Source organism: Oreochromis aureus, linkage group 3 (assembly GCF_013358895.1).
Source record: "Oreochromis aureus strain Israel breed Guangdong linkage group 3, ZZ_aureus, whole genome shotgun sequence".
NCBI lineage: Eukaryota > Metazoa > Chordata > Actinopteri > Cichliformes > Cichlidae > Oreochromis > Oreochromis aureus.
In genome coordinates, this window is record NC_052944.1 from 96048373 (window position 1) to 96120461 (window position 72089).

Consider the following 72089-nt stretch of genomic DNA (forward strand, 5'->3'; position numbering starts at 1 on the left):
ATGTCAGGTCGGGTCTTAGACTCCACCTCCTGGGTACTCCCAGGCCCTCCAAGTGTGGAGGCCTATCTCCCCTCACCACACTCCCTGCTGGTAACTGATGCCCTCAGGGGTTGGTGCATTGGTGGTTCTTGGTGTCCGGGCTGGGCGCTCAGGTATGCACCGGCTCACTCCCGGTGGCTACTTGGCGGGGCCCGATGCCTGTCGCTTGGTCAGGCCTCTTCCGGGCAAAGGGGCCCTCGGGCCTCCAGCCTCGGGCCTGCAACTCGGTTCACTCTGGCACAGCTGGCTGCCGGCAGAGCGGGCGGGCACGCCGGTGCAGCCCCTCTGGCTTCTGCTCCGTGGCTACTGGGTGACCCCTCGTCTGGGGATCTCCTCAGCCCTTCCCAGGAAGGTGGCACGGATGCCCTCCGGTGGTGCTCCTGGGTTCTCGCACTCTGGGTCCTCTGGATGTCTGGAGCCTGGATCTCCTCCATGCCTGCTTCATGCCCTGGGGACAGGGCTATGGGCCTCCACACCCTCTAGCAGACCGTTACATGGGAAAACCTTTTTGTATACAAGCGTTGATCCACACAGGTGTGCACACGGGTGTTCACTGTTCGTGAGACATAAACTACACCTTTCTTAGCTGCTACTTCAAAGCACATTGTGCGCTGTCTGTCCCTGCGTGCTGCACAACAACTTTCAATATTTAGTATTTACTGCTGTTCACACTCAGCTAGATTAACGTGATGGTGTTGTGTTTAGTATGTTGCTTTGTTTTTGTTTGGTTTTTTTTGCTTGTCTTCTTTTTTTTCTCTCAACAGGTGATCCAGGAGATATTTTTTTTCTCTTTGTCTCTGTAAGTGCCCTTTCTCACTGTCCCTTTTCCTTCTGTTTTTCTTTTCCTTCCTCTCTTTCTTTCTCCCTTTCCTATCCCCCAGTCATGTCTGTCCCATCTGTAACAACTGAAAATAAAATAAATAATAACAACAAAGTTTGATCAAATGGACCAATACGGCAATGCCATGATGATCCATTTGGCAAAATAAATCCATTTGGTATCCTTGTTGGTCTTCAGACAACAATTCTGACGGCTTAAGAACCAAATGGGACAGACAAAAAAAAAAAAAAAAAAAAAGTCACTTGACCCCTGTTTCAATCCAAGGGGTCAGTGTGGACATTGTGGAGGACTATAAATACCTTGGAGTACACATTGACAAGGAGAATGTCGGAGAGGCAGATGCTGTCCAAGATAAAGGCAATGTTGGATAACACCTCCCAGCCACTCCATGACATGCTGGTCAGTCACAGCAGTACGTTCAGTTATCGAGATTATCGAAAAGCACCAGTGAACGACACCAGTGGCCATCTCCCTGTACAACTCATCCACTTAACACACTGTTTACTACACCCTTTTTGGACATGTTCTTCCTTTTCAGCTATATATATATATGTATATATATATATATATATATATATATATATATATATATATATATATATATATATATATATATATATATATATATATATATATATATATGTATGTATGCATACATATATGCATGTATATATGGTGCTATTCTTAGTTGTGTAGTTGTTTATTGTCTGTCTCTGTTAATGTTTGTTTATTATGGAGCACTGTAACAAAAATTATTTCCCCTAGGGATCAATAAAGTATTCTGATTCTGATTCATTTCAGCTTTAAAGAATAATCCGCACACATGAACAAACTTAGTAACTCACACTGCTAGCAGGTTAATTTGCTAACCCTGATTAGCATCTTCATTTTAACTCACTCAGTCTAATTGAAACACCTGAAATAGATAGATGTTTCATCTATCGCTGACCCTGCATCAGACTCAGTAACAGAAATAGATGGAAATCATCTCAAATGAGTGTGTTAACCTTGTGTTTACTGATACAATGTATGTTTTTTGTAATACGTAATTTTTAATCCTACTTTGATCTGATGTTAGTAATTAATTATTTAAAGTTATGCATCAAATTAACAAGAAGGGGATGTCTTGTTTATTTCAACAAAGAAACATTAAGCCTGTTCTACAACCTTGGTGGCTTTGAACTAACAACTTTGCAAGGTGCAGCTAAATTCATCATCAACCCCATACCTGCATCCACACATTGAACCATACGCACTGATGTAGATGTGCAAATCATTTTTAAGAGAAGAAGTCATGACTGCAGTTTCTTTTCTCGTCTTCTGAAGCTTCATAGTGTGACTGTTCACACACAAAGAGTGAGAGCACTTTTTTTAGCAACGTCACTCTTTCATTCTGGTTCAATCAAGCTATCTCAGTTTGTTCCTGACTCGTTCTTTGGTAACTGCTTAAAGAGTCCAGAGTTAAAGTGCTGCAGGGTGAAGAAAAGAAGAACAGAAACTATTTACTGATTACTAAATTAGACTATTTATTCTCAGCGCATGTTTCCATGACAGCCTGCTGTTTATCACCACAGAAGAAGAACGTCTTTTACTCATGCACCCTCTGTGTCAGATCAAGGAGCCACCAGAGGGCACCTGCTAACCATCTGCATTATGGGTAGTGTAGTAGGAGACACTCAACTGACACAAAGTAATGACGGAAACAAAATAAAAGAATCTCAGAAACAACTAGAAGAAGAAGCAGGAAAACCAGGAGAGCTGTGGCCCAGGATGGAAATGGTTCTGTGGAGAAACATGACTGTTGAACATTGTCCTCAATCTCCTGCACTGACCCCTGGTGTTTTTCTACATCTCTGACCTTTGACCTGCAGCACTACTTTCTGTCTCAGGATGTCTTTGTCCCTGTAGATGGTGCAGATGTATCCTCCACTGTCTCTCTCTGTGGGGTATTTCAGGGTCAGACTGAGGTCTCCAGTTCTCAGCAGGTCTTTGTTCATCTTTGCATGGCTGCAGTAAAGGTTGTCTAAAGATTTAGGATGGTCCCTTCTGTTTACATACAAATGGACCACTGCACTGTACTGAATCATACTTGTTTAATAATCTCTGGCTCTCTTCCACAGCATGTCTTTTATCCTGTTTTCTTTCTCTCACCCCAGCCTTTTGCAACAGATGGCCGCCCCTCCCTGAGCCTGGTTCTGCTGGAGGTTTCTTCCTGTTAAAAAGCAGTTTTCCCATCTCACTGTTGCCACATGTGGCCAAACTTTGGCAGATGGATATTCCCTCATACCAAAATGAAAGGGATGCTAAATGTTTAAAACAGGATGGCTGTCATGATACTAGAGGAAAAGACTAACAGACTGCATCAATCAACATGCCACCCCTCTGCTTAGGAAGGAGGAACCAGTCCCATTTCATTTCACTAAGGACTCCGTGCTGGGTCACCTGCAGTCCACAGAGCAATGTCTCTTGAAGGACCCTGTGAGAGCAGACATGTATAACCTCAAGATTCAGAAGCCGGTGGATGCAGGCAATGTAAGCAAATGACCTCAGTAGACATGGAGACAGATGGCAGCACCTGGTATATACCATACCACACTACAGTTGGAAAATAGTTGGCCAGACAGCAGATTCATCTCAATTTCAACCCTCCATACACACCACACAGTGGTTCATGGGAACAAGAGATTTGTTCCATCAAGTCAGCTCTGCATACAGCTGTTGCTCTTGTTGATGAGGCAGCCTGATCCAGGTATGTTGCAGGTCATCTACCCAGGAACAGAGCTTCTTGTAAAACCTTCTGAATCAAATCATCCAGATTTAGTAAATACACCAAAAATTGTAACAGTAAGATTCTATTTTCTTCTGCTTCGTTTTGATGTTTGCAGACTGGTTACATCTAGAAAATATTAATGCCTTTTTATCATGTTTTCAGCACAAAAATTCCTTTTCTATTAACCTTTAGTTTGAGCTCTGATCATTGTCTGCAGTACTGATCTTTGACTTGCAATTACAGAAAGGGTTGTTTTTTTTGTTGTTGTTTGGGTTTTTTACCTTTGATATGAAGCTGTATGTCTGTCAATTTTAGTACCTTCCTTTCATTTTGGATGGAGATGGTGTAGGTGCCGCTGTCTGTTGGTTGGGGGTTTCTCAGAGTGAGGCTGAAGTCTAAAGTCTCCAGATCATCAGACGTCATTGATGTGCGCTCGCTGTAACGCTGGTTTTGTCCTGTTACAGGGCTCTAGACTAACTTTTTGCCAAGGTTGCACAAAATTTAGGCGCACCCAAATTTTTCAACCGCAACGCTTACCACCGCAGTTTTACATGTGCACTTTTTTTGGGGGGGGAATTGCTGTCTATACAGACAATATTCATTTGTAAATGATTAACTAATAATCTTGTCAACACAAAGTTCTTTGTTTGGAGCACATTTCTACAAGAAAGATAATTTACTGAAAAAATGCTTGAGCGTTGGCACTCTTTGGCAATATTGTAGGTAATGTTAAACTTAATCATCACATCGGCCTCCTCTGACGACTTGTTTGCTGCAAACAGACGGTTAACACAGTCATGCGAGCTCTGAGCTCTCAAGGCGTGGCAGCTCCTACTTATCCTTTCATAACATCAGCTACTTCCTCTTCAGGCTCTGCAGTCTCCACCCCAGCATGTTTAAAACAGTTATCACAGTTTCAGTTGTTTTTTCAACTGTTGAGGTCAAAATAAGTTCAGCTAGCTCAAGACTGTCCAGTGGAATTTTCCATTATGGTGTCACAACTGAGCCTGTGCATGAACACATGAGCACTTTAAATGAGAATAACAGAAATCTTCCATTACAAAACCAACTTATAACTTTTATGTAATGTTCTGTCTCTCTTATTAAAGTGATCATAAATATTAGAGACTAATAATCGGGCTATTTCACTTAAATTTTTTCTAAGTAAGCAAGTTTAAATTCAGCAGTAAACTGTGAAGCTTTATAAAATTTTTGTATGTAAAAAAAGAAATGAACTCTTTGCATCATCAGTTTTGAAGCTTGTGTTTTTTGAGCTGTTGTTAAATTATTAAATTAAATTATGAAACTTTGCTGAAGCAGCAGGAACCCTGGTGTCATCAAACACATCAGGAGCAGCTGCTCCATCACAAACACCACAGAAGAAGAAAAACACTGGATCAGATTAAAGGTCAGCCAGATGATTTTATTTTGTGTGTAAACAGATAATAATCAGTCTAAAAATAGCAGATCGAAACCTGACAGATTTAAGCTACGCTGCTCTTTTCCATGTGTAGTCCCTGTGCAGCTCACATGACTCTGTCTAACAGTCCAGTGAAGAAAGACGAGTAAAGCAGAAGCTTTGTTTAAAGCTGATAATTAACAGGGATAAAGATGGTGAGACAGAGGCGAGGAATATGGGAACAGAAAGCACAACAGCTGATCAGACAAAGTCCAGGATAGATTTGCTGACATGATGCAGACAGATCAGGAAACAGGATGGGTGGAGGGGGCTGCACCACATCTGAACACCAACACCAGGAAACTGGACTTAAAGTAGAATCTGTGTTTCTGTAGTACAACGCTGACACAGCAAAACCCCAAAATGCAGATAAAGTTCAGAGGTCAGAGTGACGGAGGTTAAACTCATAAAACAATAATTATTATAATATTTTGGATTAAAACCAAATTTACATTTTAAAATCAGAATCAGAATACTTTATTGATCCCTAGGGGAAATTATTTTTCGTTACAGTGCTCCATAATAAACAGACATTAACAAGACAGACAATACACTAACTAAGAATAGCGCAATATATACAGGCATATATATACATAAAATTAACAAATAGCTGAAAAAGGAAGAACATGTCCAAAAAGGGTGCAGCTGTTGCAGTAAACAGTGTGTTAAGTGGATGTGTTGTACAGGGAGATGGCCACAGGCAGGAATGATTTCCTGTCATTCAGTGGTGCTTTTCGGTAATCTCAGTCTTTCACTGAACGTGCTCCTGTGAGTGACCAGCATGTCATGGAATGGGTGGGAGGTGTTATCCATCATTGTCTTTATCTTGGACAACATCCGCCTCTCAGACACCACCCTAACCACCCTACATTCAAAGAAATAAAAAAAAAAAAATCCGAAAACAATCATTAAATCCCCAGGCCTCTCCGACACCACCTTGAGGGAGTTCAGCTCCATACCCACAACATTACTGGCCTTACAGATCAGTTTATCGAGTCTGTTGGTCTCTGCGACCCTCAGCCTGCTCCCCCAGCATGCAACAGCATAGAGGATCGCACTGACAACAGACTCATAGAAAATAAAAAACGCGAGTGAGAAAAAAAGCATTACTATTTTCATGTGATCATGCTGTTTGACTGTAATCACTGATCAATAATCAAAGAACACACAGATAGAACTGACTGATCAGCATTTAGAGGAGTCAGATCAATGGAGCTGCTTCTGTTCCTGATGTCCCCTGTTTGATCCTGGACCTGAACTCTCCCTGCAGAGGAGACACAAGACAGTCACACACAAACACACAAATACAAACATGGAAACTAACCTTTGACTTTAAGACGAACTGTTTTGTATCTAATTCCTCACAGCATTACACACATATCTCCCACTGTCTCTCTCTTTGGGCTGTTTCAGGGTCAGACTGAGGTCTCCAGTTTCCAGCGAGTTTTCATTCATGCTTATTCGGTCTCTGTAATCCTGCTGCTGTCTGTGAGAGCCTTTCTCATACATGTGGATCTTCCTTTGACTGTGCCTCCATTCCAGTTTAGCATCTTCAGGCAGGTTTTGTGTGGTTTTGAATGGCGGATGGACAGACTCCACCCCCTCCTCCTCCTCCTCCACCTGATAGACTGAGAGCATAACAAACACAATATGAGCTGTACAAAGTGTGAATTCATAATTTTATAGATTTATTTTAGCACTAAAATCAGAGCTGCTCCTATTTCTAATATGACAGCTGTAAAAAATAAGCAAGCAAACCAAGTTTGAGCAGCACGGTTTTCTTTCTGATGAAGTTTCCCTTCCTCCAGACCAAACACTGGTACTCTCCACTGTCATCATCTGTGGGCTGTTTCAGGGTCAGACTGAGGTCTCCAGTTTCCAGCAGGTCTTTGTTCATCACAGTTCGGTCTCTGTAAACCTCGTGCTGTTCTTCATATTGGTTTGGGCCGTTTGTAAACACATGGGCCTTCTGGAACGGCTCATAACGTTCCCATATCACTTGAATTTCCCCAACAGGTTTTTTGTTGTTTTAAAGGGCAGCTGGACAGACCCCACCCCCTCCTCCACCTCCACCTTCACCTTAATAACTGAAAGAACAACAAATACAGACAGCAGCAGGTTTTCAGAGATGTAGAGAAAAACTGAAGAACAGAAGCAGATCAGAACGATCAGTAACATCACTGTTTTACAGGATGGGGTTTTGAAGATACCATGGAAATGCACATTGATTTGTGATTCTCCTTCATGACGAAGAACCACCTCTCCACCTCGACGAGCTGTTCAGAGTTTTCATTGAGTTTGAGGAGGACACCATTTGCTACTTCCTTCATTTCAACTGAGTTTACATGTGTAGAAGCACTAATTCATTAACTCAGCAGCACTTTGGAACTGAAGCAGGCTGGATGTTGACATGTCTGACTAACAGAGCACAAACCAGAGGACAGCTGAACATCAGGACTGAACTAAAACATCCCAAACTCTGAAACCTCCCAGAGACATTGTCCTGCATTATCAGTTTAACATGATGGATACACGGTATCTGTTTGTGGTGTTTGTGAAGTTACGTCAAATGGATTTGTGAAAATTGTGTTTGTCTTAAATGAGGAAGCGTCAGTATATTTAACTTAAGATATCCTGTGACTCTCAGCTGCTCAGCTGATCTTCTTAGTTTAATCCACTCGCACAAGCTGAGTATTCAGTGAACCTCAGGTGGGTGATGTTTGCGCCTGGCAGTTAATATTTGTATGTTCTGTATCTCTTTGTGCTTTGTCTGCATCATTTTTCTGTTTTAAAGACTTGTTGAAGTTTTCAACCACTTTCATTTCATTAATCAATTCATTAATCAAAAAATTGCCTAACTTTAGATAGAAAAAAAGACTTATTAGCTATTAACTGCCTGAATTAACCATGATATGAACTATCAAATAAGTATTAACAAAAAATTTATTAAAACAAACAAATGTGCTTCTAAATACTTTGTTCATCAGACGTATAAAACGGACTTATTAATCAAGATGATATATTTATATCTATATTTATATCAATTTATATTTTTATAAACAGAGGTATTAATCAAGTTTATACATTTATATTTATTTATAAATTACACACTAAGGATGAGAATTGCTTTATAAATGATCAATTAAGCACTCACTAATACCTCACTAATGCTGCAGACATGTTGGATGAAGAGCATCCAACATGAAGTTAAATTGGAATTCAAAAATGTTTTTTGAAATGAAGTTTTTAAAAGCATTTAAAAATTAGTTTATTAAATTGGAATTTTAAAAAGAATTTACAAATGCAGAATTTATTCTACAATTCATTATTTAAGCACAGAATTCTTTATTTCGATGCGCGTGGCTCTTGTGGTCCTCCATAGTCCAGAAGGTGGCGGTAATGCACCTGAAGCTGTTTTCCAACAGCCACAAATAGATAGAAGAAGCAGCAGCAGCAGGCTGTGGTGGCTGTGTTGTCGAGCACTAACGGAATTTTCTCCCGGAGGATGAAGAAGTTGCTGACGTCACTGCTCCTCGTGCTCGGTAGGAAAATCGCTTTGATCCTGTTTGAAGGCGCACGCGCTCACTCAGGTGTGTCTGCCTTCAAACAATAAGAAGTGTAACGTGAGTTTACTGTGAAACCGCGCGCTGCCCTCAACTTTACCATGTGATAAACCGTGTGTGTCTGCGGCCTGGTGGGGGCGCTGTTCCTCTGTATCCGCTCTTCATGACACACTGGAACACATATTTAACCCTCAGATCAACCCGGCTGGACTCAGTGTGCTCCCCACAGAGCAGGGGTTTGTCAGGTTACTCACTGTAACGATGATTGGGGGTCCTGTACAAAGTAATCCTAAAGTACCACGTTACTTAAGAGCCGAGGGCACCGACCTGTTTGTCAGCGGACAGTAATGATGCGGTAACTACAACCACGTGTACTCTCAGCTGGGCTGTTGCTGCTGCAGAGTTTGTGTTATGTTGTGTTTTTAACTGACAGCGAGTGAAGCTGTAGATCATTTAAACATAAGATATAATTAAACTTCTCTATAAATCCTCTTTTTCCAGCAACACTGAAAACAACCAGCTGTTAAAACAAACAAGTCACACAAAACAACATGACACAATAAAGCATTATAATGGAAGCCATTATTGACAGTCACCTGGTACACTGTTTGTATATCCATGTCCACACATGCTTCAATAGATGGCTGCACATATTTTGCACAGTTAGCTGCTGTTGTGTAAAAGCAGCGTGCAGCAGATGTCCACAGAGATCTGACTTAAGATGAGGATAAAAAAGTAAAAAGCAGGTTTTTCATGTGTTTTCTGCTTCATGTGTGCTGAGTCAGCAATGTTGTGTTGATTAGACGTCTAAGCAGCGTCTAAATGTCAGGGCTTAAATCTGAGGCTGTCAAGACGTCGAGCAGGAATTTGCAAAGTGCTGAAAGCTCAAAGAAATCTCTTCCTTCTCTTTTCAACAACCTCAGAGGAATTTTACCTCAGTGTTGTTCAGACCTGTAGGGAAGTCGTCACTAACCTCTGATGCCTTTGAAACATGAGTTTGTTTTGGTTTTGTCCACGTGTAATTACTCATCGTGTGGCTGCGATGGATGCTGTATGTTTGTAACTTTCTGAAGCCAACTGAAACACTCAGTTTTTGTTCTTGTTTGTGTCTCCTGCCAGTTTCCCAGCATGCCCTGGCTGCGGTGGTGGAGGTGTATGAGGGGGTAAAGTCTGTCCTGTTGCCCTGCAAGTACTCAGGTTTTATCCCTGAGGATGACCCCACAGTGCTGTGGACTCGTAGTGATCTCAATCCTAAATCTGTCCATGTGAGACGAGAAGAAGCAGATGATCTCAGAGGACAAAACCAGTGTTACAGCGGGCGCACATCGATGAGGTCTGATGCTTTGGACTCTCTAGACTTCAGCCTCACTCTGAGAAACCCAACAAAGACTGACAGCAGCAACTACACCTGCTCCATCAGTGATGGGACAGAAGATCAGAGACTCAGAGACATCCAGCTGCAGGTCAAGGGTCAGTAATTAACCTGACCTGACCAGAATGAACTTTTGGGCTCTCTTAAAGTAAGACGTCTGTTAGTGGACTGGTGGTGCTTAGAGAAAGATCCAAAGAAGCTTTAATGAAGCCAGTCAGGAAAAGAACCTGAAGATCCCAGTTTGTGATCCAAACAGACACCATCTCTACTTTTAAGATTAGACATCAGACTTTCATTTTTGACAAAGCTTCCTGTGATCTGGATCTTAGTCCTGCTGCTCCAGGCTGAGGCTGCTTGGTTTGTGGTCTCTCTGTGCTCCTTTCTCCTCGTTCTTCCCCATCACCAAGTCATGCTCATAGATCTTTGAATTCTTTTCTGTGTAAAACACTCCAAACTCGAGTGTTCTCACAGATGGATGAAGGTGAAATCAATGTGGTAAGAAAATAGATGGAGGAACCTAATTAGAAAGGGAGAGATTCAAGGATTCAGGTCAACAAGCTGCTTTGACTATCAGTCATTGCTAACAGCTAAAGTGTAGCTTTTACATGTTTCAGTGCAAGAAAGAAATAATCCAACAACAGCTCTTCCAACCTCATTAAGACCCATGTTAATAGACGCTGTATGTGTTTGCATCATATATGGTCAGGACTACTACACTATCTAACTGGTAGTGTGAGCGATCGTGGTGGACCACCTAGAACAGAAATGCCAGGGATGATTTTTTTGTCCCAGTCCAGCCCATTAAAAAAATAGTCAGTCGTCACTGTCGGCATCTCTCGGGTTTCATTACAACTGTTCATTTTAAGGCTCAGTTCTGAAGAGCTTAGTTTCTTTTGCAGGATGTTTCACAATGTGAATATATGTAATTTATCAAACACATCATATACAAAACGAATATGTGATTAAAACTATGACATTACATGTAAGCTTTAAGTCTAACGTCTCTTCTTCCTCTCCTGTCCTCTTTCTTATCTTTGTCCGTCTCTGAGTGTCTTTCTTTTCTCTCCCTGTGAAATACAGCAGCTGGACCTTTAGCTGCAACACACTGTGAGACAAACTGCACACAAACAGTTTGTGTGTTTGCTGATGTTTGTTAAGCTCATAGAAACACTGCATTTGAAATTAGTTGACACTTAAAAAAACATCACGCGCTGTCTGTTCGCTTCTCCAGTACGAGCTAGATTCTGTAGTACTGCAGACACAACTTACGGACACGTGCACTCCCACTTCAACCCCCGGGTATAAAACCTTAACCTAAAGTAATGAGCCTGTTTTGAAAATGTAAGGAGTAGAAAGTTCAGATACCTGAATATTTTACTTAAGTAACAAAGTATTTGTACTTTGTTACTTGTGACTTAGCTCACAGCTATGCTGTTACTTACAGTGTCTCCTGTTTCTTCTTCTACAGTTGATATTGTGGTTTATTGTCCTCTCAGACCAACAGGTGGAGGTGAAGGTTGTTGCAGGATCAGAGTCTGTCATCCTGCCCTGCCAAATAAAACCTGACCTGCCTGAGGACACCACGGTGGAGTGGACTCGAGCTGACCAAGAACTGGTCCATGTGTATTCAAACAGAAGTGACGACCTGACGAAACAGGACAGACTTTACAGAGACCGAACAAAGATGAATGAAGACCTGCTGAGAACTGGAGACCTCAGTCTGACCCTGAAATACCCCACAGAGAGAGACAGTGGAGGATACATCTGCACCATCTACAGGGACAAAGACATCCTGAGACAGAAAGTAGTGCTGCAGGTCAAAGGTCAGACATGCAGATTAATACCAAAGGTCAGTTTAGGAGGTTAAGGTCAGAGTTCAGAGGTCATGCTGTGTTTGTTTAATGTTTCTCCACAGAACCGTTTCCATCCTGGGCCACAGCTCTCCTGGTTTTTCTGCTTCTTGTTCTGGTTGTTTCTGCGGTTCTTTTATTTAATTTCTGGCATCATATCATGTCAGGTGAGTGTTTCCCACTACACTACCCATAATGCCACAACATGACTTTACTAAACAGTGTGTGTGCTTCACTGCATTGATCTGACACAGAGGCTGCATGTGGACAAGCTGTTCTTCTTCTGTGGTGGTAAACAGCAGGCTGACATGGAAACATGTGCTGACAGTAAATGTTGCAGCAGCTTCAGTAAATGTTCCTCCTTGAGTTGTGCTCAGTCATGTGGTGGAGAGCTTCAGATGTTCAGAGCAGACACATGAGATCTTCATGGTTTCTGTGCTGATGTGTGTGAGACATGGCCGACTGTGTTGTCACCGATTATTTCATGAACTCTTATCTCGGCTTTCCTAGAACCTCTCCTGCTCAAGCCTGTGAACATCAATTCAATTCAATTCAATTCAATTTTATTTATATAGCGCCAAATCACAACAAAAGTCGCCTCAAGGCGCTTCATATTGTACAGTAGATAGCACAATAATAAATACAGAGAAAAACCCAACAATCATATGACCCCCTATGATCAAGCACTTTGGCGACAGTGGGAAGGAAAAACTCCCTTTTAACAGGAAGAAACCTCCAGCAGAACCAGGCTCAGGGAGGGGCGGGGCCATCTGCTGCGACCGGTTGGGGTGAAAGAAGGAAAACAGGATAAAGACATGCTGTGGAAGAGAGACAGAGATTAATAACAGATATGATTCGATGCAGAGAGGTCTATTAACACATAGTGAGTGAGAAAGGTGACTGGAAAGGAAAAACTCAATGCATCATGGGAATCCCGGCAGCCTCACGTCTATTGCAGCATAACTAAGGGAGGATTCAGGGTCACCTGGTCCAGCCCTAACTATATGCTTTAGCAAAAGGAAAGTTTTAAGCCTAATCTTGAAAGTAGAGATAGTGTCTGTCTCCCGAATCCAAACTGGAAGCTGGTTCCACAGAAGAGGGGCCTGAAAACTGAAGGCTCTGCCTCCCATTCTACTTTTAAATACTCTAGGAACAACAAGTAGGCCTGCAGAGCGAGAGCGAAGTGCTCTAATAGGGTGACATGGTACTACAAGGTAATTAAGATAAGATGGGGCCTGATTATTTAAGACCTTGTATGTGAGGAGCAGGATTTTGAATTCAATTCTGGATTTAACAGGAAGCCAATGAAGGGAAGCCAATACAGGAGAAATATGCTCTCTCTTTCTAGTCCCTGTCAGTACCCTTGCTGCAGCATTTTGGATCAGCTGAAGGCTTTTCAGCGAGTTTTTAGGACATCCTGATAATAGTGAATTACAGTAGTCCAGCCTGGAAGTAATAAATGCATGAACTAGTTTTTCAGCGTCACTCTGGGACAGGATATTTCTAATTTTAGAGATGTTGCACAAATGGAAGAAAGCAGTCTTACATATTTGTTTAATATGTGCATCGAAGGACATGTCCTGGTCAAAAATGACTCCAAGGTTCCTCACAGCTTTACTGGAGGCCAAGGTAATGCCATCCAGAGCAAGAATCTGCTTAGATACCATAGTTCTAAGATTTTCAGGGCCGAGTACAATAACCTCAGTTTTATCTGAATTAAGAAGCAGAAAGTTAGCGGCCATCCAGGTCTTTATGTCTTTAAGACATTCCTGCAGTTTAACTAATTGGTGTGTGTTACCTGGCTTCATGGATAGATAGAGCTGCGTGTCATCTGCATAGCACTGAAAATTTATGCTATGTCTTCTAATGATGCTGCCTAAGGGAAGCATGTATAATGTAAACAGAATTGGTCCTAGCACCGAACCCTGTGGAACTCCATAATTGACCTTAGTGTGTGAAGATGACTCTCCATTTACTTGAACAAATTGGAGTCAATTAGATATGATACAAACCACTGCAGCTCAGTACCTGTAATACCTACAGCATGTTCTAATCGCTCTAATAGGATATTATGGTCAACAGTATCGAACGCAGCACTGAGGTCTAGCAGGACAAGCACAGAGATGAGCCCACTGTCAGAGGCCATAAGAAGATCATTTGTAACCTTCACTAAAGCTGTTTCTGTGCTGTGATGAGCTCTGAAACCTGACTGAAACTCTTCAAATAAACCATTTCCCTGCAGATGATCTGTTAGCTGTTTGACAACTACTCTTTCAAGGATTTTTGATATAAAAGGAAGGTTGGAGATTGGCCTATAATTAGCTAAGACTGCTGGGTCTAGAGATGGCTTTTTAAGTAAAGGTTTAACTTGAGCCACCTTGAAGGCCTGTGGTACATAGCCGATTATTAGAGATAGGTTGATCATATTTAAGATTGAAGAATTAATTAATGGCAGGACTTCTTTGAGCAGTTTAGTAGGAATGGGGTCTAAAAGACACGTTGATGGTTTGGAGGAATTAATTATTGAAGTTAACTCAGAAAGATCAATTGGAGAAAAAGAGTCTAACTTAACATCGATGGTACTAAGAGTAGCTGTAGATAATATTACATCTGTGGGATGATTATTGGTAATTTTTTCTCTAATTTAAAAATTTTATTTGTGAAGAAGTTCATGAAGTCATTACTAGTTAACGTTAAAGGGATTGTTGGCTCAGTAGAGCTCTGACTTTTTGTCAGCCTGGCCACAGTGCTGAAGAGAAACCTGGAGTTGTTCTTATTTTCTTCAATCAGTGACGAATAGTAAGATGTTCTGGCTTTGCGGAGGGCTTTCTTATAAAGCAGCAAACTATTTCTCCAGGCTAAATGATGATCCTCTAAATTTGTGACACGCCATTTCCTCTCCAGCTTACGAGTTATCTGCTTTAGGCTACGTGTTTGAGAATTATACCACGGAGTCAGGTACTTGGATTTGAGGCCTTAGTTTTCACAGGAGCTACAGTATCCAGAGTCGCATGCGTAGTGAGGAGGTAAAATTATTAACAAGATAATCGACCTCTGTTGGAGTAGCGTTCAGATAGCTGCTCTGCTCTATGTTGGTACAGGGCATTGAAGATGATAACAGTGGGTGGATTATATTCTTAAACTTAGTTACAGCGCTTTCAGAAAGACATCTACTGTGATAAAGTCTACTCTCCACTGCTGTGTAATCAATTATTGTAAATGTAAATGTTATCAGGAAATGATCAGACAGCAGAGGGTTTTCAGGAAACACTGTTAAATGTTCAGTTTCTATGCCATATGTTAAAACAAGATCTAGAGTGTGATTAAAGTGGTGGGTGGGTTCTTTTACATTTTGAGAGAAGCCAATTGAGTCTAATAACAAATTAAATGCGATGTTGAGGCTGTCATTTTTAGCATCTACATGGATGTTAAAATCACCCACCATAATTATTTTATCTGAGCTGAGCACTAAATCAGATAAAAAGTCTGAGAAATCAGAGAGAAACTCTGTGTAAGGCCCAGGTGGACGATAGATGATAACAAGTAAGACTGGTTTCTGAGTTTTACAGCTGGGATCACCCTGTTGTCTCGTCACAAAGCAAATTAAAGACCCAGGAAACACAAGAAATTGAAAATAATCGAATCTATTATTCGATTATTAGTCAGTAAGGCTGTCAGAATAAAAATGAAACACAGTTTTAAAAAGAGCTAATGCAAATATTAGTATTTTTTAAACAACAAATACTGTGCAAATAGGAAACTAAATATATTTTCTGTCCACAAGTTCAAATAAAGATTCAAATGAAATCAAAGCGATTTTGTTTTCCAGTCCAAAATAAAGTTTCCAACATTTACAGATGAGTCATTTTATAAATTCACGATAGCAGTGGACGTGCTCTGGAGTGAGGCTCACGCTTATCTTTGTTCCCAGCTGCTGATAACCTGCTGAAGAAGCTCGCTGTCATGACTTCAGCCATGTGAGAGGTGCATGAGCCTCTTTACAGGACAAACTCATCTATATACCTGTGCTTTTATTTATTTTATGTTTAGAATTAACCTCTGAAAACCTGCTGTTACCGTCTGTACAGCTCATGTTGTGTTCATTGTCTTCTCAGTTATTCCGGTGGAGGTGGAGGTGTTGGAGGGGGCGGAGTCTGTCCAGCTGCCCTTCAAAACCACAAGAAACCTGCTTGAAGATGTTAAAGTGTTGTGGGAACGTTATGATCCCAGAATGAAGGCCCACGTGTATCACAACGGCTCCGACCTGCCTGAAGAACAGAGTGAGGTTTACAGAGGCCGGACGAGGATGAAGGGAGACCCACTGAGAACTGGAGACCTGAGCCTGACTGTGGAACAGCCCACAGAGAGAGACGGTGGGGAGTACAAGTGTTTGGTCTGGAGGAGGGGAGACTTCATCAGAAAGAAAACCGTGAGGCTCAGAGTCAAAGGTGTGTAGGGGTGTGCATCTGTGTGTGTGTGTGTGTGTGTGTGTGTGTGTGTGTGTGTGTGTGTGTCTGACTGTCTCATGTCTCCTCTGCAGGAAGAGTTCAGGTCCAGGATCAAACTGCTGGTGAGCAGCTCTGACATGAACCATCACTCCTCCACGTCCAGCACTGTGGTGAAAGCTGTGGATTGTAAACAGCCTTTCAGTCACGTATCAGCTTCCTGTCACGCACGAGGACTTCCTGTTAAGGTCAAAAGTTCATCTATCAGCAGCTTGTGCATCGTAAAACTCCACCCGAGTGTTTCAGAGGATGATGATTCTTGATGGTGGTCTTTTCAGATCTCGGTGTTCGGGCCTAAAATCACAGGTATGACACATAATGATGGACAGCAGCACCACTGCAGTATCAGCGGTGCTGGTTATTCATGTGTGTACTTTAAAGGAAGGAATGAGCAGCAACATGAGAATAAGCTCCATGTGTGCACTTTCAGAGAGGATGTGGCTTCATCAGATGCACAAATCAGCAGTTGCATATAAGCTTTATTAGCAGAACCTGTCGCTGGGCTTTCCTCTCTATTTACACTGCAATCAGTCTTTTGCAATAACTTGAACATGTTGGTGCTCACAGTCAGAGCCCTGCGTATATCAGTGAGTTACTACAACCATAAAGCCTGGCTCTCTGAGGTCAGCTGATCAGTGCTTGTTGGCTGTCAAAGCTGTGGATCCAATGAAGAATATACTGATGATGGGATTTCTATTTATTATAAAGTGATAAAGCTTTATTACATTTAATAAAAGCATGTGAAGAGTGAAAGGATGGAGGAACAGAGAGAAGTGTTGCAGTCTGTTTACATATTTAGGGATAACAATCGTGCCAATGACAGAATATGTTTCTAATTATGGAAGAAATCTCTATTTATAATAGATGGTGCACGCCTGTTTCACTGACTGTTACAATCACTGTTTTCATGTATCAATATGGATATATTAATAAAGTCATTTTATCCTTTTTTTAAATATATGTTGCAAAAACATGAAATTAAGTCAACTGACCTTTTTTCTTTACATCTGTTACACAGTGTGAGTTTTGCCAATTTAAAGCTTGCAGAAATCCTCTTGTCTTTGTGTTCTTACAGGACATAATGACACAATAAATAATTTCTGTCATGGTCTCTGTGTCTCCTTGGTGGACCTAGGTTTCAGGCTACATGTTGTTTTTAGTTTGTGTGTAGTTTGTGAGCCAGACACTCGATGGTTTGATCTCCTACAAAAATAGAATTAAGTAGAACCTGAAATCTGTTCTATTAGAAACTGTGTGAATCCTCTGGGCTTTGTTTTGTTAGGAAAACATCACAAATATGAATACTGCATAAATCCTGGAACAAAGCATTTATATTAGCTGTTGGAGTCCGGTCACTCTGACATGTGTGACTGCAGATGTTGGCTGTGTGCTGGACAGCTGTCTCACAGCAGGACTCCAGCTCAGAGGATCCAAACGATGCTGCTCCGCCTGCACTCTGCTGGGTTGTCTCCTCCTTCAGTCTCTCCTCCTCCTTCCATATGTTGCAGTGAAGCCTGTAGCTCCACCTTCCTGACAGCAGCTACCAGCAGACAACATCCACCTCCTGCCACATCTCCAGCGTGTTTGAACAGGAGCCCACGAACACGTCCACGTGAAGAGACGTTATTAAAGCACAGCAGAGCTGCGATAAAATGTTCCGCTCAGTGCGCATGTCAGTCACAGCTGCGATCAGCTGAGTTATGATCGGAGATGAAAAAAAAGCCTCACATATTTAAAACTGTTTCCTGAACAAATCGAATTTATCTTTGTATTTATTGATTCATGTACTGATTGAGTTACCCTCCAGAGTCAGCAGCTCATTTAACGGCTGCTTATCGTATTTATTATCGTCACCATGACTACCAGTCGCTACAAACATTGGTGGACAGCTGATAATAACATGGCTGTAGCGCTCGTTATTTAAATTAATTATTAATAATCATAGTGAAACTAGGCTGTACTGTGAGCTCTACACAGAAGGCGAAGTCACACATAACCCGTGGCAGCTTGTCACGTGACACCTCATTACTCAACAGCTGTCTATAGGAAGGTGTGGGGGGCGTGGCTTGTTCTATAGTAAACCTGCCTGACAGCATGCCAGCAGCCTCCCACGGGCCCGACCCTTCTGCTCCTTACAACAGGCTCGTTACTGTGGGCTTGACTCGTTTGAGTGGAGTTATTAATAAACGTCACGGCCTTGGAAACACTGCTTTAAAACACCCGGATCAAGTGACCGCGTGGATGGCTGTTTTTGATGTTACCGCTTCTTTTCATTACACGCGCGTGTGTAAAAGAAAACAACATCCTCTTGTGCCGAAAAATAAAAACAAGAAAACACATTTATTAATTACAGGCGATTATTTCTTAATAATGTTTATTACAGAGGAGCCTTCTCTTTTTTATTCACTGAAGCTTCTGTTATGAATAACTCACAAACAGACGATGATTTAAAGATTCAGTCTTTTTATTTAATATATGTATCTGGATATATAGACATTTTAATGACTTAAAAATCATATCTAATGCTATGCTTCAGCTTCTACCCGTGTGTAGAACAAACGTGATGATACGGACTCTTCAAAATCAGGCAAACACGTCCAAACTCTGAGGCTGTGAAGCAGACTGAGGCCAGAAACATTATTATTACAGGAGACATAGCCGTCTGTCCTCTCTCTGGACAACACGGATGTCAACAGGGTTTTATTTATTTATCTGATTATTACTAATTAATATTAATAATAATTATTATATTATCATTAAAATAATGAGCACTACAGCCATGTTATTATCAGCTATTCAAAAAAAAAATTATCAGCTATTCAATAATGTTTGTTACGACTCGTAGTCATAATGATGACAATTAATATGAAACAGTTAAGTGAGCCGCAGACTCACTCTGGGAAATGATTTATGGGAGAAAAACACAATTCATTCATAATTCAGTTACCGGTAATTCATTAGTCAGTAAATACAAAGATGTGTCGATTCGTTCAGGAAACCGTTTTAAACATCAGAGGTGTTTTTTTTTTCCCATCTCTGATCATAACTCAGCTGATCGCAGCTGTGGCTGACATGCGCACTGAGCGGAACATTTTATCGCAGCTCTGCTGTGTTTTAATAACGTCTCTTCACGTGGACGTGCTCGTGCGCTCGTGTTGTCTGCTGGTCGCTGCTGTCACGTAGGTGGAGCTACAGGCTTCACTGCAACGTGTGGAAGGAGGGGGAGGGGCAGAGACAGCCCAGCAGAGTGCAGACGGAGCAGCATCACTTGGATCCTCCGAGCTGGAGTCCTGCTGTGAGACAGCTGTCCAACACACAGCCAACATCTACAGTCCACATGTCAGAGTGACCGGACTCCAACAGGAAGAGCAATAAGTAACACGTCAGAGACAGTCGACGGTTTGATCTCCTACAAAAATAGAATTAAGTAGAACCTGAAATCTGTTCTAATAGAAACTGTGTGAATCCTCTGTGGGGCTTTGTTTTGTTAGGAAAGCATCACAAATATGAATACTGCATAAATCCTGGAACACAGCATTTATATTAGAGTAGGAACATCACCTGTATATAAACGATGGCGTCAAACATACGGCCTGGGGGCCAGAAGCGGTCGCCTGTAAGTCTAACTTGTAACAGCTGTGAAGAATATAACAAATGTAAAAAAGAAAAAAATGAGTTTTATTTCAAATTTATCTGTGTAGAATTTTTATTTTATCTTTTGCAGCAAACAGCAGAAAGTGCCATCATTTTTTATTTCTTTTCTTTTTTTTTAAGTATAAAATAACTTTTTTTAAATATCCATATTCGTAAATGTAAACAGGGATTGGGTTTTTTTCTCATATTTTCTGAACATTTTATCACAAAATGTTTGAAACACCATCACCTGGACTGAGACAGAAGTGAGAATTATTCTATTTTGTGGGTTTTACACAACATATTTGCCTTACCTTAACTATTCAATTCAGTTTATACATAATTTAGGAAAAAACGATTTTGATTGTTTTTAATATTCAGTGAAACCTTGTGTCTGTGAGCAACACTATGCCTTTTTACTGCTATGCTGTAAATATTCATATTTTATTTTAAAAAAAAAAGAATCAACTTTAGTAATTATTTATTTGAACTGCCTCAATAATTATTTTGTTTGTTTACAGACCATTAGTTATATCTGATCAGGTGTTTGGAACCCAAGGATAGTGCTTAATACCTGAAAGCAGCAAGAAGTTTTTATTACATTTCAAAAATGATCAAAATGAATGAATGGCTCCAACAACAGCCTAACTTAGTTTAGATAGCTAAGAGAGTGGATGGCTTCATTTTGACAGACATTTCAGCTTGGTTTGTTAAATGATCCTATATCAGATAGACATAAAACAAACAAAAAATGTTGCTCTGTGTGGACACACCTGGAAAAAAATGACACAAGTAACTTGGCTCCCAGTAAAAGAAAATACTTGCTTGTATTGGTAACATCCCCTCTCCTTCCAAATAACTGAGCCCTGCTAGCAGCATATCTTACATCTACACTGAAAAAAGATAAGGCACATGTTTTTGGCTCTAAATTCAGCCTAATATGCATTAAATTCCCTCCCACAGACCTTAGTAAATCATGTTTCTATACAGTCTTTGTGCCCCTGAAAAGGAAACGTCTACAGATGGATACACAATAAGGTCAGACACAAAGTCACCTTTGTGACAGATTTTTAAAGCCTTATACACAGCCTCTCTTATATGCACACGTCAGGCTTTTGAAAATGTGTAATTGTATCTATATTTTAATTGGAGAATTTGAGACAGTTTTTTTTTCAACAAATATGCAAATTACTTAAAAATGTTGTTGAGGAAGCATTGAGGATCTCTGCTTGGGCACAGGTAGCAAACACACTGTAAATTCCATGCCCAAATCCCACTTAATTGTGCCTAGGCCCACATCTTTAAGAATGGCATGGTTTAATTGTTATTTAGTTATTGCTCATGTCCAGCTGAACCCCTTAGGTCACAGCTTGCAGCTGTACTCAAGCAAATCTCTGGTGGGTTAAGTAATCATAGGCATGCATGGTATGGATAGATGAGTGCGAGTACCTTTTCTGCAAAGCACGATCACATGTGGTTACTTTATTGACTAACAGACTTCACGGCCATGGCATTTGTTTATGTTTCTTTCAGGAAAATAAATTCATGCTGCCAAGTCATAAGAATAAAAAAAACGAGGGAGCACAAGAGAGAGACACGACGGGCTGGGGACACATGCGAATGAAACACAGGGGAAGCTTAAATGTACGCTGTGAATACACTTACTTCTTCTTTTTTTTGTCCCATTTGGTTCTTTAGCCGTCAGAATTGTTGTAAACAGTAAAACAGGGATTGTAACAGTCAGTGAAACAGGCACGGACCATCTCCAGTCATCTATTATTAATAAAGACATTTCTTCCATTAAACGTGCTTAATTAGAAACACACTCTGTCATTGGCATGATAGTTGTCCCTAAATATGTAAACAGACTGCAACACTTCGCTCTGTTCCTCCATCCTTTCACTTGTCACATGCTTTTATTAAATGCAATAAAGCTTTATCACTTGATAAGAAATGAAATTTCAAGACAAACAGTCACAAAGTGATTAAAATACGATAAATGAATAAAACTAAGTCAAAGGACGCCTGCACAGGTGGGGTGTCAGCGTCTTTATTCAATCCTATGTGTTATGTTATGCACCCAGAATCATCACCATCTGAAACACTTGGGTGGAGTGTCACGATGCACAAACTGCTGATAGAGGAACTTTTGTCCTTAACAGGAAGTCCTCGTGTGTGACAGGAAGCTGATAAATGACTGAAAGTCCACAGCTTTCACCACAGTGCTGGACATGGAGGAGTCATGGTTCATGTCAGAGCTGCTCATCAGACTCACACACACTAAATGTTGTTTAACCACTGAAGCTCCAGGCTTTAATTTCTCTGAGGTTTTTGGTAATGAGTATAAAAGCTCAGCATCATCAATGAAGAGAGAGTGATTCTAAAATGATGTGCTTGTTTTTGGACTTTGGGGTTATTTTACACCATAACACAGTAAAGCTGTGATTAATTAGCAAAGAATAAAACTTGTTGTTACTTTTTGTCACGAGGGTAAAAAATATGGTTGATACTGCGTTTGAGTTGATTATTAACTGATCACAGAGAAGCAGAAGCGCACGTTTATCGTTTAATAGAGCTCGTAATCTTTACAGACATAGAAATGCAGGCTGAGGACAGCAGTGGGAATAACCTCACCTCCACCTGAGAGGAGACGCGCACCATCATATCATCATTCCCCACATATCTGATCTGAAACACTCCGTCTTAGTGACTCAGTGTTTTGTGTCTGTTTGATGTCAGGGGGGATAAAAACCAGAGGCTCTGATGTTCATCTTTATTTCAGGTTCTGAGTGAACAGGAAGTTTCTGGACCAACAACGTTAACAAAGGACGGCGTTGTAGCCGCTGTAGTCAGTTCACTCACAGAAAAACCTTTAAATTCACGTGACATCTGTAGTATCTGATTTTTGCTTTCAATGTAAACAAACACCGTCTACAGAGAGGCAGAAAGCTTCAGCTGCTGTGAGGTGTGTACCTGTGTCCTCATCTGTGGTTCCTACCAGAGGTCAGTCAGTCGTATCCTGTGCTCTCATTGGTTGCTTGAAGACTTTGTGCATAATCACATCCTGTGTGTGTGATGATGTACTAAGAGCAGTTTATCAGGCAGGTGTGTGTCTGTGGATCATTGTGTGTTTGTAGTTTGAGCGTCTCCTCTGTGATGTCCTGATGAAGGTCAGCTGTGCTTTAAAGGGCGTCAGAATCCCCGTCTTCACTTTCACAGCCTGAAGAAGTGAGAGGAAAACAAAGCAGAGGATGAAGGTCACACACACAGATGTCAGTGAGTGTGAGTCCACTCTGATGTGTAAGCAACTCCTCACTCCTGTTTCCACCTCTGGATCACTGTGTGACACCTGTAGCTGCTTCACTCTGCTCTGGATCAGCTGACAGCTTTGTAAACACGGAGCTGTTTTCATGGGTTGGTTTGTTCCAAGTGAACTACAAACCATGTGACCAACTTCAGCGCCACAAAGAGGATTTAAATGAATTTTACGTTTGGTTTCCAGCTGGTACTGACTGTGCACATCTATGCTGTTGGCTACCTCAGACTTACAGCATAGATGTGGTAGCTGATCACACTTACACACCATAAAGGAGGTTTTTTTATATCTGGAGTTAGAGCTGGGTGATATATCGAGTTTTTTAAAAATATCGATATATTTTTATACGAGATATAAGATGTGACAATATCCTTTATATCAATATAGTCTATGTTACGTTATAATTATAGTTGCGGAGCCGCAAGTTTGCCTCTCTTTCGTCCACTTTTGTCTTTACGCAACGTTACTCGACCTCGCCTCTCCTTCACTGAACACAACTGCCCCTCCTCCCCCATCGCTTCACCTGCAGGCAGCGACAAGATGGACACGGCAAATCTCCGTTAACGAGTTACTGCGCATCGCCCCGTGTGTGGGGCTGGACGGCGTCAACGTGTTAACGAGCTAACCACGCTAACGCCATGCACGACCTGAAATCCTTTCATTTTCTCAAAAGTTGACTGCGAGCTTTTTGTATGAATTCTGGTTGTGCTTGATGACCGCGAACCGATTTTATGTGATACACAGCGCTCAGCAATCTGTCAAAAAATGTTTTAGTTCGACTTTGGTAAGCTACGGAGCTGCACCGCTTGATGGATTGTCGGAGCATTACGGCTACCGAGGAGCCTCACGGAGTGATACGTACTGTGCTTCAACGTAATATTACCGTATTGTGTGTGTATAAGGACCATAAATGGCACCTGTGCAGAGACACGGTTACGAAGCGGATTTCAAACTCCAGGCTGTCAGTCACGCAGTAGAAGTTGGGAACAGAGCAGCTGTGAAATCTGTCTTTGTTATTATGCTCAGCGTCTGTTAGTTTACATTTTGACTGCACAATTGTGAGCTTTTTGTTATGCACAAAACAACATAGTTTTCTTTTATTTATTGAGCATCATTATTTAATAAATGCTCATAATTTATTTTTGAGTAGTTTTTTTCATGTACATCTATGCTGTATGTTAATAAAAGTGCCTGTGTGACATCTGGGACACAGCTTTGACTAAGAACTCTCTTTTTGTTCTTACTTTATGGCCTTAAAAATATATCGAGATATATATCTTATATCGCCATCCAGCTAAAAAATATCGAGATATGAATTTTGGGTCATATCACCCAGCTCTATCTGGAGTTTGTTTAGAAGCAGATCCAAACAGTCGAAGCTCTTTCAGCAGCTGTGACAACACGCTAACACTGTGGTCAGGATCAGACAAGGTACAGTCACAAATTTCACGAGTTCCTGAGGGGAGATGTCATGAGCGGCGCTCTTATCGTAGGTCAAACCCTGATTGTTAGAATCTGACGCTTCGTAGTCGGAATGAGGAAATCGGATTCTGACATTCAGGAGAAAGCTCAGTGATATTTGCCTGTTCGCTTCATAACTCTCAACTCTTTCAGCTTCTGGAACAAGTTTGTGTGAGCCACAGTCAAGGAGCCACCAGAGGACACCTGCTAACCATCGGCATTATGGGTAGTGTAGGAGGAGACACTCACCTGATATCAAATAGTGACGAAAATGTATTAAAAGAACCCCGGAAACTGTAAGGACCAGAACCAGGAGAAACATGAGAGGCTCCCAGTATGACCACTGCTCTGTAAAGAAAGACAACAAGCAGTGTGACCTTTGACCTCTGAGTCCATGTAATCTAAGGTGTTTTGAGCCAACAAAGTCCTTTGATTGTAAAGTCTGCTGTCAGTGATGTAATCTTTACCTACAGCAGTCGCTGAAGCTTCTTACTGACCTTTGACCTGTAGCTGTACATCACTCCGACTCAGTTCCTGTCCATGTTTTCTGATGGAGCAGGTGTAGGTGGCGCTGTCAGACAGTTGGAGGTTGGTCAGGTTCAGGCTGAGGTCTCCAGTTTCCAGAGCGTCAGTCTTCATGGATGTTCGGCCGCTGTAACGCTGGTTTTGATCTTTCAGTTCGTCTCCTTGAAGCTGGTGGACGGTTGGAGGACTGAGGTCGGAGCGACTCCACACCACTGTGGAGTTGTCCAGTTCAGATGTTTGGCTATTACAGGGCAGCAGGACGAACGGATCCCCAACATACACCTCCACACCACAGGCATGCTGGGAAACTGTGAGGACATACAGAGAGACACTGTGTCATGTTTGAGGTAATAATCACGATCAGACCTGCTTACACGTCAGCAATCACAAAAGTTTAATTCACTTTCATTCATGCAATGTCATCCATGTCATTAGACATGGAGCCCATCATCCAAAGAGGAATAAACCTTTAATAGAAACAAATAACAGAAAGCTTCAGATTAAAACAAAAGGTAAAGTCTAAAGTTTCAGAGGATAAACTGTCACAGATAAATCAGTGAGGTAAAAAAAGGTAAAACATTTAGAAACACAAGCAAAAATGATTAATATTGAAAACCCTAACAAAGGAACCAGGAGGTTTACTTAAAGACCTGGGGTCCGTTCTTCGTACCTCGCTAAGTAAGTTAGCCGGATTTGATTGTTGACGATTTCGCGTGATCTTGGATCGTTCGGTTCTCCGAAGCTCATCCGGGACTTGCTGTCATAGCAACAGATCCGTAAGCGTAAACCTGCTTGGGAGCAGGTTTACTTTATGTAAACAGGATTAGATCGCGGCCACTCAGGTATGTCCGCTGCATTTATACGAAAGCAACAGCGATATTTCACCACTGTTTTTCCATAAATAAATATTATCAATGTAACTAAAGATAATGCAGTATTTGATTCCTTTATTGATGTCATACAGATACATACAGGTCATTTCCTAAAAAAAGGGAAATGTACTATTAATCATTCTGTGTCATGTATTTGATTATTTCGGATGTAATTCATATTTTAGAGCAGTAATAGTAAAACACTTCGTGTAATCAAGATGAGAGACCACGGCTAAAAAAGCGAAGGTGGATTCGCAGCCATGTCCTGTCCGTTTGTACGCGAGCAACCCATTGCGGAAGGTGCAAGATTGATAAGGAGAGTTTTCAGAATTCAGCGGATATTGCAGGATAGACAGGATCCTTTAGCTCAGCGCGACAGTGTGCTCATAGAGAGATATCGATTCTCCCGTGAGGGTATTATTGACTTAACCAACTTGTTGGATCCCTATGTTAAGAGTTCCACTCACCGTAGTCGGGCATTAACAACTGCACAAACTGTGTGTATTGCCTTGCGTTTCTTTGCGAGTGGCACGTTTCTGTACGCTGTTGTTCCCATGTTCTAGTGGGTCCTGTTGTGGCTCTAATATGAAAGAGGATATAATGTAATATAATATAATATAATAAATTACTTACGAGTTTAATTTGTCAGCAACTTTCTGCCAGCCCTCTCTCCTTGCTTTTGCAGCCTTTGCAGTGTTCCCTTGCGTTTTAATTAAACTCTGAAACTCCTGATATCCCTCAATCAAGAGTTCTTGCTCTGCTGCCGTAAAATACTGAGCGCGCTCCTTCGACATCTTCGTCGACCAATCAAAGGGTTGCCGATCAATGTTTCTACTATCGATGCGTAGCCCCTTTTAAGCCACCCAGTGATCTCAGATTACTTCATCCAGCTATACTAATCGTCAACAACAGGTGTGTTCGGAGAACCGGATTAGCGAGCTCAAAGTTAGCGCGATGATTTGATCTTGGATGTGTCATTTGATCTTGGATGTAGTAAGCGAGGTACGAAGAACGGACCCCTGTTGCTTATGTGAGGTTTCTTACAGCTGCGTTTGCTGTTTCCTACAGGATCGTGGAAACGGGAGGACGAGCGAGTGCAAGGAAACAGAGAGAGAGCAGAGACACGGACCATCATCACAGGGAGGAGAAACTGAATGGGAGTCAGGAAGCACGCACAGAAAACAGCCTGCACTTTCTTGTCTTTTTGCACTGTAAATAAACACACTGCCTTCATTAAAAGAGCCCAGTGTTTGGGTCCTGTATCCACAACCCTGACAAATATATATGATTGACATTTAAACCTGTGAAACTTTACCATTGGCTATTTTACTGACCATGTGCTAAGAGTGTGGACTGTGCTGTGATGGAGGAGTTGTACAGAGACATCCACAGGCAGGAATGATGTCCTGTGTCATTTCTACCTGTTCATGTTTCTAAAGTAGAATCATCATAGTAGAGCAGGTCACTCAGAGTATGCATGTGTGAATGTCAGACAGACAGCACTTAAATAAAAAGAGTTTAGAAAAAAGTGTGACTGAGGCACGCTGTGTAAACTGTTTTCAAAGCTCAGAGAAGAAAAGAACTACATAAGAACCTGTTTTTATTTACCATTTATTTTTTGTCTCACTGCTCAATCATCCAGGTAAGTAAATCTCCAAAAGTTGAATCTGTTCATCTGGACGTAGCGTTTTGTGGGAGAAACGTTTCGTCACTCATCCAAGTGACTTCTTCAGTCTCAGCTGACTGCAGGTTTCCCCAAACCTTATAAACAGTACATTTGCATAATGACTGAAACCAGCCCACTGATCAAAGAACACTGATCAGTGACCATGAGTACCATTCACAGAGAGTTGGGGAATGGCTGCAATCACAGCATTGTAAGATGGCGAAAGATGTACCCTTAGGCCCCCTCCTCGATTCAGAGATGGTCTTTCCCTTTTCACGTAAATGGCCTCCTTGACTCCGCGCTCAAACCAGCGTTCCTCCCTGTCCAGGATGTGTACATCCTCATCGTTGAAAGAGTGTCCACTGGCCTGTAGGTGTAAATAGACTGCAGAGTCCTGGCCTGATGAGGTTGCTCTTCTGTGTTGTGCCATCCGCTTCGCCAGAGGTTGTTTGGTTTCCCCGATGTATAAATCCTGGCAATCCTCCTGGCACTTAACAGCGTACACTATGTTACTCTGTTTGTGTCGGGGGACCCGATCCTTGAGGTGGACCAATTTTTGGCGCAGCATATTTTGGGGTTTAAAAGCCACAGAGACCCGGTGTTTAGAAAAAATGCGTCTCAACTGCTCCGATACTCGTGACACATACGGGATCACTACAGGTTTTCGCTTAGTCAGCGGTTGTCCTTCTCTCCTGGATCGGCTGGAGCTTTCTTTAGGAGCCTTCCCAGCTTTGACAAAAGTCCAGCTGGGATAACCACATTTACTCAGGGCCTTCTTGATGTGCTGTTCTTCTGCCTCCCTGGCCGATGTGTCAGTGGGGATGACCACAGACATTCGCACAGAGATTTATTCTTTCTGTTTATATTTAAACACCAACAGAATACTGTCCAGTTAATAAGTACTGTAAGTAATTATTTTCAGTATAGTAATTGTGAATTTCTTTCAGTAATTAGCATAATGCATCACTTTTATGAACAGTAAGGAATAATGTAAGTAATAGATTACTTTTTGGAGTAACAACCCCACCACTGACTGTGACCTGATACAATCTGAAGCTGTTCATGCAGCCACTGTGGCAGCTAACAGAGCATATCCACCAGTACCTACGAAGACTCGTGCTAACCACTTTCAGATTCATTTGCATCCATCTAAATGCTGCTGTTTTTTCTTTCACTGCTGCAAAATGCAAACATGACAATTTTCATAAAGTTAAAGTAATCTATTACAGCTTTAAAAGAGGAGGGAGAGTAGATTCAAACTAACACATAAAGACTTAAAGCACTGAAAGCAACAATCAGCTCATACAGGACAAAGAATCTGTTTGTTTAAACAGCTGAAGCACAAACAGTCAACAGCTGAACAAGGTTTACTTAACGCTGTTTCAGTAAATGTAGGTCAGCAGGATGTGTGAGCAGAACACACACACAGAGGATTACACACCAATATCAACCAAAAACTTCTCCACTCATGGATCTGTGAGCCACGTTTCCATCTTTTCTCCAAAACCTTCAAGACTTCCATGTTTCTAACGAGCGTCCAAACCTTGTAATAAACATGATCATGTCTGAACGTGTGACGATGATCAACCTGCAGTGAGTGCAAACGACCTGCATTCAGACTTCAGAGAGTTTCTTACCGTCGATGAGGAGAAGCAGGAACAGCAGCAGCATCTTCATCCTCCTGTGAAGTCGACACCAGCACAGATGCCGTTAAACACTCGGACGCTCGTCTGCAGCTGCTGACGCACAACTCAAACGTTCCTCTCGGCCTCTGCTGTCTGTCTGTGGCAGGAAACCACTGAGAGCTGATATGAGATAAAGAAGCACCAGTTTCAGTGTTCGCTGCTCTTCATCAGTATGAGGCTCAGGCTGCTTTGGTGATTCTCCTGAACTCTCATCTATGTTTTAATCATTTCATCTTTATGCATATTTATGCGGTTTCACTTTTAATTTTCACTTCATGTTAGTTTAGGTTATATATTTCACATTAATTACATGTGTTATATGGATAATGTATGTATGGTTGTTTATCATAGGAAGAAATCAGCTTATCTCAGCTCCCAGCAGCAAAGCTTTGGTCTGATACAGACTCTCTTCATGCAGACGTAAAATTTTACTGTGTTTTTTAAACTTCAGTCTGAGTCTTTCCACCACAGGAGCTACATTTATTTGTATTTTAGAAAAATAGAGTCCATGAGTGACTCAGACATCAGCGCTGTGAAGCATCTTCAGCACACAGTCGAAACCAGCGACTCACACTGGAGGTGAATGTAATCTTGCAGCTGTGATCTAAGTGGGTCAGCGATCCTCGAGAGGCGTGAAGACAAAATGCACAAACTGACCTCAGTTCATGGATCAACGAGGTCTGTGTTCATTATTCAGTAAGTAGCAGCTCAGCCTGATGCTGGTGTTGCCCTTTGAATTTATCCTGTGGACAGTTTTGGGATCAGCCTGGTTGTGAGTCCACATCAGTGCAGTGTGACTTTGAACCCTCACTCACCTCCACCACCACAACCAGGGCATGCTGGGAAACTGTGAAGACACACAAACATCAGCATGCTGTGGATTTCTTCCACAGAGCACACAGTGGACTGAAGGTCACAGTACCTGCAGAGCCCAGAGAGCTTTTAGAGAATGAAGTTCACAAATTGTGTGTTTAACCTGAAAGACAGGACTGGACATGCTGTCTTCTTTTTCTTCTCTGTTATATCAAATATTGATGTGTGTGTAAAACCACAGCAGTTAATGAGACCCATCGATTTCCGCTACATTCATGCTGAACCTTGATGTGTGTACCTCCCCCAGACTGCTCCATAGTTCAGGCTCTGGATCAGAGCACAGTTTTATTATTTGTTTTTATTTATTTATTATCATCTGAGTGATGAGGTGTCATGTGACCACCGTGTGCTGTCTAGAGCTGACAGCACAGCCTACAGGAGAACCAGTTAAACCTTTATTTATGAAATCATTATTATGATAATGGGGCAGATTATAATTACAGATGTCAATAATAATAATAATACTACTAATAATATCTACAGCCATCCTATCGTTACCTGTAATAATGTGTATGTCTCTGATGGTTTTCTTCAGGAGACAGTTTTAAATATGAGTTGTTGTTTTTTTCATCTCTGATCATAACTCAGCTGATCACAGCTGTCGCTGACATGCGCACTGAGCGCAACATTTTAATGCAGCTCTGCTGGAGATGTGAGAGGATGTTGTCTGCTGGTAGCTGCTGTCACGCAGGCGGAATCACCGCGAGCTGCAGGGAGAGGACACAGGCTACAACATATAGGAGAAGGGGGGGGGCACAGGGGGAGGAGAAACAGCCCAGCAGAGTGCAGACGGAGCAGCATCACTTGGATCCTCCGAGCTGGAGTCAGAGCTCAGACACAGACCCGGACATGTGCAGAGACCAGAGCAGCCAGCTCCAGCAGGTATCTGGTATAAATTCATGTAATACAGAACACAGCAGCGCTCAGACTTTATTTGTAGATTCTTCGATTCATAATGTGGAAAACCTGAGATTAATCTTGGATTTATTTTCTTCACACACATCCTGGAACAATCTGGAGCTTTGACAGTATCCTGCCTGTAATGATAATAAGCCGCTGTGGGGCTGTGATACACACGTTTCCATGGCAACAAACACAAAGCAAAACGTCGAAGCTGCCCTGTTATCGCCTCACACCGTGTTCATGTTCACACGTTGTGTTTTTAATGTAATCACAGTATTCCCACGGACACGTCGCGGTCCACCTTCCACGGACTCGCTGGATCACAGGTTTATCTGTAAATTTATATTACACATAAATACACATATTTTTGTGGCCTAAAGGTGTTTTTCTTTTCATCAATTTTAATTATTTTAGCAGTAAAATCATAATTTTCCAACCTAAAAAATAATAATAGAGTTATAATGTGGTTTATGAGCGCGTAGGAGGTGACATTTTTATTTTCTTTAGAATATGTTGCATAAAGAAAAATAGCTCTGTGACTTCATAAGAAATCTCTCTGGTCAACAACTTCCAGACTGAGTATTTGGTGGATATGCTCTGAGTACTCAGGATACAGGCGGACAAAATGGTGATGGCTAACCAACCTGACATAGTGTCGGACAAACAGAGGCTGTAGTGATAGATGTACCGAATGACAACAACATCAGGAAGAAGGAACATGAGAAGCTGCAGAAATACTCAGGGCTCAGAGAAGAGCTTGAGAGGATGTGGAGGGTGAAGGTAACGGTGGTCACAGTGGTAATCTGAGCACTAGGTGCAGTGACTCCCATGCTAGGTGAGTGGCTCCAGCAGATCCCGGGAACAACATCGGAGATCTCTGTGCAGACAAGTGCAGTCCTGGGAACAGCTAAGATACTGCAGGACCCTCAAGCTCCCAGGCCTCTGGTAGAGGACCCGAGCTCGAAGGATAAAACCGCCCGCAGGGACGAGAGGGGAATTATATTGTTTTATTTCATAAAGGTAAGTTGAGCATTTGTACTGTATCACTTTAAATGACCGTCTCCTTCTCTGTATGAGATCTGTGAGTCTGTTTTTCTCTGGCTTCCTTAGATTTGAGTCAGAAACAACAACCTCACACCGACTCCACTCTGACATCCAGTGGCTGTTCTACCCTGTTTGGCGCCCTGGGCGAGCACTCCCTCTGGCCTCTGTTGTGGTCAGTGCTATCCTCCATGCTGTTGCATGCTGGGGCAGCAGGTTGGGGGTCACAGATGCCAACAGACTAAATAAACTGATCCACAATTCCAGCGTTGCACACTTGGATTAAGATGAATTGAAACCAGTGTAGCTTTGTGACTGAGTTTTTAAACTCAAACGCTAATACTCCTTACAGGAACACAAATGAAATAAACATAAACAGGAGACAGTGTGATTCACCAGTCTTCATTCGCTGTGATTACAGCCTGGTACTGGTATAGATCCATAACAGCGCCACGGGGTTTCCACACAAACTAATGTATTAGCTCTAGCTGCTAATCATTAGCTTCATGGCTAATTCACGTCGCTACCATTAACCTAACCTAACCATTAACTTACTAATGACACATAGTGGGGATCAACGGCCAAGTTTCCCACATTCTCATCAACCCTGTGGACTTATCTTTACATACGTCTCAAGTTATTTTCCTATATTGTATCTGCTTACCTGCAAATGTATAGACACAGTGCATCGTTACACATGTGTACAATCTCTCACAGCTCTTATAGGCGCACTGCCTTATGGTTAGTGGCCGGGCTTATTTACTCCCACTACAGCTGCTCATTTTAGGGGATACTCCCTCTTGTGGTGTAACGGAGCAATAACTACCCTCCCCGCACTGTCTGGGGCACACATTATTTTACAACAACCAAAGAAAATGACATATTTGAACAATCAGAACATTTAAAAAATATGATATTGTAACTAAAAGATTATGGGTGTTTGTTTTTGTCCGCAATGTCTTTCTTTTCCTTGCACCAGTAATGTTGTGCAGCCCAAGAACACAGCGCTAACACCAAATCATCAAGCTGTAAATTTTAAATTTTAAATTTTTATTAATCCGTTTACCCCTGGTCCTAAAGTGTATATTTATTTTCTTACTCTTCTTATATTTATTGTTTGATCACTTGCACTGCTGTAACTGGAGCCTCGTCGTCTCGTCTCTCTATATACTGGACTGTATGTAGCGGAGATGACCACGAGATTTACTTTGACGTCAGCAAAGCAGCGAGCAGGCGCATCGAGGGCTCTCTCGCGAATTTCGAAAAAAATCGGTGGAAATTAGAAGTCTGTATCATGGTGTCTGATGTTTTGGTGTTTGTCGCCCATATCAAAAACCGTCCACTCACTATGTGTGTTAGAAGCCAGGGAAAATCCTGCATATGACGAACCTGCTGCATAGTTCAGGCTCTGCTTCAGTGTACAGTTTTATTTACAGCTGGAGCTGTGACAGGATGTGCGTGTTGTCTGCTGGTAGCTGCTGTCACGCAGGTGGAATCTCAGCGAGCTGCCGTGAGAGGACACAGGGTACAACGAGGTGGGGGAGGGTGACTAGAGGAGGAGAAACAGCCCAGCAGAGTGCAGATGGAGCAGCATCACTTGGATCCTCCGAGCTGGAGTCAGAGCTCAGACACAGACCCGGACATGTGCAGAGACCGGAGCAGCCAGATCCAGCGGGTATCTGGTATAAATTCATGTAATACAGAACACTGCAGCGCTCTGACTTTACTTCAATGTGAAGGTTCATTAAACAGCCGAGATGTGCATAGAAAATGTCTCCTTTGTTCGGAGTAATACTACCACTAATGATGGTGATGATATCAGCCCGTAGGTCTGACTCAGACTTCTTTTATCCTTCGCACCGAAGTAAGCGAAGGACAAAACATTAAATATTAAAAATGAGCCGCTTTATATCCAACAAATAACAAAAATAATAATTATTCATGTTTATTCGCTGATATTTAAAAGATTTTCCTGACCCGCGTGGGCTCTTACCTTCATTTCTCCAGAGTTTAGAGTCTTTGAAAACCCGAGATTTTTTTTTCTTCACACACATCCTGGAACCATCTCGAGCTGTGTTCGTGGGCTGCCTGTAATGATGCGTGGATATCATAATAAGCCGCTGTGACACACTCGTTTCCACGGCAACAAACACAAAGCACAACGTCAAACCTCCCCTGTTATCGCCTCACATCGTGTTCGTGTTCACACGTTGTGTTTTTAATGTTATCACAGTATTCCCACGGCCACGTCTCGGTCCACCTTCCACTGACTCGCTAGGTCGCGGGTTTATCTGTAAATTTATATCGCGGCTTCCTGCGGCCTAAAGGTGTTTTTATTTTCCTCGATTTTAATTATTTTAGCAGTAAAATAATCATTTTCTGGCCTAAAAAATAATAAAAGGGTTATAATGTGGTTTGTGGGCGCGTGGGACGTTTTTTTTATTGCTGTAAATATATTAAAATGATAAATAAACGCGTGTTTTTTTCCACCTGTCACAGAACAGCGTGCAGAGTGTCGGAGCTCTGATATGAAGAAGTTCATGTTTCCTTTGTGGAGCTTCACATGTGACCCTGTGATTTATTTCTATATTCATATTTTTATTGAGCTAATTTTTCATAATGTAAACAGTTGACATTTTTTCTTTGTAATCCTTCATAAAGTCATAAAAATGAAAAATTAAATACATCAATTTCTTCCGTTATTTGAGTGATTATTAACAAAGATTTAGCAGAGTGATGGTGGAGAGTATGTATATATTTGTATGAATTAAAGAAAAATCCAAATAAATTCAGCCTTGAAACCTTCAGTCAATTGAATAAGGCAATAAAGAAATAACCTGTACAATTAATCGAACCTGAAAAAAGAATATCTGAAATAAATATTTAAAAACTCCAAAATCATCAAGACATGCAAACTATTGACCGCAGCTGGTTCACAGCATCTCCTTCCAGGTTTGGTATCTCCTTAAAACATCTTGTACGTCTGTGTTTGTTAACTGTCAGGTTTGTGACCAATTTCATTTTCTTTAGAATAACTTTCATAAAGAAAAACAGATTTGCAACTTTATATTAAATCGCTTTGACCAACAACTTCTAATCACAACCAACCTGACATAGTGTCAGACAAACAGAGGGTGACGGCCGTGGTGATAGATGTACTGAATGACAGCAACATCAGGAAGAAGGAACATGAGAAGCTGGAGAAATACCCAGGGCTCAGAGAAGAGCTCGAGTAGATGTGGAGGGTGAAGGTAACAGTGGTCTCAGTGGCAGTGGGAGCACATGGTATGGTGACTCCCAAGCTAGGCGAGTGGCTCTAGCAGATTCCAGGAACAACATCGGAGAGCTCCAGAAGAGCGCAGTTCTGAAACAGCTTTTTTTTTATTGTTGTATTTCATAGAGGTAGGTTGAGCATTTGTGCTGTATCACTTTAAAGGACCGTCTCTTTCTCTGCATGAGACCTGTGAGTCTGTTTTTATTCGGCTTCTGGAGATTTGAGTCACAAACAACAACATCACACTGACTCCACTCTGACATCACTGATCAATAATCAAAGAACACACAGATCAAACTGATTGATCAGCCATCAGAGAAGTCGAATCAATGGAGCTGCTTCTGTTCCTGATGTCCCCTGTTTGATCCTGGACCTGGACTCTCACTGCAGAGGAGACACAAGACAGTCAGAGACACACAAAAACCACCATCCATCCAACCAACCAACCAACCAACCAACCAACCAACCAACCTTTGAGAAGCAGTCGTTTCCTTCCGAGGAGTACAACACCCCTTTTGACTTCACATCTGTATCTCCCACTGTCTCTCTTTTTGGGGTGTTTCAGCGTCAGACTGAGGTCTCCAGTTTTTAGAGGGTCTTCATTCATCTTCGTTCGGTCTCTGTAATCCTGGTCCTGTTCTTCAAGATGGTCAGATCCACTATGATACAAATGGATCTTCCTGCATTCAGGTTCACAGTATTCCCACTCTACTCTGGCGTCTTCAGGCAGGTTTTGTGTGGTTTTGAAGGGCAGCTGGACAGACTCCACCCCCTCCTCCACCTCCACCTGGCAGTCTGAGAGGACAACAACCACAACATGAGCTGTACAGATAGCAGCAGGTGTTCAGAGTTGTAGATAACGCTGAAGGACAGAAGCAGATCAGATCAGAAGGAAACAGCACAGAGATCTATAAAGTTAAAGTTTTGATCTGTAGGAGACGATCAGAGTGTGACGGTGCTGTGATCTCTTTGTAATGTCTCCCGTCAGTGTGGAGCCGCTGATGGCTGCATGTTTGTGGCTCTAAAAGCATTTTCACACCTATGGTTCTGTCTGAACTTAATGGGACATGCAAAGCAGGCAAACAGAACACACAGCTTAAAGTGAGGGATATAGCGACACAGACTAAGGAAAGCATGGGGCTTAAATACACAGAGGGAGCTATCAGGAAATTAGAGACAGGAAGGAAAAGTAAAGTAGTAGTAAGTAAAAGGAAGGAAACACAGCTGGAACAAAATCAGGCTTAACGTGGATGGGACAGAAAACACTGACATCCGACACGGACCTTCAAAGTAAAACAGGAAACACACCGACTAAACTTACAGACTCACGAGCAGACATCACAGACATGAGCTGCAACAGTCCAAAACTGGACTTCCTCTCTCTGTAACACGCTGTCAAGAACAAAATCCACCAGTACCAGTTCTTATTTCTAACAATCAGCACACAAGTCCTGATCATGTCTCATTTTCATGCAAATTAGATCCTTTTCTGAGAAGCTGCAGAGAACCCACACAGTCACAGGGAGACTATGCAACCTGCACTTGACAACAGTGCTAACCACTGGTGATCTGTCACTAATTATGGGATGGCAATCTCACCTCTCCTTTCAACCAAAGAAGATAAAAACAATGAATGACTGAAGTTTCTGTCTTCAGTATTTGAGAACTGACTCTTAGTGACCAGCATGCAGACACTGAGAAACAGACAAATGCAATGCAGCCTAAGAGCAAGTCAACATCTGATTGGCTCTTGTGTCTCCAAAATATTTTCATTTTGTTTGTATAAATTGATGAAAGAGTCATTTCAATATAGATTTTGTCCTGAAGTATTGTAGTTTTTATTTTGCCTTTAAGACCTACCATAGAACCAAGTCCGCTAGAGTTTATCTTTATATTTTTACATGCTGTAGTGCCATTTTTGGGAGCATTTCAAGTTGCTATACATCAATACAACTCTTATAGCTCAAATTTTAATAATATGTATGCAGTAAGTCCATAGTAACTACATAAATTGCAAAAAAGTGCAATGAAAAAAATGAAATCGTCTTAGGGTTTTGGTTTTGTTTTTTTTACATATATTTCTAGTTAGAGAAATTTAAGAGGTTTATCCCTTAAAACTGTAAATACAAAAAAGTTGCATAAAATAGTTTCCAACCTCAGGAAATTTATTTTCAGTGTCTTCTTAGTTTAATTTTTGAGATACGCCAATTTTTAAGCATGTTTCTGGAACATTATGTTTTTGTTGCTGCCATTGCTTTTCATGCAATTTTTGCAAAGCCACACGTGGAAGGAAACCATGACCTAGGACAAGCTGATGGAATAAGATGTAAGTACACCTCCTCTGGTTTCATATGCAAAAAAATTTATTGTGCTATCTTATGTGGTTGCAGTTCTACAGGGGTTTAAAAATAGTTGCGCAAAATGGAGCTCTCTGAATCGTGACTTTGATTGTTAGCATTGACCTCTGACCTGTGTCAGCATCACTTACCTTTGACCTGCAGCACTACTTTCTGTCTCAGGATGTCTTTGTCCCTGTAGATGGTGCAGATGTATCCTCCACTGTCTCTCTCTGTGGGGTATTTCAGGGTCAGACTGAGGTCTCCAGTTCTCAGCAGGTCTTCATTCATCTTCATTCGGTCTCTGTAAAGTCCATCCTGTTTCCTGTATGGATACACATAGACCACTATGACAACACAAGTCCACTCCAGTGCGATGTCCTTTGGCAGCCCAGATGTTGTTCAGCAGGGCAGGAGGACAGACTCTGACCCTTCCCCCACTGTCACCTTCATTGGGTCATTTATGAGGACAAGAGCAACATTATCAAGCACAAGAGCAGGAGCAGAAAAACATTAGTGGTAACTGAAGCATGATGAACACCTGCTTTCCTGAGCTCTGACTCTGTCCTTTTACTGGTGAAGATGTCTGATGGTATTATTTGGTTTACCGGGCATTACTCACCAACAGGGAAACCACTGAAAAGTGGGGTGAAAGGAGGGGAGTGGACAAGAAGTGCTCAGGTCATCATGGGAAGTCCTCCCAGCACTTTGAGTGTACAGCAGCTAACTAAGGGAAGGTGAAAGGTTGATGTCTGATCTTAAAAGCAGAGAGGTTCTCTGTCTCCTGAACTCGGACTGTGTCCTTTCTGTCTGGATGCCTTCATTAAACATTCACAGGTTCTGTCTCCAGCTTAGCCAGTCCACCAAAGAAAAAACTCCTATGTATAAGTATTATAAGCAAATACTTTATAATGCGATGGCTAAAAGCTCAAATTCACAACATCATTTGCAGTGGCAAAAGCAGACACATTCATCTTAGAGTTACAGAGGAGTCGTTCCATCTCACTTCAGCACATTTTTAGAGCGTTTCCTGCTCAAACATCTGATTTGCATAAAAAGTTTATGGTACAAAAATGTTCACAGGTGTTTCTTACTGTCAAATCAGGATCTGTGATTTGTGACAGATACATCAGAAAAACATCTGATAGTTGGCTGTAGATAGTTCTGTTCCTGCCGTTTTCATCTCCCTCAACCTCTTTTGTCCTTCCTTCCATTTTTTAAGGATATACTACCTCTTCATTTGACCTCTGACCTTGTCTACAGGGCAGATTTTTTCACCTGTATTTTCATCAGGGGTTTGTTGCTGACCTTTGACCTGCAGCTGTACATCTGTCAGTCTCCGTTCTCCTGTCCCATCACTCATGGTGCAGGTGTAGTTGCCGACATCGGTCTGTTGTGGTTTTCTCAGAGTGAGGCTGAAATCTCCGGTGTTCAGAGCTTCGACCATTATTGATGTGCGCCCGCTGTAATGCTGGTTTTGTCCTGTAAGATCATCTCCTCCTTCTTGTCCATGTGGACAGTTTTGGGATCCAGATCACTGCGAGTCCACATCACTGTGGGCTGATCAGGAATGAAGCCTGAGAACCGGCAGGGCAGCAGAGCAACCTTTGCTTCCTCATACACCTGCACCAGCACAGCCAGGGCATGCTGGGAAACTGAGGACACATAAACACAGATATTAGCTGCATGCTGTGAGTTTGTCTCAGAGCCCACATTTATCTACAGGGAGCAGAGTAGTCAGCCAATCACATTAACTGTAGTTTATTTATTGAGTGTTTTCAGCCATAGTTGACAAAGTTAAAGTCTTGCACCTCTTTAGTCGAGCCCATCTACATGAAACTGCAGTTTCAGTTTCTGTTTCTGTTCTGTTCTGTTCAGTCTGCTGCTTTCGACACTGTTGACCATGAAATTCTAATACAAAGGTCTAACAGGTCCAGCACCTGACTGCCAATCATCATTTCTAATGAGTAAAAATTAAATTTCAATCAGCAGTTTTCAATTTTTACAACTAAAATATAGTATAAATGTTGCTGATACTAAATGGTCTGCTTAAATAAGTTAATATATCAAAAAAGATTTGTTTCTGTCTGCTGTGTAGACACATTGAAATGTGCATTATGAAAAAATTGCATTGCTTTAGTTGAGTGCATTGCAGGGGAAGATCGTGTAACACTGAATCAAATTTCGCTAAATAATAATCTCGGGTTTTTTTCTATAAAACTAGATCCTTGAAACATTAACTGTCTAAGTGGTGCCAAGAAAAATGTTATTGATCTCAGAGGGAAAATCATCTATCTCACATAACTCATCAGCCATTTGTATGAGAATTAAAAGCCTGATGAGTCTTCCAGTACTGATGGTTTCTTCTTCCATAAAGATGTAATAAAGTGGTTGATCAGAGTTGTTCAGGAGGCTTCTGAAGTCTTCAGTCTGCATCTTTCCACCACCTCCCCCTCTGTGCCCAGTCTGGCTCACAGAGACAGCTCTCCTCACTAGTTTGTCCAGTCTCTGTATCATTGTTCCTGATGCTTTCCAGCAGCATAGAGCAGCACACACAGAGAAATCTTAGTTTTATTTTAAAAAATGAGGCTCTTGCCCCTTTTTTTATAGTTCATATGTGTTCAGGTTACAGTCTAGTTGTGATGCACGGACTTTCAAAGGCTAGAGAGGAGGCCTGAATCTTCATAGATCTGCTATCATTTCCTTTGTCTCTGAAGTGTTCAGTGTGAGGAAGTTTTTATGAGTCCAGTCGCTGACTGTTTTACAAGCCCTTGTATTCAGATTCCTGGTACACGACATGATGGTACACTGACAGCTGCCCTGCTGTGGCTACAATGTAGCTTGCCATCACCAGTGTGTGAATGTAGTGTGACGCGCTTTGGGGTCCTTAAGGACTGAGTAAAGCGCTATACAAATGCAGGCCATTTACTATTTATGGCACCATCACCCAAGTATTTCTGGTTATGGACTCACAGTGGCATTTTCAGTCTGCTGTGAGCTTGTCTTTGGGTACTTTGGGTTGGATGTATTGAAAACATTAGAAAAATTCTTAGCCTTCAGACAACAATTATGATGACTAAAGATCCAAACAGCAAAAAAGAAAAAAAAAAAAGTGACTCCTTCTGTGCTGCTTTCTACAGTGCTGTGTGCAAACACAGTGCACAAAGGTTTTTTGTTAACAGTCCTGCAGACTCATTAAGTGCTGTGGCTTCTCTGTAGAAGCAACCAACAAATCAGAGAAATATAAATGATCACAGCCTTCATACAGATCTCTGTATCAGTCTCTGTAAGCTAGCTTCAATAATTCAAACCATCAACAAGCATCCAGCCTCACACACACACACAGCACCAAGTTTCCTTTGGTCACATATGAAATGTGAGTCAGAGCTTCAGCTACACAACAACACACACACAGCAGCTGATTGTAACATGAGCTCATCTGAAAGCCACCAAGAAGAATCCAGTGATTTGAAAGTTGCTGCTTTGGATTGTTAGTTTGATCTGAATCAGAATCCAGTGTTTGATGGAAATCTCCTCCTGCTGCACTTCAACACATTAAAGAGAGAGAGATGATGATGAGAGCAGAGAGAGGAAGGTGTACTTACCGTGCAGGAGGATCACAAACACCACAAACATCTTCATGTTCCTGTCAAACTCAGAGACTCTTTAAAAGCCCTTCAGGACATCAGCTCACAGCAGCTCTCACTTTCCTCTGCTGATCATCTACTGACACTCTCACACCGCTTCACAGACGGGACATGAGGCTGACTGCTACAGTACCCACTGTGACCATGTCACTGCTGATCCACAGAGTTAAACCAAAGCCTGTGAGGAAGAGTGTGAGCAGACGGGTCAATAAGGTGTGTCACAGATCGTTTACAGCCCGACTCGACCAAACTTCAGCAAAGCAGCAATAAAATGTGAACTTTGTTAAAAAAAACAAACAAAATAAACTCCTTAATGTGTAAATTTGGTTCTTAAGTGACACATTTACAGTTTCAGGTCGGTGTTACAGTCTGTATGTAGAGGATAGTACAGCCACACAGCCTGATTCTATGTTATAGATCAGTGTTTGTATGAGTATCCTGGTGACTTTTATGACATGTTAGATACTCATATGATGACCGAACTTTGACCTTCACACAGAAACTCAAACTGATAAACTGAACGTGCAGCCGAGCAGGTCGGGACTTCCTGTAAGATCTTAGTTTTACTATCTGATGGTTTCACTTCAGCTTTTCAGCACATTTATTTAAATTTAGAGTCAAAGCCTATAAAACACTTTAAACCAGCTGCAGGTTTGATGTGTTTCATTCATTTAATGTCATTAAATAAGTGAACAGCCTCACCCTGGACACCCCCCGTGTAAACATTTCTTTAGTTAATGAAACACTTTGAATCAAAGCTGAAAGTCACATGTTGGTTGTGCAGCTCCACACAGGATCTAAATAAAGGCTTTACTGAAGCATCGACGCAGATGCTGCTGTTTTACATGTAAAGCTTCACAAAGACAAACAAAGAAAAAGAGGCAGTCAGTGAATGTGACACAGACACACGAAGTAGTCAGACAGGTGCAGTAAAGCTGAGCTCTGATCCTGGCAGAGGGTTGATGACTAACTTCTACAGTTCAGGACAGAAGGACTCTGGGCTTTGTTTCAAAATCTGTGTTAACGATAGAGATGTTTTACAGGCTTCAGAATGGACTTTAGTCTTTTCTGGGTGTGACAGAAAGATGCTGCTCTAACAGCACACATGCTAACACTGATATGAATGAATGATGACCATGAAGTTCAGATTTATCGTAAAATAATTCTGATTGTGAATAAACTGTAAAACAGGAGTAATAACATCTCTCCTTCATCTGTGCAAATAAAGCATCTTCTTTTTCTGCAATATTCAGATTTAGGATATTTCTAATGCTGTGATTTTACGGTGTTTGCTCAGACCCAGCAGACTGAAGGATCAATGTATTTTTGAATAGATCAAAAAGTGCCCAGCAGCACCACCTGGTGGCCACTCATGACCCTGTATTTATTTGAGACTCCCACCCTCACAGAGCAGCAGCTTCCCCATCCACACTCATTATGTTAACAGGTCTCTGGTTTACTTTAAAACTGCATGAAGAAAATATAAAATTTAAATAAACTTTATTTTGTGTTGCGTTTAGGTTTATGAAACAGTACAAGGGTGTGGGAAAGCTTTAAGATCACACAAGGTGATTAATGAAACGTTCCGACACAGACTGCAAAACAGAGCGAAGCATCTAAGCTTGAGAGGAGAGTGGATGAGCTTTCAAAGCAGGTAGAGAAACTGAGTCAAAGGTCCAAGAATCCTCCTTTTGATAGTGATCTTAGTGCAGCGTTAAAACAGAGACAAGAATAAACTGTTAAACTTGAAAGCAAAATAGATGAGTTGTCTAAACAAGTCAGAGAGCTCACCCAGAGCCAGAAGTGTCCTAAAGAGAATAACAGCGATGGCAAAGACTTCCTAACTGCAAGCAATAGCAGTGCCAGAAGACCTGTTAAGGTTCCCTCTATGCCAAAAGCATGGTTCTGCTTTAGATGTGGTGAAGATAACCACATCACCGCTCGATGCCCAAATAAACCCAACCAGACACTAGTCCGTCAGAAGAATGCTGAGTTAAAAGAAAGGCAAGGAAGGTTCCAAGCCCAACAGGTTACTGAGCCTTTTGCTTTAAACTTGTAGCGGCTCCTGCTGTGGGACGCCCAGGAGCTGAGACCAGCATTAGTCCCGGCCCAATTGACCAAAGCATTAGTGTTCAGAGCAAAATAAAGACCCAGACAATGGTTCAAGATTTTGGTTCCCAATCCCGCTTGCCACCTGGTCTGATAGGTCCTCGTTGTTCAGCTTCTGTTTTGGTTGAGGGTGTGCAATGCGACTCTATCATGGATAGTGGTTCACAGGTCACTACAATCTCCGAATCATTTCACAAGGATAAACTGGCACATCTCCCCATTCAGCCCATTCAAGCATTGCTTGAGATTGAGGGTGCAGGTGGACAGCACGTTCCCTACCTTGGTTATGTTGAGACCCACATCACTTTTCCTCAAAACATTACAGGCAAAGATGAAGAGTTGGTTGTTTTGGCTCTCATTATGCCTGAGTGCCATTTTAACAGCAGAATACCAGTTTGGTACCAATGCACTGTTAAGACTCCATGATAAGTTATCTGAACATGGCGGTCCAGATTTCCTTGATAGACTGTGTTCCAGAGATGTAGCACTGGTTCTCCAGCACTTGGCTAAACAAATGGATGATTGCCACGCCCAGTGAGGTTGCAAGGGAAAGTACCAGTCACCATCCCTGCCAACCACAAGTGCTGTTTAATGGGTGATGTTAGGCTGAGAAAGAACACTCCCAACGCAAGTTTTGTCCTTGAACTAAATGAACACCACAAGTTACCCGGTGGTTTATTTCTTGAAACTGCTTTGATAGACATCCCTTACAACGCTAAGAGTAAGGTTCCAGTTGTCTTGCAGAACTTGAGTGGTCACAGTATTGTATTGCAAGCAGGAAGTACAGTTGCCCAGGTATGTGTAGCCCAGCACATTTCACCCCTGGCGCCTGTTTCAAATGCTTCTTCTCATGACAAGATTGATAGAGAGAAGCTAATGTAACCCAGTTCCTAAAATCATCTCAAACAAAAGAGAAGAAAAAGTAAAACATTTAATGTTCATTGTTCTGTTCTTACTGTCCTTGTTTAATAAAAGTGAAACGAGATCAATATATTTATGTAAACATAAAAGGGACACAGATTTATATATGATATGCTCTGGTCAAACAAGGGTTAAGTTTTCTCAGAGGGTTGATGAGCTCTGATGAGAGCCTATTGTTTTACTCCACTCCTCGCATGTCAGCCAATCGGTGAAGCTCTAGGCAGCTCTTGTCCCTCCTTAGTGCCAGCTCCCAAGTTTGCAGTCTCTTGCTTCTACAGCCGAACAGAGCAGGCGGACTAAAACTTTGTTATCGGTAAGCTGGAGAAATTAACATCTAACGAGTTAAAAAATTACCATCTAAACTGATATTTTTCACAAAATATGGTTTTGCATTTGTTGTCGTAGAGGGCAGAGCGAAACCGGAAGGTTTACTGAACTGTGGCTTCACTTAAACGCTGAGCATACACTCGACGGCGGTAAGCTAAATGTGGCTAATCAGACACGTGATGTGTGGAGTGTGGGTACAGTTGTTGGATGTCTCTGAAACGCACTGCTGTTATGCTAGTTATATCGTTAACTAAGTCATTTAACATGTGAAACACTGTAAATGGTTAAAGCAGCTAAAAATAGCTTTGTGAGAGATAATTGTAAGCAGACTTTATCCTGCTTCCTGTTTAATTTTGATGTCAATCTGCTGTTTTACAATACTCAGTATTGAATACTTGGAGGTAATTTTTAGTGTATTTCCACTTGTACTAGTAGGCCTATGGTACAAGCAGGATTAAGCACGTCTATTTTAATACTCCTATTTGTGGACTGAGTCCTTGTGTTTACATGTTATTGAACCTGATTGTTTGCACTTTGTTCAATTTCTGATAAGCATTTGCATATTATTCCATTTCTTAAAAGGGGTAATATACTTAATTTTTTGTGATTAGATATATATGTACAGTGAGTTTATTCTGATGAATGTAATTAATGTTTACAATGAAAGTGAATTATATGGTGACTATAATTCCTGAATGTTTGAAACCCTGTAGATAATCTTTAATATTACTGCAGATTACAGCTGTGAAATTTTGGATATTGATACATTGATACTTTGAAACTTGATATTTTAATGTTGTACAACATGACTGAACTGATGATGATTGAATTGATGATAGCTGATCTGAATAGTGATTACTGCACTGTGACACTACTTTAGTTTAATTTGTGAGAGTTATTCTTAAAAGTGGATGTGACATATATTTGACCATTGTTTATAGGTCAGGTTTTTTATATGGGACGAATCCAAGACCAGGTCAGCGATTCCAGAACCCAGAGCGTTCCAGTGTTCACTGGATGGCGAGCCAACCCAAGATCCTAGGAAACGATATACATACACACGCACACTCATTTGCACATTGATGGACTACAATCCTCTACTGTACAAGTAGTACGGTAGGATAGACAATCACACACACACTTCTCATCGGACGAACTATTGCAATACACCCATTTGTCATGGGCCCCACCGGTACCATTTGGACTTAAAAAAGACTAATACTTGTGCACAATTTTATTTTATTTTATTCTATTTTTTTTGCTACTTTGGGGGGAATTTTATACTTGAAATTCTGTTAAATCTGTTGTAATACTGTGTTGGTTACAAAATTCTTTTAAAAGGCTTAAATCACTAAAGCACGTTTAAGCCACACAACTGTGTTTGTCTGGTTCCTCTGCCATTCATGTACCAGAGCTCTAAGAGTCGTTCTTTATCTTCTGATACTAGCCCAAATTACTCATTACCTTGGTAACTACCCATTGGTACTTTATATAAATCCAGGTAAGTGTTACACTAAAGTTTAATCTTGATGAGTCACCCATCTCTGAAGAATGGAGAGAGCACATTATCACCAAGCTCAAGTCCATTTCAGAAGTGTTTGCAGTTGATGTCCTGTCTTACGGTCATACCACTGTGGTAAAGCACCACATTCGGCTGAACAATGACACGCCGTTTAAGGAACAGTCGAGGCCCATCCACCAAAGTGTCAGAGAAGCTGTCAAGCAACACCTCAAAGAACTGCTTGATGCAGGGGTCATTAGGGAGTCAGAGAGCCCCTGTGCATCTCCAATAGTAGTTGTGCGTAAAAAGGACGGTTCAATCAGGTTGTGCGTTGATTACCGGAAGTTGAACGCACGGACCATTAGGGATGCTTATGCCCTCCGAACCATTGAGGAGACCTTCACGGCCCTTAGTGGCACCAAGTGGTTCGCGGTCATGGACCTCAAATCAGGCTATTATCAGGTTGAGATGGCCAAGGAAGATAAAGCTAAAACTCTTTTGTCTGTCCTCTGGGGTTTTACGAGTTTAATCGCATGCCTCAGGGCGTTACAAATGCCCCAAGTACGTTTCAACGACTGATGGAGAAGTGTGTTGGTGATTTGAACCTGAGTGAAGTACTTGTGTTTTTGGATGATCTGATTGTGTTTTCAGACACCCTGGAGGAGCATGAGGTGAGACTCATGAGGGTGCTGAACCGGTTGAGGGACTTTGGGTTGAAGTTGTCCCCAGAAAAGTGTCATTTCTTTAGGCCCTCAGTGAAGTACTTTGGCCATGTGGTTCATAGCCAAGGAGTTCACACAGATTCTGATAAGATCTCAGCTTTGAAAACATGGCCTCGTCCTACAAACAAGAGAGAGCTAAAATGTTTCCTAGGCTTTGCCGGTTATTACCGGAGATTCATTGATGGATACTCAGAGATCGCAAAACCTTTAAATAGTCTCACGGCCGGTTACTACTCACCCTAAAAGAGGGCTAAAGTGTATCTTGGAGAACGTTTCAGACAACGATCGAACATTAACTTACCTTTTGGAGAGGAGTGGACACCTGAATGCGAAAATGCTTTTGAGACTTTTTTGACCAACTTTGATCACTTAGAACAAACGGAGTTAAGATGGCTCTAACTTCTCATTAACAACAACAAGGCTTCATGTTAACAAGTGAACTTTAGTCTAAAAATATTCTGATGTCAAACACACTGATGAAGGTCAGAAGCTGCAGTCAAACTAACATTAAATTATAAAACCAAAGATCTGTTTCTACACAGTAGAGTCTGTAGATGACCAGGATCCAGTAATAATGTCAGACTGATTTTATTTGTGCCTTTAAATGTTTTTACTTTCCATAAGCCTTGTGATACAATGACGTTTTCTTTTAGTTGGAGAAACTGATTGAGTCACAACCTGGTACAGTGTTTGTTTTTAATCATAGTGTGGAGTACAGACAATCTTTGTTATTTTTCATGTGTGTGAGCGAGAAAATAATCTGTGAAATGTGCAAAAGTCAGATTAAAGGAGGAGTTCATCCAGAATTAAACCCAAAACACATCATGTTTGTCTGCTGAGTAGAAAAGAGAGAAAATGTTAACAGGTTGTGTTTAAACAGACAAATAGAACAGAAACGTGTCCTGTTACTGTCTGAGTCTCACTCTCTGCCTGCTACACAAAACCATGCAGAAGAAGGACCAAACAGGCAGAGTAGCTGTTCATGGTTATGTTAGTGAACATGTTTGTGATAAAGACTGTTGGCTGCAGGGACCTGAGAAAAACTGCAATATAAAGTCAGGGAGAATGAATGAGTAGATCACACAGCACTAGGTGTAGGAGCAAGTAGAAGCTTATAAGAGTGACTCACTGTATTCTTTCGTTAACACTTCAGTTCTTATAGTTTTTGTACAGTTATAGATAATTCTTTGTATCTGGCAGTGAAAAAGTAAGAGAATCAATCTTCAGGGTTCATGATGCTCAAACTGGAACATCTGGTTTCAGTGTTTGCAGTCAGATCTCATAGCTGTAGCAGAAACAAGTTCAAAGGTCAGTTCAGTTACACAGCACAGCTGAAGGACATCAGGGTTAAGAGGACACTCTCATGCTTTGACTCTTCAGTTATTCATAGCTATTCAATATAGGTTTCTATAGTGATGTATCCCAGTGACAAACCTGAAATAAACGAGAGTTAATCCTGAAGTCAGCTGCTGTCACTCACACTGATACTGACAGTGATGTGTTCACTCCAAAAAAATGTTTTCTGTTTGTGTGTCACAAACACTCTGATCTGATTCTTTATGGGATCAAGTCTGAGGTCAGAGGAGGCTTTGTGAAGCTGTGTCTGGTGTTTGTTTGAGATCAAATGGCAAATGTAATGAAAATGAAGCAGAAAAGAAAAAAAGATATTCATTTTGTGTCTCTGGGAACTGAGATGAAATGGATAGAAGGTAAGAAATGGTGAAAGCAGACCACAGTGAAGCTTCACTTTTCACATTAAAGTTTGTTGTTCAGCAACTTGAATGATCTTGTTAAAAGAACTTGACTGATTATTTCATTTCATCATGTTTTTCTAGTTACCATAAATCTTGTGATACAATGATTTATGTTAATTTGAGAAACTGTTGATGAGTCATAATTGAATGCAGTGTTTGTGGTTTTGAATCATGAGTACAGATGACCTCTGTTTACTCTTGTGTTTGTGAGCAAGAAAAGAGTCAGTGAAATGTCTAAATGTCAGATTGATTAAGGGGTTCATCCCAAATGAAACTTAAAAACATCATGTTTTCCTGCTGGGAGAAAAACAGAAAATTAAAAACAACCTCCTTGCCTCTCGTGCTCTACGCAAGCCAGAAGGACCAAGAAGGAGGAGCAGGCGATTCATCACAACTGGACTCTGGTTGCACCCTAGAAAGTTGAATCTGTTGATCTGGACGCAGCGTTTCCAGTGGAAGAAGTTTCTTCACTCATTCAGGTGACTTCTTCAAACTCTGGTTGGCTATGTTAGAAAACATGTCTGTAATACAGGCTGAGGAGAAAAACTGTCTGCAACATGGAAATAAACTTAGAGGGCATCTAAATGTACAGCAGCTTCAAGCTGAGAGCAGGAACAGAAAAACCATTTGTAATTACAGAAGAGTGTTAGCTTGTCAATAAGTCTTTGTATCTGGGAGAAAAATGGTTTAAAAAAATGAAAGAATGACCCTCAAACTGGAACATCTTGTTTCAGTGTTTACAGTCGGATGTTGGAGCAGAAACAAACTGAGAGCTCGTTTCAGTTTGTTTGTTTACACAGCACAGATGAAGGACGTGAGCAGTCACATGATGAACTCTGACTCAAGTTGAGATGAGATTATTCCCACTCTGCAACATAGTTTACCCTGCTTTCAATGAAAAGTGACCCGGTACAAAAACCTGAAATAAATCACAGTTCAACCTGAAGTCAGTTTTATAAAATAGGATTCTGCTTCTTATCACTCCTGTATGACCATGTTTAAATAAAGATCGCTGTCAGTCTGACAGTCTGATCTGTTTATGAGATCATGTCTGAGGTCAGAGGAGGCTTTGTGAAGTAAAGCTGTTGGTTTGTGAAAAATCAAATGGCAGATTTATTGAATTTAAAGAGAAATTACCCTGTGTTCCTGTGAGTTTACACAAAATGGAAAGAAGGGAAGGAATGGTGAAAGGAGATCAGAGTTTAACTTCACTTTTCACATTAAAGTCTGTTGTTAAGGAATTTGAAGGGTGTTGTGAAATGAAGGTGAGTGCTGCTCCTGCTAAGCCCCTCCCACCTGTGCTGTTTCAGGTGGAGTCCCGCCTCCTTCCAGGAAGCAGCTCACCTGTGTGTCTGTGTTTAGTGTCCAGGTGTGGAGTGGAGCTTGTTGTTGCTGTGTGAAGAAACTGTAAGTTTGCTTTGTTTCCTCCTTTAGCAGTTTGTCTTTAGTAAAATCGTTTCTGCTTTGAAGCAAATATTTACTTTGACAGTTTGATGGATTTAATTGTTTTTCTTAACACTAAACTGCATATTTTTAAACTTAAAACGCTGTGTTCAGTAATGCAGGTCTGGTTGGCTTTCCACATTTATCCTGATCTTAGTGATAATTAATGTGAAGCCTTTAACTCTGCTGATCCTCTTTGAATCATGGATTAGCTGAAATATTTAAAATGTTGTTCACACGTGTTGAACTGACTGAATATTAATGGACTGACGTTTCCAGTCACAGTGAATCAGTGTGTGTGTCAGTGAATGCATCGAGTGTCCTTCACGGCTCCATCTAGTGGACTGATAGTAGAGCAGCTGATGGCAGCTTCCTCTGCCTCACGCTGCTGTCTGACTGCATTCAGCTGACACTGAGATGAAGCAGGAAAGAAGCTGATATTTGGACAGCACACATGATGGAAAGGAGGATTTGAGTTGATGTGCACATGAATGGTCAAAGGAGTTTGCAAAGAAAAGCGTCTGGACTTCTTTAAGTTGCTTGAAGACGTTTCACCTCTCATCCGAGAAGCACATGAATGATTTGTGTTTCCTCTGCAGGTGAAGGTAGAAAGTGTGTGTGAGCTGATGTGAATTGAGCAGCATGGATCAGTGTGAGGACAGAGAGGAGGGAGTCCTCCCTCTAAAAAGCACTCTGTGTGGGGAACATGAGAGCCAGACCAAAGCTCAGAGGTGAGATGACCATCTCTAACTGTCCATGACTCTTCTCCATGTCACAGCTCAGCACTCACATCACTGCTCCATCATTATTCACAGGAACCCACCTGGACCTCCACCCAGCTCTGTGTCCTTACAGAGTGATGATTCTAAAGAGCCCCCTCTTAATTTTAATGTCGAGCCTGTCTCTGCTGCAGAGAGGTGAGCTGTTAGTAACATGAACTCTTTGATTTAACTGCTTGATGTTGTTGGATATAAACTGCAGTGCAAACACGTCATTCCCAAAATCATAAAACCTAAACATCCACATTCTCTCTCAGTGAGTCTAAGTTATGACCTTGGCTTCCTGTGCAGTATGTCCTGTTCTTTTCTAAACAAACAAATAAGGCCATGATTCTCTGAAAACTAAGCATTCGCATTCTTTCTCTCTTACGGCGCCTAAGCTATGACCTTGGCTTCCTTTTTTATCTCTTCCCCATGAAATGGGGCAGGAAACCTCTCCGGTATGCTCTGTTCTCTTCTAATCAGACAAATAAGGTGATGACTCTCTGAAAACAGTACTTCTTATAATGCAGCAGTATAATGCATCATAAAACAATATCATTCATTCACAATAAATCAGCAGTCTAATGTAATGCCAGTCACTTTAATAAACATAATAGTTATCACCTCTTCTAAGTCAAGAGAATAATGCAAACTAAAACTACATAATAATTTCACAATCTTTAATTAGGGGTATAACGTGGCATATGATAATATAATAATCTCACAGTAGTGAAGAGTGCCTGTAAGACTCCAGCTGCTCCAGCAGGTGTCTCCTTTGTGTTTTGCTTCAAACACAGTGTAGGTGGGAACTTCCAGACTGTTGTAGGGTGGACATCTAAGTGTGTGTGGATGTAAGGTCAGCTAATATGCATTTACAGTATCACACAAAACGGAGAACACCCCTCACATTTTTGTAAATATCTTATTATATCTTAGCCGAAAGAGCCGGTTCTCTAAAAAGAGCCAGAAATCCCATCACTAGTGCATAGCTTGTATAACAGTGTAAATTTCCTGACCCGTCTAAAGAACTCAACACACAGTCAATCATATCTAAATCATTGGCAACAAAAGTAAGTGGTAAAAATGTCCACATATTGGCCCAATTGGCTATTTAGAAAATCAGCATGGCACCTCATGGCAACGAACTCTCTGAGGATCTCAAAAAGAGAATCATTGCTCTGCATAAAGACGGCCTAGTCTATAAGAAGATGCTAACATCCTGAAACTTAGCTGCAGTACGGTGGCCAAGATCTTACAGCAGTTTAACAGGATAGGTTCCACTCAGAACAAACCTTCTCGACCAAAGACGTTGACTGCACATGCTCAGCATCATATCCAGAGGTTTTCTTTTGAAAATAGATGTATGAGTGCTGCCGGCATTGCTGAACAGGTCTGAGGTGTAAAGGGTCAGCCTGTCAGTGCTCAGACCATACGCCACACACTGCATCAAATGGCCGTCGTCCCAGAAGGAAGCCTCTTCTAAAGATGATGCACAAAAAAGCCCACAAACAGTTTGCTGAACACAAGCAGACTAAGGACAGTTCATCAAGGGAACCATGAACGCTAACTTGTACTGTGACATACTGAAGCACAATTCCTTCACAAACTGGGCCACAGGACAGTATTCCAACATAACAACCCCAAACACAACTTCTAAAAAGACCAGTGCCTTGCCAGAAAACTGAGGGTAAAGGTACTTGACTGGCCAAAGAAAATCCTATTAAGCATCTGTGGAGCATCCTCAAATGGAAGGTGGAGGAGCACAAGGTCTTTAACATCCACCAGCTCTGTGATGTCATCATGTAGTAGTGGAGGAGGCAACCTGTGAAGCTCTAGTGAACTCCATACCTGACAGAGTTAAGGTAGTGTTGGAAAATAATAGTGGCCACACAAAATATTGACACTTTGGACATTTTCATTTAGGGGTGTACTCACTGTTGTTGCCAACAGTTTAAACATTAATGGCTGTGTGTTGAGTTATTTTGAGGAGACAGCAAATTCACACTGTTAAACAAGCTGTATGCTGGCTACCTTACATTGTATCAAAGTTTTGTATCCTCAGTGTACCCCCATGGAAAGAGTTATCCCATCATTAATTTAATCATAATGATTTTGTGAGGAATAATTTTCCATCAACTGTATTTTGCCCAGTTGTCTGTCATCTCGTTTCAAGTCTCCATCAGTTTATTTTGGTTATTTCCTGTTTTATTTTGGTAACCTGTTGTCATGTGTGTTTGGTATTTAGTTTAATTTTCTGCCTGTTTTACAAGTAGTTTCAATAGCGTTGCACTCCTGTTCCCTTTTTCCTTATTAGCACTTGTATTTATTGTTTTAGTCCCACCTGTGTAGCTGCCCCGCTAAGCTGTGTAGTCTGTACAAGCTGTGAGACCAGTTTTCCCGTGCTTCACTCGCGTAGGTCAGTTTGAAGAGGAAAAGAACTCCACGGGACTCCGATGTGAAAGATGTAACAAAAAAATTAATTCCACAGTTTGCATCTTACAGGAGTGGTCAGTTTTAACTTAGCCTCAACAAATATAACCTACTACGGTAGGAATACCGTGTGGCTCTGTTCTATCCTGCTGCCGCGTATAGCTTACGCCGTATTAACTCTTTTTCTCTCTCTCCCCCCTCCCGCACCGCATGCGCTATTTGCATACATCTATGATGCCTGGATTTTACTATAACCCCGAGTCTTTAAGGCACATGTATTCATGGTACTACGTAACCAAATTAACACAGCAATAAAATAATTTTAGTTCCACCATGAACATGCATTTACTTCCTAAATTATTAATTACACAAACAAGCTTAACAACAGCGAAATATAAATACTAAAACCTATGAACTATCTTAACTTGGCTCCCACATACCGGCCCCTAATTGTGACTCTATTACACAATTACCAAATTAAACTTGTGGAGCCAAAGTACACAAACTTCAGTCTCTGCAGCTGATTACTTCAGTCCGATTCCTGTAGAAGGCAAATCTTCGTAATGGGCCTGTCCAGCACACTCGTCTTGGTTTTGATCCTAACCTGCCGCACTATTCCTGCCTTGTCCGAGATGGTATGGATTACCTTCCCTGTAATCCAAGAGTTGCGTGGGGCTGTATCGTCAACAATAAGCACAATGTCTCCAACCAAAAAGTTGCGAGATGGACGGGTCCATCTTTGCCTCTCTTGAAGTTGCAGCAAATATTCCCTTGCCCATCGTTTCCAGAATATTTCCGACAAGTATTGCACTTGCTTCCATCTTCTTCTTGCGTAGAGATCTTGCCTGTTGAACAGTCCGGGAGGAAGAGATGATTTGTTCCTGAAAAGCAACAGGTGATTGGGAGTGAATACTTCCAGATCATTTGGATCCCTGGACGCCTTGGTTATTGGCCGACTATTAATAATGGCCTCTGCCTCACACAGAAGTGTATGCAGGCTCTCTTCATCCAGTGTCTGCAGCCTCAAGGTAACGTTTAGGATTTTCTTCACTGACTTGATTAATCTCTCCCAGACCCCTCCATGATGGGGTCCTGAGGGAGGGTTGAATGTCCACTGAATGCCTTGTTGTTTCAGGTGGTCTTCAATTTTGGACACATTCCATTCAGCAATGGCTCTTTTAAGTTCACGCTCTGCACCAATAAAGTTAGTTCCATTGTCAGAACGAAGGATCTTTATCTGGCCTCGTCTGGCTATGAAGCGACGGAGAGCATGGATGAAGGAATCTGTGTCCAGCGAGGCTGCCATCTCCAAGTGTATCGCACGAGTAGTTAGGCAGGTGAAAATGACTCCATACCTCTTCACCGTACTTCGACCACGTTTGATCTCGAACAGACCAAAGTAGTCCACTCCGCAGTTAGTAAATGGAGGGTCATCTGGCAGAACTCTTTCTCAGGGCAAGTCGGCCATTTGCTGCTGTCCTGCAACTCCATGCTCCAGTCAGCTTGTTGGTGTCCCCTTAAAACAGGCTGTCCTTGAAACCTTTCATATCCCTCTTGACTACAGGTTGAGCTTTAACAGCACTCAACCCCCTTCTTTTGCGACACAGTTGCAGCAGAATGCTCTTGACTTTAAGCATGCATGCCACCGCCCTTTTTCGTCTAAACCAGGATAAGAAGTACTGCAAGAACTCCAGCACTACATCTTCACATTGCTTGATTGTACTAGCACACACCAGGTTACCCTTTACCTCTGGGTCATCTGTAGTCAGGCCTTCAACTGGGTGCACCTCTTCTGGCCACTCTTCCATGGGTTTGGTGAGAAGGTCCGGCCCCTGTAACCATGTGTGGGACTGCATGAAGCTCTCTGCTTGGAGCCCCCTTGATGCAAAGTCGGCAGGATTCAGTGAGGTGTTGATATACCTCCATTGCTCTGGACTGGAGCATTTCAAGATGCCATCCACACGGTTAGCAACAAAGGTACGGAATCTACTTGTTTGATTGCTGATATACTTGAGTACTATCCGTGGTACTATCTGACCAAAATACAGATGGTTGGAGTGGAAGCTGGAATTCAGATGTCAGAACCCTGTCCATGCGTGCTGCCATTGTTGCTGCAGTAAGTTCCATGCGGGGAACTGTAATGGGCTTAAGTGGGGCCACTCTTGCCTTTTCCAATATGAATGCGCAGTAGACTTCGTTACGGCTGTTCCTCTGTAGCAAGTAGCTTACTGTACCGTAGTCCTCTTCACTGGCATCAGCAAAGTGTTGCAGCTGATTGTATACTGACTCTCCAAAGCCCACAGGTTTAAAACATCTTGGAACGCTTATGTTCTCTAGCTGGTGGAGCTGGGTCTTCCACTTGAGCCACCTGTGAGCTAGGTCTGCAGGTATGATAACATCCCAGCCAACCTTTCTCCTGCAAAGCTCTTGCAGAATCTTCTTCGCTTGAAGCGTGACTGGTGACAAGATACCCAGTGGGTCGTAGACAGAACTCACAATGGACAAGAGGTTCCTCCAAGTGGGTGCCCTGTCCGGCATTACAATCTTGAACCTGAAGCTGTCAGATTGAATACACCACTGGACTCCCAGCGCTCTCTCAATGGGAAGTTTGTCCTGATCCAGATCAAGATCTTTAACCTCTGATGCTCTTTCTTCTTCTGGAATAGCAGACAGAACTGCTCTGCTATTGCTTATCCATTTTGTGAGCCTGAATCCACCCCTCTGACATACAGCTCTAAGAGTGTGGTACAGCTGTATGGCTTCCTCTTCTGAGCTCACAGCCTTCAAACAGTCGTCCACATAGAAGTTGTGCAGCACTGTGTCGACCGCTTGGCTGTTGGCTGGATCTCGGTTGTCTTCAGCACATTTGCGCAGAGCAAAGCTGGCGCAGCTTGGTGACGAAGTTGCACCGAAAATGTGAACCACCATCTTGTATTCCACCATTTCCTGAGTAATGTCACCAGATGTCCACCACAGGAACCGAAGAAGGTCAGAATCTTCATCAGGCACCTTTACTTGGTGGAACATTGCTTCCGCATCTGCCATGATGGCCACTTCTTCTTGTCTGAATCGGATAATTACCCCAAGAAGGGTACTGGTCAGATTTGGTCCTTGTAACAGTTGATCATTTAAGGTGGTGCCTTTGTACGATGCTCCACAGTCAAAGATCACTCGAAGCTTGTGTTTCTTGGGATGGTAAACTCCGTGGTGCGGTAGGTACCAAACCTTTCCATCGTCACGACCAAGGTCCTTTTCCGGCACTTTCACTGCGTAACCTTTGGTTATGATGTCACTCATGAAAGCCGAGTATTTTGCGTGGAATGAAGTATTCCTCTCCAACTTCCGCTTTAGGTGTAAGGCACGTTGCTCAGCCACTTTGCGGTTGTTGGGCATCTTAATGCGCTTGTTCCGCAATGGCAGAGCGATGCTGTAATGTCTGTCCACGATAGTAGCTGACTCTTTCGCTATCTCCAGAAACTGCAAATCCTCTCGTTTCTTTCACACTCAGGGAAGTCACTTTTAAACTGCTGGTCCCAGAGTTCATCCAATTTGCTAACTGATATGCGGTTTGCTGCAACCTGAATCAGTCCGCATGCTGCCTTTTGTGACCTGCTTCCTTGGAGGGGTTCGCTGATGGTCCAACCGAGCCTTGTCTTCACGGCATATGGACCGCCATTCTCGCTGGCTATTACTTGCCAAGGTTCAACAGCTTTAGGTGCATTAGCCCCGATTAGCAGTCCAATCTTTGCTTTAATCCTAGGTATAGACACCTGCTGAAGGTAGATCCACCTGTTCACGTAGTCTTGAGAAGGAGCGTTGTCGGCAGAAGCAGGAATGTCACTGTGACTGTACATTTCTGACAACTCAAAGAAGTCGTCACTGTCTAAGCTGGTTATTTCCAACCCAGACACAATGTGGCTACTGACGGCCTTTTCTTCTCTCATAGTTTTCAGCAAAATGTTTGTCTTCCTGCCAGACAAGTTAAGCTCGTGCATTAACTCTTCAGTACAAAAGCAGGCAGTACTGCCAGGGTCCAGAAAAGCATAAGTGTGTGTCACCTTTTGTCCTCTTTTAGGTTTCACTTGGACTGGAACTATTGCCAAGATGTGCTCTGTTTTCTCTGCAGCGTGAGCAGGTGCTTCCATTTCAACAAATCCATTCACGATTGACTCTGTTTGGTCTTCTCTTTCTAATGATTCCACTTCAGGAGCTGCCCTTTTGCTTGTAGCACTGGGCTTAGTCTTCATGTGTAACACTGTGGGGTGCAGTTGTGCACAAACCTGACAACTTGCCTTTTCTTTGCACAAACTACTCATGTGTCCCTGCTTAAGACAGCAGAAGCATAGTCCTTTAGTTCGCATGAAATCAATCTTTTCCTTATGAAGTGACTTCCTCATCCTCTTGCACTGTTCCATGGTGTGCTCTTCACCACGACAGAAGAGACAGGGTTTGGAAAACGCACACACCTGAGTTTCGCTGACCTTGTTCCTCTCTTTAGAGGGTACGTCCTGTGTATGTGGTGATAGTTGAAGCTGCGGTGAGTCCTTTTCTGATTCCACTTCTCCTTTGCAACCTCTCATCCACTTGCCCTCTAACTTGGACCTTTAAGGTGCTGTCCTTTATATCACCGAACAATGGATGCAAAACTTCTTTGGCCTGCTTATTGACAAACTCCGCCAGATCTGCAAACTTGACTCTGCGTTTTTCCTGAACATCCATGAACATGCATTTACTTCCTAAATTATTAATTACACAAACAAGCTTAACAACGGCGAAATATAAATACTAAAACCTATGAACTATCTTAACTTGGCTCCCACACAGTCCGAAGTGTTTTCCTCCAATGATTCCTTATTGCTTTTGAGTTTTAGCCTATCAATATTTCTTTGACTTTGATTTTCCTGATAAAACTATAAACTGTAAAAATATTTTAGGAGAAAAATATCCAAGGCAGTAATGCCCTTTGTATGCATCACAGATATGGACAATATCCGGAAGAATGCACTCCAGATTATTGATTCTCTTTTGAAATCTCTTATAAAAAGGGAAAAGATTGGACCCTGAAAAATCCAAACTTCAGATATGCAAAATATAAATGCAACAACCAATTTTTGAATCTACACCAAGCTTTTTTGTTGTATTTCTTTGGATATTAACTTTATCTTTGAATTCAATTTTGAGATACCATATATTTAATGGACCAAAACTAGACATCTGATATGTGTCATCTACATACTAAATATTTTAGACCCTGAAATGTGTGCACTAGATATTAAAAAAAAATAGATCATTACTATAACACTTAATTAGAAATCTCAAAATGTACCACCGGCAGATACAGGAAGTTGCTGACATCGAGAAATCCTACCAGTGGCTGGAAAAAGCTGGACTGAAAAACAGCACCAATCATGGCAGCACAGGAGCTAGTTCAGAGCACAAGGATCCACTTTGATTATATATAAAAAAAAATTATCTATTTTTAGTGCAAAGCACCAGCGGGTTGCCTTTTAGGTTGTAATGTTTTGTTGTATTATTCTGATTCTTCATGATTTCTCCACAGAGTGGACCAGGAGAGCTCAGAGAGTCCCAGTGGTCAGTCTGCCCAGCAGCATCAAACACAGCTGGACTCCATATTTATGGTCTGTACATGTACTACAACTATTTTTCTATCTGTTCACTGTCATCTCCATGCTGGGTTCTGGCTCAGAAGGTAGAGCGAGCTTTCCTTGAAAAGAATGTTGTGGCAAGTCAAGCATGTCACAGTATTTAAAAAAGCTAAATATATGATGTGGCAGCTGGGCAGACCAAAACTAATAAAAGGAATGAAATAGTATTTTATTTAGAAGAGCCATTCAACACAATCGAGTAAACCTTAGAAACAATTCCAGTGGATAGTTCCAGTGGACACTCACACTGTGAGCACTGGAGGGTAATGTGAGCAGATGGGAAAATAACAGCAGCAGAGGAGGAGGATCTCAAAGTACGAGAAGGCATGGTGAAGTGCGGACATTTTTGTGGTGATCTAGAAAGGATACATTATAATAATCCATACAGTTTACAGGAGCTTGTACAAAAATAGCAGTAGAGTTAGTTATGGGGAATGATAACTTATATCATGTAGGTGGAAATATGATGGCCAAATAATAATATTGTTAAGTATTTCAAAGTTTAAGGTGCTATCAAAAGAAACACCTAAGCTCCACAGCTCAGAGTAACAATGTATGGTCATACAATGTACTATATGGACTACCTACAGCCAGCTGCTGAGGGATCATAAAAATTATAGTACTGAAAGGGGAATAAAACTATTACACTGCACACTGCAGTAACACTGAGATGGAAAATTTCAGGTGGCTGAAAGACACTATTATAGTAGAGAAAAGACCTACTGTTCACTTCACCAGACCTGTTAAATTTTCCATAATCTCCAGATTTAGCTGCACATAGAGCATCCTCCATAGAGCACATAGTTGTGTGTTTGTGATACATTTTCTTATAAACAACATCTGTGATAACTTTTAGTGACAACATTTAGATTTAAAAACAAAAGAAAGAATTAGATATGTGGAAAATATTCTGAAAAAAATGTGGATTTTACCTCCCACTTCTTTTAGAGAGTCAGAGCTTGAATTTCATTGAGGGACTGTGCGTAATGTAGCTAATTAAGCTGATTCCGGGAAAAATACCTCGTCCTATGTGAAAAAGCTTTTCCGTCATTCACAAAATATTTCTGTTGCAGATACTGGAGGACAAAATCATCACTTTTGTGAAGAACGAGCTGAAGAAAATCCAGACAGACCTGAGTCCAGATGACTTGCAATGTTTTAAGGAACAATGTGAGGATGAAGATGTATTACAAAGTGTGGATGAAGAACAGAGTAAGAGCAGCAGAGAAGCATTTGTGACGATTACAGTGGACTTCCTGAAGAGAATGAAGCAGAATAAGTTCGCTGAGGGTTTGCTGAGAAGTGAGAATTATTCTCCAGATATTTACATTTACATTAGTCAAGAAACACATGCAAAATATGTGCACTTAATAAATCCTTGATTTGTGTTTTTGTGCGTTTGCCTGTGTGTGTGTTGGGTCAATTAGGAACTTGTACTAGGAACTTCCAGTGGTGTCAGCCTGAATTTAAATCTGCTCTGAAGAAGAAGTTCCAGTGTGTGTTTGAGGGGATCGCTAAAGCAGGAAACCCAACCCTACTGAATCAGATCTACACAGAGCTCTACATCACAGAGGGAGAAGCTGCAGAGGTCAATGCTGAACATGAGGTCAGACACATTGAAACAGCATCCACTAAACCACACAGTCTAGAAGCAATAATCAGACGAGAAGACATCTTTAAAGCCTCACCTGGAAGAGATGAACCAGTCAGAACAGTGCTGACAAAGGGAGTGGCTGGCATTGGGAAAACAGTCTTAACACAGAAATACACCCTGGACTGGGCTGAAGACAAAGCCAACCAGGACATCCAGTTCATATTTCCATTCACTTTCAGAGAGCTGAATGTGCTGAAAGAGGAAAAGTTCAGCTTGGTGGAACTTGTTCATCGCTTCTTTACTGAAACCAAAGAAGCAGGAATCTGCAGCTTTGAAGACTTCCAGGTTGTGTTCATCCTTGATGGTCTGGATGAGTGTCGGCTTCCTCTGGACTTCCACAAAACTACAATCCTAACTGACCCCAGAAAGTCCACCTCAGTGGATGTGCTGCTGATAAACCTCATCAGGGGGAAACTGCTTCCCTCTGCTCATCTCTGGATAACCACACGACCTGCAGCAGCCAATCAGATCCCTCCACAATGTCTTGGCAAGGTGACAGAAGTCAGAGGGTTCACTGACCCACAGAAGGAGGAGTACTTCAGGAAAAGATTCAGAGAGAAGAAGCAGATCTGCATCATCATCTCCCACATCAATACATCACGAAGCCTCCACATCATGTGCCACATCCCAGTCTTCTGCTGGATCACTGCTACAGTTCTGGAGGATGTGCTGGAAACCAGAGAGGGAGGACAGCTGCCCAAGAGCCTGACTGAGATGTACATCCACTTCCTGGTGGTTCAGGCCAAGGTGAAGAAGGTCAAGTATGATGGAGGAGCTGAGACAGATCCTCACTGGAGTCCAGAGAGCAGGAAGATGATTGAGTCTCTGGGAAAACTGGCTTTTGATCAGCTGCAGAAAGGAAACCTGATCTTCTATGAATCAGACCTGACAGAGTGTGGCATCGATATCAGAGCAGCCTCAGTGTACTCAGGAGTGTTCACACAGATCTTTAAAGAGGAGAGAGGACTGTACCAGGACAAGGTGTTCTGCTTCATCCATCTGAGTGTTCAGGAGTTTCTGGCTGCTCTTCATGTCCATCTGACCTTCATCAACTCTGGACTCAATCTACTAGAAGAACAACAAACAACCTCCAAGTGGTCTAAATTATTTAAAAATAAAAACAGTTTAAAATCTCTCCACCAGAGTGCTGTGAACAAGGCCTTACAGAGTCCAAATGGACACCTTGACTTGTTCCTCCGCTTCCTCCTAGGTCTTTCATTGCAGACCAATCAGACTCTCCTACGAGGCCTGCTGACACAGACAGGAAGTAGCTCACAGACCAATCAGGAAACAGTCCAGTACGTAAAGAAGAAGCTCAGTGAGAATCTGTCTGCAGACAAAAGCATCAATCTGTTCCACTGTCTGAATGAACTGAATGATCGTTCTCTAGTGGAGGAGGTCCAACAGTCCCTGAGATCAGGAAGTCTCTCCACAGATAAACTGTCTCCTGCTCAGTGGTCAGCTCTGGTCTTCATCTTACTGTCATCAGAAAAAGATCTGGATGTGTTTGACCTGAAAAAATACTCTGCTTCAGAGGAGGCTCTTCTGAGGCTGCTGCCAGTGGTCAAAGCCTCCAACAAAGCTCTGTGAGTACACATCTATTCTCACTTTTATTGTTGAAATGATAATGCAATGTACGGTTTGTGGTGGTAGAAAGTCTTAGCATTTCTAAAACATTTGTGGATGTAACCCTTATCAATGGTGGCTTCATCAGTGTTCAGTATATAATAATTAAGTGTGAAAATGAATTACAAGTTGTATTCTTATTTATGAAGTGGACATTGAGTTATTTGTTTTTATTGTGGTAAGTTGAAAATAGCTCATTTAATTTGATCACAAATATAACTTATTTACAGGCTGTCTGGCTGTAACCTCTCAGAGAGAAGCTGTGAAGCTCTGCGCTCAGTTCTCATCTCAAAGTTTCTTAGTATGGGAGAACTGGACCTGAGTAACAATGCCCTGCAAGACTCGGGAGTGAAGCTGTTGTCTGCTGGATTGAAGAGTCCAAACTGTACCCTGGAAACTATCAAGTGAGAATTAAAGCTTTTTTCCATTCATTTATATTCATAATCTGGATTATACTAACTCAGAAAAGTTTAATTCTAAATTGACCTTTTATTCAGTGTATTAGTGTATTATTGAAATGTTTTATTCAGTGTATTAAGTATTATTATTATTGTTATTATTATTATTAACACGTGTTTTAAACGATGGTATGTTGAGAGATTTTAGATATTTTTGATTCGATATATATCAGTTTCTTTTCATTGCTACAAACCTTTTCATACAGGATTGCAGCAAATGTACTTAGAACCTTTTATTTATGGCAGCACAGTGGAAAAGTGGTTAGCAGGTACTGAGTTTGATTCCACCACGTCACTGGGTCCTTTCTGTGTGGAGTTTGAATGTTCTGCCCGTGTTTGCATGGGTTCTCTCTGGGTACTCCGGCTTTCTCCCACAGGCTAAAGACATACAGTTAGTTGGGTTGGGTTAAGTCTATGTTAGGTCTCTATGTGTTAGCCCTCTGAGCGACTGGAGACCTGTCCTCTTGCCCTATGGCAGTGACTCTGAAAAGGATAAGCAGAAGAGAATGGACCTTTTATTTAATTAGAAGACTAAGTCTAAAACAGAAGTCAAACATGGGACATCTCCAAAGACCCAAATATTATGCAATCAGGTATTTAAGTCTGATGTCATCAGTCGTGTCTCGGCCCAAACTCAGCTGCAGGTCTCAAAGTGAAATGATCACTGCAGCATTAGTGAGAGTTTAAAAACCGTCTAAATCCTTTCATCTGTAATAAGATGATTAGTGTGGCTGCTCTACCAGGTGTAACAAATAACTTTGGTTACTAAAATAAACAAAATTAATTAATAAAATGGCCGTGGCAATTTTATTTCTATAGCACATTTCATTACATGTAAAATTGATGTTTTTAACACAGGAAAAAAAAAACATAACGTTTGTATTGACAAAACCTTAAGGCAGTACAAAAAAACCAAAACATCAACAACACCTATCTGAAAAGGTTTGGGATCTGTTTTCGAACAAAAGTCAAAATTGCTCTGAAAGGTAAAAAAAAAATTACACAAAAGAAGACACTAAATATAATGAAACATTTTCTATGTGTGTTGTTTTGTCTGCAGTCTGTCTGGCTGTCTGATCACAGAGGAAGGCTGTACTTTTCTGGCCTCAGCTCTAAGCTCCAACCCCTCCCATCTGAGGGAGCTGGACCTGAGCTACAATAATCCAGGGGACTCAGGAATGAAGCTGCTATCGGCTGGACTGAAGGATCCAGGCTGGAGACTGGATACTCTCAGGTATGGAGAGAATGTCTCATAGAGGAGGAAGAGCTGGAAACATTTTAAATAATTTAGTTCTTTAATTTCAGTATGTTTAATGCAGACGTGACATAAGTGTTTCTCCTTTCACCATATAAATTTCTGTATAGTCACAGATCTAGAACATAAACAACTTTGAGAAAAGCATTTAATTACCCATCCAAATCATTGAATTCAGGTGTTACAATCACTGCCATGGTCACAGGTGTATAATACCAAGCACCTAGGCATGCAGGCTGCTTCTAAAAATCTATGTGGTTGGTTTAGTGAGTTTAGTGAATTCCAGTGTGATATATATGCAACAAGTTCAGCTGTAAAGTGTCCTCACTAATACATATTAATGTTCCAGCTGTCATTGGGATTGTTATAGAGTCAAGGCAATTAGTAATAATAGCACTTCAGCCATAAAGTAGTAGTCCACTTAAAATCACAGTGTGCCATCGAATGCTGAGGTGTATAGTGCAAAGAGGTTACCAACTTTCTGTAGAATCTGTCACAATAGACCTTCAAACTTTGTGGTCTTCAGATTATCTGAAGAACAATGCATGGAGAGTTACATGGAATGGGTTTTCATGGCCAAGCAGCTGCATCAAAGCCTTAAATCATCAAGTCCAATGGAAAGTGTCAGATGAAGTGGTGTAAAACGCGCTGCCACTGGACTCCAGAGCACTGAAGATGTGATCTCTGGAGTGATGAATCACACTTCTACTTCTAGCAATAGAGTGGATGAGTTCTATGTTTCATGGAGGATTTTCAGAAGCAGGGCTCAGCCTCTCAGTTCCAGTGAAAGGGACTCTTAATGCTTCAGCATGCTAAGACATTTTGGACAATTTCATGCTCCTAACATTGAACGAACCGTTTATAGATGGTGCCTTCCTTTAGACTTAGACTTAGAGACTTAGAGCTTTTTATTGTCATTGTGCAGTTTCTTGCACAGCGAAATTGGGTAGCTGGACCACAAAGGTGCTAAAGTAAGAAGAGAAACCAATATACAACGAAGGCGGAAAAAAAAAAACTTAAATAAATAGAATAAAGTAAAAACTGAACAGGGAAAGGCCCGATGAAGTGGGGGCCCAGTCTTTTGGACTCCGAAGTCCAAAAGACTGTCCGAAGCGGAAGAGAGCCATACCTTCTGGCCAACCTGGTAAGTGGGCACAGGGATGCGGTGTCGGTCTGCCAGTCTTTTGTTTCATTCCGCCATTCTCAGCAAGGCTGCCATAGTCGCCTGTCAGGTGTGCCGCCATCGACGAATATTATGTTTGACAGATGGCACGGCAAGCTCACCCTCCATGATGGACAGGAGCCGAAACAATGTCCTGGGGAATACCATGTAGACGGAAGATATTCTGGGTAAGGAGTTTAGCAGTTTCCAAATCAGATGGGAGTTTAGCCAGGGCCACAAAATGGGCTGACTTGGAAAAGCAGTCAACAATGGTAAGTATGACGGTATTACCTGAAGGTGGCAACCCATTGACAAAGTCCACTGCTATGTAAGTAAATGGCCTGTATTTGTATAGCGTTTTACTTAGTCCCCTACGGACCCCAAAGTGCTTTACACTACATTCATTCATCCATCCATTCACACACACACATTCAAACGCTGGTGATGGCAAGCAACATTGTAGGCACAGCTGCCCTGGGGCGCACTGACAGAGGCGAAGCTGCCAGACACTGGCGCCACTGGGCCCTCTGACCATAACCAGTAGGCAACGGGTGAAGTCTCTTTGCCAAGGACACAACGACTGAGACTGTCGGAGCCGGGGCTCAAACCAGCAACCTTACGATTACAAGACAAAGTTCCAACTTATGAGCCACGATCGCCCCAAAATGTGAGACCATGGATGGCTGGCGATAGCAAGCGGCCATAACTGACCTGTGGGTGGAAAGCTAGTAACTTTGTTCTGAGAACAGATGGTACATGAAGTGACATACTCTTGGACATCTTTCACCAGAGCAGGCCGCCAGAACAATCGTTGTAAGAACTTGATGGTACGGTTCTTACCCGGGTGGCAGGAGAACTTAGGTGTGTGAATGACCTTGCCACGGACTGCTGTGGGAACATATTGTCGGCCCACTGGGCCCGAACCGGGATTAGGTTCCAGTTGCAGAACCTCCTTGATCAAATTCTTAATCTCCCACGTCACCACACCCACGACACAGCTGGCTGGGATGATAGTCCTCTCGTCCTACTCTTCACTGGGAGCAAACTGGGGCGAGAAGGCATCTGGCTTGGTGTTAAGCAACCCTGGCCTGTAAGTGATGGTGAGATCAAAGCGAGTGGAAAAACAAGGTCCACCTGGCTTGCCGGGCATTGAGGCGTTTGGCTGTCTGCAGATATGACAGATCCTTATGATCCGTCCAGACCAGCACTGGATGCACACTCCCCTCCAGCCAGTGGCACCATTCCTCCAAGGCCAACTTGATCTCCAGGAGCTCCCAATCCCCGACGTCATAATTACAACGGAAAGATGACAGGGTAGAAGGCACAGGGATGAAGTTTACCTTTTACTCATTGGGAGAGGACCGCTCCTACACCAAAATCCGATGCATCCACTTCCACAATGAAGGGTCAAGATAAATCTGCTTGAATGAGAATGGGGGTGGATGAGAATAACAGTTTCAGTTGCACAAAAGCCTGTTGGGCCTGGGGTGACCACACAAACTGCTGTTTTGGAGATGTGAGATTAGTCAACGGGAACACCACAGTACTGAAGTTACGAATGAACTTACGGTAGAAGTGAGCAAAGCCCAAGAACTTCTGGAGTGCCTTCTGGGTCTTAGGCTCCGGCCACTCCACCACTGCCTTGACCTTAGCAGGATCCGCTCTCAAGTGACCCCAGTCAATCACAAGCTCCAGAAAACACACTGTCGAGACGTGAAATTCACACTTCTCACCATTTATTTAGAGGCGATTCTCCAACAGCCGCTGAAGAACTAGTCTGATGTGTTCAACATTCTCGTCACGAGTCTTGGAAAAAATCAGAATATCGTCCAAGTACACTGTATGTATGTATGTATGTATGTAGACAGAAAGCATGAAAAACAATAAAAGATGGTTGAATTCCAATACTGAGGAAAGGTGCTTCAATGTCTCCTGTATTACCTCCTTTAGCAGAGGAGACAGTGGAGCATCCTTTATTAAATGAGAGGATGTAGATATTGTCCCATAATTCATAGCTACCAGGAAGAGTGGATCTCTTACTTGTGGTCTGGAAGGAGAGGTTTGTGTTTGTTGGAGGCTGGAATCTAGTGGGAGTAAATCTGTCACAGTTGAGGTTTTTTGGGTAGGGTGAGAATCCAAAGATAGCAATTTATTAGAGACAAGGTCATTAATGAGAATACACTAAATGCAGTGCACCGGGGAGTACTCTCAGCCTTTCACCTCACTTGTTCCACATTTTACCATGTCTTATTTTACAATTATTATTATTATTATTATTATTATTATTATTATTATTATTATTATTATTATTATTGTTATTATTGTTGTTGTTATTATTATTACATAATGTGTTTTGCCCCTTTAAAAAACTTTAACCCCACATCAAATTCAAATCAAATCAAATCAAATTCAAATTCAAATTTTATTTGTCACATACACAGTCATACACAGTACGATATGCAGTGAAATGCCTTATACAACTGCTCGTGACCTAAAGAAAAAAAGAAAAGGCTATGAATAAAATAGGAAATAAATATGAAAATTAAAAGGGGTGAATTTAACTAGGAAGGAATAAAAATAGAATATATATGAATTAGAGTTGAAAATAAAATAACTGTACACCACAAATTAGAATGAAGGGTAAAATTAACTGGGAAAGAATAAGATAAAATATATATGAATTAAAGTTGAAAATAAAGTAACTGTACAACAAAATGAACAGTATGGAAATAATAAGAATGTATGAGGAAATATAATATAAATATATATACAATATGCAATAGCAGCAGCTGTACAAATATTAAATGGAAATGAAGAAATATAAGAAATATAATGTCCAGTGTTGTGCAAACCACATTGTGAGTGTCTTGTGCAGTGCAAATATGCTTAAAGTGATTGAGTGTAAGCAAAGTCCAGACTGTCCAGTGTGTGTGTAGGAATCATATGTGTGGGTCCGTTTCTATGTGGTGGTGTGGTTGAGAGACCGTATCGCCTGCGGGAAGAAGCTCCTCCTCAGTCTCTCTGTGTTGGTCTTCAGGGAGCGGAATCGCTTCCCTGACCTCAACAGAGAGAACAGTCCGTTGTTGGGATGGCTGAGGTCCTTCACGATCTTCCTGGCCTTGGTCCAGCACCACCTGCTGTAGATTGAGTGCAGGTCAGGGAGCTCGGAGCGGATGGTGCGCTCAGCTGATCGCACAACCCTCTGTAGAGCTCGTCTGTCCTGCATGGTGCTGTTCCCGAACCAGGTTAAGATGTTTCCCGTCAGGATGCTTTCTATGGTGCATGAGTAAAAGTTCCTGAGCACCTTGGAGGGCAGTCGGAAGTCTCTCAAGCGTCTGAGGTGGTAGAGACGCTGTCGGGCCTTTTTCACCACGGTGCTGATGTGACAGGACCATGACAGGTCCTGCGTGATGTGAACTCCGAGGTATTTGAAGCTGTCCACTCTCTCCACTGGGCACTCGTTGATGACAGGGGTCTGGTAGTTCCTCTCCTGCTTAGTACTGAAGTCCACTATCAACTCCTTTGTTTTGCTGACGTTTAGAAGGAGGTTGTTTCTCTGGCACCAGGGCCCTGTTTCAGAAAGCCGGTTTAGAAAACTCAGAGTTAAAAATGATACTCAGGGTTGAGTAACCCCGAACTGTCCAACTCGGAATATTCGGTTTCAGAAAGGCTGATAACAATTAGTTCAATCAACGCGGAGTTGCTTTAACCCCAAGTTAAGCACACGCATAAAGCCCTGATTAGTGGAGCACAGATTAAGCGAGTCACCATGGAGACGGAGGGAAAGAAGGCGCGCCAATGTATTTTACAGCGCTTGAGGCCGAAATTCTGATGGCAGCATATGCCGATAACATGCAAATTTTATGAAAAAAAAGTAACACAGCCTCAGCTGCAAAAGAAAGGGAGCATGCATGGCAATACATAGCCGACAGAGTCAATGCGTGAGTGTTAATTTAAAAATTGATCTAGGATTTCCACCCATTTAACACATTATTTTATTATATTTCATTTTATTTTTTATTTTATACATTTTATTTTGTGATGTGATGTGAGCGCATGTGCAACCCAACAGGCCCCAAACGTTCCTGGCAGCAAGTAAAAATGAAATATAAAAATGTAGAGGAAGAGGGTCCAGCCACTTCTCCAACAAACCTTTCCTCAGTAAGATGTTCAGCACTGATTTACAGCCAACCTAAGTAGGCATGTACTATGAATGTCAATGCTATTTTCTGTGTTTCAATAGCTCCCTGTAAAGCAGCTGTACAAGACCTGTTTGATCAAGAAAATAAAAAATGCTTTTTGAAATGGAACACTTCAAGCAGCAGAATGGAATGTGAGTGCCATCTATACAGCCAATCACGCCTGGGAACCCTGAAAATAAATGTAAAATCTAAGTAGTAGTTCAAGTATCACCACATCATGAATTAAGTTTTGTTCATCCTGATACCTGCAATTTTGTGGAATCCTCTTTGATAAATCTTGTGGGTCTATGCCCGGGAACACCACAAACGAGTACAGGAGACGTTTCAGTGCAACTGTAACATTCCTGACTGCCCGACAGACAGTAGCCTTGGAAACGTGCTCAGCGTCACCAATATTATACAGAAAGCTCCCGTTTGCAAAAAAACGAAGTGCAATACAAATAATATGTACAGAACTGAGAGAATGTCCGCGATGTGTCACATGAGCAATATAAGGCCTGAGGATGTTATTCAAATAAATTATCGATTGTGCTGAAAACGGTAACGTTCACACAGAAAATCATCAGGACATGATAAAATGTCCAACGCGCTCTAATCACTCTCTCCGGCGGAGAGCTCTGCGGAGAATTTGGGCTTCAACATCTACTGGCTCTTCAAGGAAGGGGCACGCCATGTCTGACACTTCCTACAGTCAGGTTTCCGACAAAGAGGCGGAGAAGTTCAGGGTTAGTTGAAGTAAACCTGCTAGGGGGCAGGTTAGCTTCACGGAGTGTGTCGTCATAGTAACTCACTCAGAATTAATCTAAACTCGCTTTGTGAAACCGAAAACCCAGAGTTTTCGTTAACTCAGGGTATACTTACTCAGAGTTTGCACTAAACCGGCTTTCTGAAACAGGGCCCAGGTCTCCAGATTCCTAACCTCCTTCAAGTAGGCCGTCTCGTTGTTGTCAGAGATCAGGCCCACCACGACGGTGTCGTCAGCAAACTTAATGATGGTGGTGGAGCTGGTAGTGGCCACACAGTCATATGTGTACAAAGAGTACAGCAGAGGGCTCAGAACACACCCCTGGGGGGCTCCAGTGCTGAGAGTGGTGGAGGCTGAGATATGTCCGCCCATCCTTACTGCCTGTGGTCTGCCAGTTAGGAAGTTGGAGATCCACTGACACATAGATGAGCTGAGTCCCAGGTGCTCCAGTTTGGTGGTGAGTGTGGAGGGAATTATGGTGTTAAATGCAGAGCTGTAGTCAATGAAGAGCATTTTAACATAATTCCCCCTTCTAGTGTCCAAGTGAGTGAGTGATGTGTGGAGGAGATGAGAGATGGCATCGTCTGTGGAACGATTTGGATGGTAAGCGAACTGTAGTGGGTCCAGTGTGTCTGGTAGTGAAGAAATGATGAAGTCTCTGACCAGGCGTTCAAAGCACTTCATCACTACTGAGGTGAGGGCTACAGGGCGATAGTCATTGAGAGAAGCAGGGTGGGGTTTCTTCGGGACAGGAACAATGATGGACTCCTTGAAGCATGTGGGGATCACCGACTGAGATAAAGAGATGTTGAATATCTCAGTGAACACAGGAGCTAGCTGGTCTGCGCAGTCTCTGAGGATACGACCTGGGATGCCGTCTGGTCCTGCTGCTTTCCTGGTGTTCACTCTCTTGAAAGCTCTCCTCACGTCATGCTCGGAGATGACGAGCACGTTCCCGGTGTTGGCAGTGTCTTCCTGTCTGCAGCCGTTAGCGCCGCTAGTGCTAGAATCGTTGGAGTCCTTAGCTGCAGCCTCGAAGCAAGCATAGAAAGTGTTCAGCTCCTCTGCCAGAGTCGCGTCCGTGTTCGTCATACCGGTTGTTGGTGCTTTATAATCTGTTATTGTCCTTAGTCCCCGCCACAGGCTCCTAGAGTCACTCTGTTGGAGTTGTGACTCCAGTTTCCTCCCGTAGCGCTGCTTCGCCTCTTTCACCACCTTCCGCATGTCATATGACGCGGCTTTGTACGGGTCCATGTCCCCCGTCGTGAGTCCCATGTTGTAGGCAGCGGTGCGGGATCTCAGAGCGTTGCGGATGGTTTTATCCACCCACGGCTTCTGGTTGGGAAACGTTGTGATGGTCTTTGTCTCCATGGTATCATCCGCTAGTTTCCCAATGAATCCCACCACCGCTTCCGTAAACACGTTGACGTCATCATCGGAACTGTGTTTGAACATGTCCCAGTTCGCGTCATCGAGTGCGTCCTGTAACGCGGCCACCGATTCGTCCGTCCAGCGCGCGACCTTCCTCTGAACCGGAACTTCCTGTTTCAGCCTTTGTTTGTATTTTGGCATGAGGAAGATGGCGGCATGATCGGATTTGCCAAACGGAGGGCAAGATTGTGCCTTGTAGCCGTCCTTGACCGTAGTGTAGCAGTGGTCCAGTGTCCTTTCACCTCTGGTGGGGCAGGTGATATGTTGATGAAAGTTCGGCGCTGCGCGTTT

The 72089-nt window shown here is 42.0% G+C and overlaps 2 protein-coding genes and 2 long non-coding RNA genes across 6 annotated transcripts; 3 read left to right on the plus strand and 1 right to left on the minus strand.

The window, feature by feature from the left end:
- The first annotated feature begins 8518 nt into the window (after positions 1-8518).
- Positions 8519-17510, plus strand: LOC116316490 (butyrophilin-like protein 2). The gene is made up of 6 exons (XM_031735046.2): positions 8519-8651; positions 9792-10142; positions 11541-11867; positions 11960-12061; positions 16010-16342; positions 16435-17510. Exons 1-6 carry the CDS (start codon positions 8615-8617, stop codon positions 16476-16478), a joined length of 1194 nt encoding a protein of 397 aa, XP_031590906.2. The 5' UTR covers positions 8519-8614; the 3' UTR covers positions 16479-17510.
- A 2908-nt stretch (positions 17511-20418) lies between these two features.
- LOC116316491 (myelin-oligodendrocyte glycoprotein-like) lies at positions 20419-41719 on the minus strand. Of its 3 annotated transcripts, none has more exons than XM_031735047.2 (5): positions 34368-34474; positions 29510-29677; positions 25307-25642; positions 25059-25157; positions 20419-23252 (listed from the first exon to the last, which is right to left on the minus strand). In XM_031735047.2, the coding sequence occupies exons 2-5, from the start codon at positions 29547-29549 to the stop codon at positions 23215-23217; spliced, it is 513 nt and encodes a 170-aa protein (XP_031590907.2). In that variant the 5' UTR covers positions 29550-29677; positions 34368-34474; the 3' UTR covers positions 20419-23214. The 3 variants fall into 3 exon arrangements, with proteins under 3 accessions (XP_031590907.2, XP_039464821.1, XP_039464822.1); XM_039608887.1 differs by lacking the exon at positions 34368-34474 and adding an exon at positions 33039-33094; XM_039608888.1 differs by lacking the exons at positions 29510-29677; positions 34368-34474 and adding an exon at positions 41590-41719.
- A 3073-nt stretch (positions 41720-44792) lies between these two features.
- On the plus strand, positions 44793-46753 carry LOC120438490. The gene is made up of 3 exons (XR_005611940.1): positions 44793-44974; positions 45067-45137; positions 45930-46753. It is a non-coding gene; the product is annotated as an uncharacterized LOC120438490 (long non-coding RNA).
- Positions 46754-62448: 15695 nt separating this feature from the next.
- Positions 62449-64121, plus strand: LOC120438509. Its single transcript, XR_005611961.1, has 3 exons — positions 62449-62505; positions 62776-62949; positions 64064-64121. It is a non-coding gene; the product is annotated as an uncharacterized LOC120438509 (long non-coding RNA).
- The last annotated feature ends 7968 nt before the right edge of the window (positions 64122-72089 follow it).

What these genes read in the sequence shown, in the direction of transcription:
- LOC116316490 (XM_031735046.2), top strand. Translation starts at nt 8,615, where the DNA reads ATGAAGAAGTTGCTGACGTCACTGCTCCTCGTGCTCG. An exon ending in GTCACTGCTCCTCGTGCTCG is followed by an intron (nt 8,652 to 9,791) that starts GTAGGAAAATCG and finishes GTCTCCTGCCAG; the next exon opens with TTTCCCAGCATGCCCTGGCT. An exon ending in CTGGCATCATATCATGTCAG is followed by an intron (nt 12,062 to 16,009) that starts GTGAGTGTTTCC and finishes TTGTCTTCTCAG; the next exon opens with TTATTCCGGTGGAGGTGGAG.
- LOC116316491 (XM_031735047.2), bottom strand. Translation starts at nt 29,549, where the DNA reads ATGAAGATGCTGCTGCTGTTCCTGCTTCTCCTCATCGACG. An exon ending in TGTACAGCTACAGGTCAAAG is followed by an intron (nt 25,158 to 25,306) that starts GTCAGTAAGAAG and finishes CTTTCTTTACAG; the next exon opens with AGCAGTGGTCATACTGGGAG. An exon ending in TCGTCACTATTTGATATCAG is followed by an intron (nt 23,253 to 25,058) that starts GTGAGTGTCTCC and finishes TCACTTCTTCAG; the next exon opens with GCTGTGAAAGTGAAGACGGG.